General features: G+C 39.8%; 6 protein-coding genes and 2 long non-coding RNA genes across 11 annotated transcripts in view; 5 read left to right on the forward strand and 3 right to left on the reverse strand.

Moving 5' to 3' along the window:
* Positions 1-8,787: 8,787 nt before the first annotated feature.
* Positions 8,788-10,206, reverse strand: LOC306818501 (complement C1q-like protein 2). The gene is made up of 2 exons (XM_079336118.1): positions 9,374-10,206; positions 8,788-9,068 (listed from the first exon to the last, which is right to left on the reverse strand). The coding sequence occupies exons 1-2, from the start codon at positions 9,971-9,973 to the stop codon at positions 8,889-8,891; spliced, it is 780 nt and encodes a 259-aa protein (XP_079192244.1). The 5' UTR covers positions 9,974-10,206; the 3' UTR covers positions 8,788-8,888.
* Positions 10,207-17,086: 6,880 nt separating this feature from the next.
* On the forward strand, positions 17,087-23,180 carry LOC306818497 (excitatory amino acid transporter 3-like). Its single transcript, XM_079336113.1, has 15 exons — positions 17,087-17,208; positions 17,366-17,523; positions 18,354-18,494; positions 19,214-19,306; positions 19,535-19,646; positions 19,800-19,842; positions 19,931-19,969; positions 20,084-20,265; positions 20,811-20,918; positions 21,301-21,423; positions 21,565-21,759; positions 21,930-22,064; positions 22,505-22,627; positions 22,803-22,888; positions 23,071-23,180. The coding sequence occupies exons 2-14, from the start codon at positions 17,400-17,402 to the stop codon at positions 22,885-22,887; spliced, it is 1,503 nt and encodes a 500-aa protein (XP_079192239.1). The 5' UTR covers positions 17,087-17,208; positions 17,366-17,399; the 3' UTR covers position 22,888; positions 23,071-23,180.
* A 2,217-nt stretch (positions 23,181-25,397) lies between these two features.
* LOC306818522 (metalloreductase STEAP3-like) lies at positions 25,398-33,363 on the forward strand. The gene is made up of 5 exons (XM_079336150.1): positions 25,398-25,645; positions 26,215-26,481; positions 26,571-27,098; positions 29,481-29,645; positions 30,489-33,363. Exons 1-5 carry the CDS (start codon positions 25,400-25,402, stop codon positions 30,774-30,776), a joined length of 1,494 nt encoding a protein of 497 aa, XP_079192276.1. The 5' UTR covers positions 25,398-25,399; the 3' UTR covers positions 30,777-33,363.
* A 1,132-nt stretch (positions 33,364-34,495) lies between these two features.
* LOC306818906 (acyl-CoA-binding protein-like) lies at positions 34,496-36,600 on the forward strand. Its single transcript, XM_079336637.1, has 4 exons — positions 34,496-34,714; positions 34,901-35,018; positions 36,166-36,228; positions 36,467-36,600. Exons 1-4 carry the CDS (start codon positions 34,709-34,711, stop codon positions 36,538-36,540), a joined length of 261 nt encoding a protein of 86 aa, XP_079192763.1. The 5' UTR covers positions 34,496-34,708; the 3' UTR covers positions 36,541-36,600.
* A 3,325-nt stretch (positions 36,601-39,925) lies between these two features.
* LOC306818600 (secretin receptor-like) lies at positions 39,926-46,253 on the reverse strand. The gene is made up of 13 exons (XM_079336262.1): positions 45,866-46,253; positions 45,681-45,786; positions 45,339-45,458; positions 45,126-45,232; positions 44,331-44,440; positions 44,101-44,233; positions 43,197-43,350; positions 42,157-42,217; positions 42,000-42,069; positions 41,467-41,558; positions 40,704-40,842; positions 40,262-40,303; positions 39,926-40,161 (listed from the first exon to the last, which is right to left on the reverse strand). The coding sequence occupies exons 1-13, from the start codon at positions 45,905-45,907 to the stop codon at positions 39,994-39,996; spliced, it is 1,344 nt and encodes a 447-aa protein (XP_079192388.1). The 5' UTR covers positions 45,908-46,253; the 3' UTR covers positions 39,926-39,993.
* A 220-nt stretch (positions 46,254-46,473) lies between these two features.
* LOC306818606 (cilia- and flagella-associated protein 221-like) lies at positions 46,474-52,893 on the forward strand. The gene is made up of 8 exons (XM_079336282.1): positions 46,474-46,557; positions 46,739-46,893; positions 47,142-47,242; positions 47,817-47,903; positions 49,259-49,344; positions 49,793-49,916; positions 51,830-51,958; positions 52,032-52,893. Exons 2-6 carry the CDS (start codon positions 46,767-46,769, stop codon positions 49,812-49,814), a joined length of 423 nt encoding a protein of 140 aa, XP_079192408.1. The 5' UTR covers positions 46,474-46,557; positions 46,739-46,766; the 3' UTR covers positions 49,815-49,916; positions 51,830-51,958; positions 52,032-52,893.
* Positions 52,894-57,368: 4,475 nt separating this feature from the next.
* LOC306818608 overlaps positions 57,369-69,904 on the forward strand; it is a 31,493-nt gene continuing 18,957 nt past the window's right edge. The window contains exons 1-3 of one of the 2 annotated variants that reach the window (XR_013778316.1): positions 57,369-57,558; positions 57,660-57,728; positions 57,808-57,845. This is a non-coding gene — a long non-coding RNA (uncharacterized lncRNA). The remainder of the gene's footprint in view (positions 57,559-57,659; positions 57,729-57,807; positions 57,846-69,904) is intronic. The other variant, XR_013778317.1, reaches the window with a different exon arrangement.
* LOC306818730 lies at positions 58,617-61,954 on the reverse strand. Of its 3 annotated transcripts, none has more exons than XR_013778355.1 (3): positions 61,093-61,954; positions 59,433-59,626; positions 58,617-58,669 (listed from the first exon to the last, which is right to left on the reverse strand). It is a non-coding gene; the product is annotated as an uncharacterized lncRNA (long non-coding RNA). The 3 variants fall into 3 exon arrangements; XR_013778356.1 differs by having other exon boundaries at positions 58,950-59,626; XR_013778357.1 differs by having other exon boundaries at positions 58,942-59,626.

Raw genomic sequence — 69,904 nt, forward strand, 5'->3', positions numbered from 1 at the left:
TGGGTCACAGCAGCTACTCATTACTCCCAATGGAGTTCAGACAAATACAGTAAAACAAATCCAAAGTGAAAAAAAAGCGAAGGTCTATGACATGTTGAATTGGTTGTCCTCGTATTTAGGCGTTAAGCTGGGAAATAATTCTTCTTATTTGGTCACAAATGTGTGATTTAAACTGGCTGCTTTTTGATGAAAGCAAATAAATTTTATTTATTTATCTAAAAAGTAATGCATCACATATCTGCCAAACTTTTATCTGTCATAGTCCAGGGGAATACAAATATAGCCATATGCCAAGGATGAAAAAGGAAATGGCTGATAGCTGTATCAAGGCGCGACCAATACAGGATTTTTGAGGCCAATATCGATTAGGAAGAGAAAAACTCAGATGCAGATAAATCAGCCAAAAACTTTCTTAGATGTATCCTTGATCTGTTGAGATCTATAGATACAGATACAGATACACGAGGCGGCAGTAGCTCGCGGGCAGGTTTTCAGTAACTCCCCAATATGTTGACTGACTGTGTCAAAAACTAAAACAATCAGACGACAGTAAATGCACCTCTTCCCATCATATATTACATAGTATAGACGGGCTTTCAGACGTCTGGAGCAGAATGTAAACACAGCTGGAATAAGAAGCTGAGCGATAGCGACAGAAGAAAACACGGAGCCTACCAGCTCAAAGCTCGGAGAACATATTGTCTGAAAACAATAAGAAAGGCCCCTCAACTTCAGGAGTTTGGAGATGTTTTGACTCATTACAGTCCGTCAAAAACGAGTAAAGGTGTATCGCTAACAAAGGCAACCACGAACAATTTTCACAATATGACCCGTTAGAACACACCAAAGGACAGAAATCACTTAACGTCCCAAACTAGCGTTAGTGTGAACCGTATTGTAAATAATATAAACGGTAGTAATATAAATAGTGTGGACCCTCGGTAAGCAGCGGTAACTAAGTGAGACTCCACAGCAGCAAACTGTCACATCAGCATTTTTCAGCTCCATGCACTGAGCTAATGACAGTTTGTCATGTTTGGATAATAAAGAATAATTAAACCATAATTAACCATCTGATTTTTTTTCCCAACTTTCATTAAGTCGCAATAATTAGCTTTTAATTTGAAAGAATCAATGATTGAACAATTATTGTGATAATTATCGTTCGACTGATGTGATTTTTTATTTTTTTTTATCTTGATAACATTATTGGTCACATAGGCCAGGCCTTTATGGTAGTCGCTTGATACGCTAATATCGGCTGATATTATTGGCTGGCGGATCAATCAGTCAACCTCTAGTTAATGGTTACAGAGGAATCACATTCAATTGAATGAAATCTGCCTGTGACAGAAGCTATCCATATTCCAACTAAAACAGGATTGCTACCATTCACCATAACTTCTCTCTTAGCGTTTCATCTTCGAACAGTGAGGGACCGCATTTTCCTCTGAGGACAGTTTTTCTTATCTCAAGACACTTAACAATTAGAGCATGTCTATAGACTGCACTCATTTTATTATTTACCAAGACCCAAGCCTAACAGCACTAAGCAACATTTAAGCAACAGGTTGACATTTATTATATATTGGGATAGTCCCCTTGAGGTGTATCACCCCGTTTTCAAGGGGGTCCCATACAGCACATTTACAAAGAAATAAGTACAACGTAGTATTGTAAGGACAAAACATAACACACTACAGACAGAACAAGCAAATAAGAGACGCAACAGAGGACAAATACAACATTAAAACTACAACAACAGTCACAGCTCTAGACTTAACACCTTTCGTTGAGAGAGGATCAGTCAATGCACAGAAAAATGAGCACACAGTGTTGATATTACTTAAAGCATATACAATCATTTTGAAGATAAGAAAACAAAGTGTTTTTAAATAAGTGCAATGATGACAAAGAAGATTTAAAGGGAACGTATTCCAATCTGAAGGAGCACAAAACAAAGAGAGCTTTTTTTTACCAACTTCCTTTGAAACGGCGGGAACTGTGAAGAGAGACTGACCAGAGCTTCTGAGAGAATGACTTGGTATGTAAAGACAGTAAGGATAATTAAAATTAATACATTGGAGAATAAATTGAAACCAGTGAAATTGGCGTCTTGCATTGAGCGGGAGCCAGTTGAGTGTGTCTAACATTGTACAGTGACGCGTAAAAAAAGGACAACCGGGTAGGAATCTGCAGAGTCTATTTAATAAAACATCAAGGGCATGGAGATCAGTTTTCGATGCCTTTTGGTAAACAATGTCAGCATAGTCTATGATTGGTAGTATGCGTTGTTTCTTTTTAACATTTAACAGGTTGTGGCTCAGTTGTTAAAGTTGTTGTCTCGCACCAGCTCCTGCAGTAAAATGTCCGAGGTGTCCTTGGCCAAGACACTAAACCTAAAATAGGTCCCGCAGCGTGTCAATGTGTATGAATGGGATTAGTTACTTGTAATTGTCTCCTGACTGGATGTCAGAGTCGTGCAAAAAAGATACTGAAGTAAAAATTTTTTTTTAAAAAAGCAGTTCAAAAAGAGATGTGAATTTAGATATGGAAGCGTGTTTAAAACAACTTAATTTAGCAGTAGCATAACAGAGTCGAGATGAATTTTTAGAGCTATACCCCTGGAAATGCTGAATCTAAAAATAAATAATAAATATGTCTAAATAAACGGAGTCCCACAGGTGCTAGATTCAAGCAGATCAGTGGTGCAGTGAGTAACATTATTAAGAGCCATCGTCACACATTGGGGAATCTTTAAACTGTGTGTGAATAGGCCATAACTTTCTTCCATACACGCCTCTTCAAATATTGAAATGCCTGCAGAAGACACGTTTGCATATTAAAACGCTGATTGTCATTCAATCAGTTTCCTGTCTCTCTCTTTTTTTTCTTTTTTTTTTGTCTGTCTCCTTCTCTTTCTCTCCAAGGTCCAGGCTCTCTCCAGTAATAATACATGAAGGGCTCCTCTCTCATCCATTAATCAGGAAGAAGGCTGAGGTGAAGGAGGGCTGATCTTTGGCCTTCACACACATACACTCACCTATCATTAAAAATAGAAGATAGGCCTTTTCAAGCCGATTAATAATTAAGCATTTGGGGATCACTAAAGAGTCCTAATGAGAAGAGGCTGACAGATAGCTCCTCTGCCTTAATGTGTCTTGTTAAAAAGTTTGTTAAAGCTTCAGATGATGATAAATGGGCTGGTTAGTAATTGGCAAATTAAGTCAATATCGGATCGTTTCAACTAAATTACCTGTATTGTCTGTTGTTTTAGCCAGAGAACACATGTAATTGCAATGTAGGTTTGCATAAAGGCCAGTTCGGGGGCGCTTCTAGGGTCTGTTGGGGCCCAAGGTAAACATTCATTGGGGGCCCCTCCAGCCATCGTCTATTATTATTTCCACAGCAATAATACCTGCGACAATTAGTTCCTGTTTCCTCCTGTTGTTGCAAAATTTGTACATTTTTAAGCAATGCTGTAGGTTTAAATTTTGTCAGCCGTTGGGGGGCCCCTACTGGCCTGGGGCCCCAAGCAGATGCCTGCCTTGCCTGTCGAAAAGCAGTGCCTCTGAGGCCAGTTTGATTGTCCAAAACACGGGTTCCCAGGCCCCCCTTTTGGCATAATGAAAATATATTAAAGCTGTAGCCCGACCAATTAAGTGGCCATCCAAACAAATCCCCTAAACGATCCCTTTTATTGCACTTTTTAAGAGTCAAATGAGTTTTAATGGTATTCCCACACAAGAAAAAATTGAGAAAGGAATGCAAACCTACCATATTCAACAATTCGTGCACGGTAAATGAACTACGTGCAAGTGAGCGCAGGGATCCCAACACCACGGATGATACAGTTTCAGCTGATAATGGCAATTAAAATCACACAAATAGAGAAGCTCAAACAAGATATCCTAAGGTATCAATGGCACCACCAAAGGAGAGTGTTAAAGATCTCACAACATTGAACACTCTCAGGACTGAATATACACCAACATGTACTGATAACTCATTTCCTGAATGGTGCTGAGCCAAAAAGAAAATAACCCGAAGTAAACAAATCCGCAAAAATCTTCATTAAATGGATACAAGAGGTTTTTTCAGCCTAGATTAAGACTACAGCAAGTGACTTGATATAGGGTAATAACATCTGATTTAACAAACATGTCATACAACTTTGAAGCCTATTCTCTTTGCAAAACCACCCACAACACAGTTACTTGCCTATATCTTAAGACTGGGTTGACATCTTAAGCTTATTTGTTTTTTTCTTCTGTCATTTGGCAGTTTTATTTGAATCTATGAGAGGAAAAAAAAAATTCCTTCTTCTTCTACATTTCTGTTCCCAGTGTGTTTCCTCTCCCTCGTTTGGCCGATTAAACCACAATGGATATGCTATTATCAAAGTGCATACTGACAGATGAAGTGAGTCAGCCTTTGGCTGAATCATGACACAGCATAAAAATAGTGAGACTGATCCAAAATTCCCCGGTTGCTAATGTTGTTGTGTGCCTTCCAAGAGTTTACACAAAGCAATAGACTTTTACCTCTTGAGAAATGAGTTGGTCTTTACCTGTTTAGCGGTTAGTTAGTGGTTCCCAATTTTTTAAACGGGGGCTATGTGGCTCAGCTATTGAGGTATCACATTAACTCTCCCGATGTAAGTTCCAAGGTGCTGTAAAGGAGGCTCTGGAAGATCGTCAAACATTCCATACGGGAAACCTTAGAGGGATTATAATGGGGGTGCTGTGGGAATATGGGGTCATCGCGAGCCATCAGGTCCCTGTATTACCAAAGTGAGAGCTGTGTCCGCATTCTCTCTACAAAGTCAGATGCATTCCCTGTGGTTGTTGGCCTCTGCCTGCAGGGCTGTCCCTTTACTCAGATGCAGTTTGTCATTTCATGGACAGGATCTCGAGGCGCAGTAAGAGGACGGAGGGTTTCCGATTTTGGAAACCCTCTTTTTGCAGACGATGTTGTTCTGTTGGCTTCTTTTGGTCTGGTAACTCCAGAAGGCATTAAGGCTTTTTGGAGCAGATTTTGAAGCCCATATCAATTGAAGTTGGCGTTAGTCTCGCATCTTTAATGCATTGCTCATGGGTTTCAAACATCTGTCTGTTTTTTGAGGACAATTTTCACTCCAGCTGTGAGGTTTCTGGGAATACCAGATCAGACAACACTTGTGCATTTAAACAAAAAATCAGGTTTTTAGATGTCAGTTATATATAAAGTTCTAAACGTGTTCTTCCAGATTATCTGATCTCTATTTTATTCTTTCCATGCTGGCATTGGCATCACAGGCATGAACATGGATCATGAACAACTGCAGAGGGAAAAATCAGCGGAGGGAAAGAATTAGGAGAGGTTTTAAATATGAGTTGATTGGCTGCTTGTACTTGTACTGTCTTGAGCTGTCAGCTCCAATTTTTCTTTTTCACTTTTCAATCAGATGTAAAAAATCTACCTTGGCTACCAGCTCTCACCTAGAGATGGCATGTTTTGTATTTTAACTTGTAGAGAATGACATCCGAGTTACTTCTAATCCGGACGGGAAAAAAACAAAAAAACCCACACTAACATCGTAATGCTTAGCAGCCACAGTACCATGTCAAGTGCCTGTCAAGCCTGACAACAGAATGTGTTTGTATGTTTCAGGCCGTGTCCCACTTATATCATACATCCGAGAATCCCCTCCTCCTATCTGTCACACAGCAATTCCTCACTGTCACCTAGACATGGAGAATGGAGCAGCCTGATTGTTAAATGAACAGTTTGTGTGCGTCTGGGACATCAGTCTGATCGTTCAGGACACATCCTGCCCTTGATGTCTCAGTTGGTATCAGAGGCTCCACTTTCCATCCTAAATGCATCTTCAATTGGGGCTCAGAGGGTCTTTAAGGCCTCATGTATTGGTCTTAAAACAAACAATATGGCGATTTTTGTGTTATCAAAATTAGAGAAGGAACCGTAACGGGGCTGATAACAACGTAATTTACCTATCAGTCATTGGACTGGCAGCACCGATCCAACTTACTGATCAGGAAAGATTGTTGGGTGCTTTTAACGTTTTGTCACTTTGAAGACTTTAAGAAGTGTCCACAAATCATCTCCATGTTGACAATATGTAAAACAGCCACTATGAAAGACCATCTGAAAGGAATCAGGAATGTATCCAAATGCAAGGCGCACACATACTGAGCTTTTACTATTTTGTGAATGAATAAATAATTACAGTTGACAGAATTTTGTAGAGAACTATTAAGACGTTTATTTTTCTGCAAGCAGCTCCACAAAAACAACAATCTCATCCGAGGAGAACAGATTGAGTTTGTAGAGCACAGGAAAATATGCCAACACCTTAATAGATGTTTAGCTGACCAGACTAGCTAATATTTGTTTTCCGAGATTACCATTTAAATTGACAGGAGTTGTGTTTTAACAGCTGGATTGTGTGTCCTTTAGGAGACAGGATGAGACAAAAACCAAACGCATACAAAACAAAAAAAAAGCCAGAATCTTAATGAAGGCTTACAGCAATATTTGAGTCTGGTAGAGCATTTAGCAAATCAGAATACAAGTCAATCAAAAGTGAAACACAAGAACCGGTGTTCAATCAAATTATGCTAACCACAATGACGTGCTACTAAGCGTCTCTGATCAGTAAAGGTACAATTATAGATAAGATAATAGACAAGTGAGTCCAGCAGCAGATAAATGCAAAAGTAGGCTCAGCCCACCCAGAAGTTGATTCCTGTCTACAGAATTAAGTGTGTAAAATCTAGAGAGCAAATTAACATGTTTCCCATGAGCAGACATTAACGGAGGGGTCCAAAATGGAGGCAAACATTTTTGAAAACTGATGTTTAGGTGTGCGTTTTAAGTCCCTGACACGCCAAGCAAACGGCATAGAAGTAGTGGTGACAAAGGCCGCCTTTGATGATCCTTTTCGTACAGTTCGTTGAAGGTCTCTCTGGACTTGCATGGAGCGTTGTCGTACTCGCAATCGGTCTCGGTCTTGTCTCATCATCAGTGTCTTCTCGTGCAACGTTTTGACCAAGACAGAAGGCACCACAGGCGGCGGCCTTCGTCGCCACTAGTTCTTTGCCATCTGCTTGGTGCGTCAGGGCCTTCAGTGTGATCTTAACTACAACGCTACTTACATGTTTCTTTGTTTTAAAAAATGATCAAAATCCTAATATGTTTAATATTAGGATTCAAATTCCTCTTTTTTTAATTATTTAACTTCACTTTTCTTCCTCAGTGACTTCAAACAACGCGTTTTTGTTTCGCAAATCAGATTTATTTGAATGGGAATAAAATCAAACTTACAACATATATCAATGTAGAACATGAGATGTGTGACGTTTGATCGTTTTGTTGAAAATAGTTGAATCAAAACTCAAAATGTTTGCAATGGCAATCAAGATGACCTGTACCAGGTTCTGGTTAGGTCTGACTTTGGCACTTCACTGGCCCGTTAGACCATTGCATCGGATCATTTACATATTCTTAAAGGTCCAGCTAATAAAGCTAAGGTATAGTTTGCCTTTTTCAATGTAGTTCCTCCTATTTTCAGCAGAGCCTGTCTGACCTTCTTTGACGTTTGATTGATTTCGCAATGAAAATACTGGTTGGAAATTTGCTCTAAGTTTCAAACACTGCGAGTTTTTAGATACGATCTTTAAACCTCACAGTTGCTCATTGTTTCATTCTTTTATTTTCATTTCATAATGCGTGTGTTTTATAATCAGGGGCGTGTCCAACTGACTTATACAGGTGTGGCCTGCAGGGCGATCGCGACACATTTTCAGTTTGTTCATTGCAAGTAAGCAGCTTGTACTACTTTCCTTTTGCCCCTGTCTTATGAAATACATGTGCAACATTTTGAATCTAACTTTAAAGTAAAAACAAAACAAAAAAAAGATAGCATCCTTATGCATGAAAAGGCCAAATAGTTTCTTTTAACATAAGCCCAAATAACCTATGACAGTTTAGGATTTTTAGGGTGGTACCTGGGGTGGCCAATCTGATTTCTATGGGGCCCCATGCCACCCCTCTGGACACGCCCCTGTATATAAAAACCTTTCCTCCAGAAAAAAATAGAAAGGAGTCAACCACAGCTCAAAGAAACAAGAATAGGATCTTTACAGGGCGTTAAATGTCTGCAGTGCCTAAAACATTATCTTTGTGAGAGTAAGTAGTTATATGCTGGTTACCATACTTTGCTTGGTAAATAATTACATATGAACTGGACACTATAGGGCTGGGCAATATATGGAATTGTGACAATGTATTGTTATGTTGCATTACAACAAATGCTTCTTCTGTAGCGCCATCTGTTTGCCTATTTCTCCTCTCACTAACCATTATGTCAGACTGCTTGTTTTGCAACAGCGTCGCTCCTAAGCTCAGCCGTCATCACGTCTTTGTACATTCAGATTGATTCCGTGACAGGGTTATATAGGTGTCCCAGTCTGTGAATTTGCATTGCATTCGGCATTGCGGAAGCACAACAAAGCAGGAGCTCCATATATAAATGTAGACAGGCATGCACCCACACACAGCTCCCCCCCCCCCTCCCCCCTGCTGAAACCGTCTCGCCTCCTTAATGCATCTCATACTACCTCTGAAGACGGTAGATGGGGTATCACTCGGTCCCTACCATGACGCCTCTGCAACATTCAGACTAAAGATGACACTTCACAGGGGGGCCTAAATACTGAAACAGCAGTCTGAATAGAGCTGCGGCCTGTCCCTCTTAAAAAATATGATAAGATCATTTTGGTCCGTATTGCCCAGCCCCAGTCACTTTCTTACAAAAATAAAATAAAGGTAAAAGTTTAGTAGGAACATAAGGGATGGTGTCTGTCCATTGGCCTGCTGGAGCATGTTTAGTCTGGATATAAGATGAATCCGGAGAAGGTGCTGTACTTGTTGTTGTTGCCTCCATGAGCCTTTCCCCCATCCAGTTTGACATAGATCTCATCTCCAGAGTCCAAGTGGAGCACAGCACTGTTGCTGGCGTAGTCATAGTTCTGATCCGCATCCTGAGCTATGGCGCTGGCCCGAACCTGCATGGGGACAGAAGGGGACACAACTTCCTGAACACAGAGATAAACACTGTAGAAAAGGCTGTTTTTTAAATCAGAGCCTTTCCACATATTTGTGTATTAGATCAAATATTTTATAGGAGAAAGTGACATCATTAACATCACTGACAGAGCACTCCAACACTTTGCGTTGGAATAATTGGAATAATATAGCCATCTCGTAACTCCTGTTTTACGCATTAAAAGACAAATGAGCCCATCAGCAGGCAGGCTACAGTTTAACAGTCTTCACTCTCCCTGTATGCTCAACTTCAATATATGGCTACCTGTCCGTTTTTGCACAAGTCTGCCCACATGCTGGTCCCGTCTCCTCCCCGCATCAACACATGGTAGGTAAAGAAGTAGATCCCGGATACATGGCAGGTGAACTTTCCGGTGCTGGCGTCGTACTGGTTCCCCAAGTTTGTAATCACGTCGTCAAACTTCAACACCTCATATCCCTCATGTGGGTTCTTGAGACCAACGTAAAACGCGATTCTGAAGCTGTTGGTGGTGGTGTTCACACCGTCTGCTTCGCCGTGATCATCACTCACGGCTCCTGTTAACGCTGGAAAGGAGAGTTTGCCCTCTCCGCGCCCTCCCGGTGGCCCCCTCGGACCCGGCGGTCCTTGTTCTCCCTGTGGCCCCCGCGGTCCCGGTTTACCCGGTCGCCCCGGCTCACCACGGCTTCCGTGCGCCAAGGGTGGCTGGGGTTCGACACCGTTAATGTTCTGGATTACCTCCATGGCGGTGGCGCCTCCCGGTTTGGGGGTGTAAGGGTCACAAACCATTCGACAAGTGCCCATCATTTCGTAGTAATGAGCCGAGGTCTCAGAGGTCCGGAGCAGCAGTAACGGGACAGCAACAGCCAGAGCCAGCAAATCCATGGCGAGATCACCGACCTCTTTCTCCGAGCAGTTCGAGGACTGATGAACGAATGAACTGATGAATGAACGAGAGAAGATTGGATAAAGCTTTCTGGAGGGGAAACGTGACAGAGGAGGGAGGCTTTCAGTATAGTACCCCCAAAAGAAGAAAAGATGGAGTTAGTTAGGTAGGCCTACGCATTACTCGACCTGGGTGCTGCAATGAATAGCTTCGAGCCTCTGGGTAACCGACAGAAAACCGGCTGGACGGTTGGGCGCGCGCGGACACTGCATCCAGATGCAGCCAGCTGTCAAAGTCAGCGAAGATCAGGCCGGAACACAAGGGATTTGGCCTTCAAATTAAAATGGTATGTTCTGAACGCTTTGTGATTATTTTATTTTTTTGGTCTAATTTGGACAAGAGGCGTGTAGAATTATGACTCTAATGACACCAGGTGATGTGTTATGTAATTGACTTTCCAGGTAATAGCCTAAACTATAGTACTAGAAGTCAGAAATAAAATTAGAGTTTGGCATATTTTATTTTTGTAAATTGAACAGGATTGCATTTCTTTACGTTTGACTGACTTGACAAAGGGACCAATAACAGCCGGCCCGGTGCGTAAAGTTCAGGTCTGCGGATTTGTCTTTCAAAATATCACAGTTTGAAGCCTAAATTCTTTCTTCTTTGCACACAATTATATAATTAAATGCGAAATGTTTGATTATTACTCATTTAAATAAAGCTCAGTGTCTGTCCTTGTTGTGAATTATGGATCTAGTCAGCGGAATCTAAATCTATCGAACATATTATCAGGCTAAATATCCATTGATTATCCTCCTTGATTGAAGTAGCTCAGATTTTTTTATTATTATTTTTTTTTTTGTGAAGGCGTACATAAGTGGTAAGAAGTTTTAATTTGAAAATCTTCAGCATCATCATTTGCAGCTCTGTCTTTCAGGCAACGTGCAAGTTTAAAAGGTTATACACAGAAACGTTTATATCATCCATAGTCCAACACGCGACAAATCAATTAAACTGTAAATAATTCATATGAATGAAACCAATTTCGCCAAAAAAAAAAAAAAGTGGTTAAAGTCATTATAGAACTTTTGAGAACAGCACATGAGCAGACTATGAGGAGGGGTCTTTTCAAAGTCAGAACTGATGGCTGAAGGCAGGTTCACGTGGCTGACATCAAATGACCGACAGCATGGTCACTTTGCAAACACACACAGACAAGAGGGTGGGTGAGCAGATATAGGCTAATACACTCAACAAAAATATAAACGCAACACTTTTGTTTTTGCTCCCATTTGTCATGAGATGGACTCAAAGATCTAAAATTCATTCCAGATACACAATATTACCATTTCTCTCAAACATTGTTCATAAATCTGTCTAAATGTGTGATAGTGAGCACTTTTGCTTTGCTGAGACAATCCATCCCACCTCACAGGTGTGCCACATCAAGATGCTCATCAGACACCATGATTAGTGCACAGGTGTACCTTATACTGCCCACAATAAAAGGCCACTCTGAAATGTGCAGTTTTGTCTCACAGCAAAATGCCACAGATGGCGCAAGCATTGAGGGAGCGTGCAATTGGCATGCTGACAGCAGGAATGTCAACCAGATCTGTTGCTCGGGCATTGAATGTTCATTTCTCCACCATAAGCCGTCTCCAAAGGCGTTTCAGAGAATATGGCAGTACATCCAACCGGCCTCACAACCGCAGACCACGTGTAACCACACCAGCCCAGGACCTCCACATCCAGCAGGTTCACCTCCAAGATCGTCTGAGACCAGCTACTCAGACAGCTGCTGAAACAATTGGTTTGCATAACCAAAGAATTTCTGCACAAACTGTCAGAAACCGTCTCAGGGAAGCTCAACTGCATGCTCGTCGTCCTCATCGGGGTCTTAACCTGACTCCAGATCGTCGCCGTAACAGACTTGAGTGGGCAAATGCTCACATTCGATGGCGTCTGGCACGTTGGAGAGGTGTTCTCTTCACGGATGAATCTCGGTTTACATTGTTCAGGGCAGATGGCAGACAGCGTGTGTGGCGTCGTGTGGGTGAGCGCTTTGCTGATGTCAATGTTGTGGATCGAGTGGCCCATGGTGGTGGTGGGGTTATGGTATGGGCAGGCATCTGTTATGGACGAAGAACACAGGTGCATTTTATTGATGGCATTTTGAATGCACAGAGATACCGTGATGAGATCCTGAGGCCCATTGTTGTGCCATACATCCATGAACATCACCTCATGTTTCAGCAAGATAATGCACGGCCCCATGTTGCAAGGATCTGTACACAATTCTTGGAAGCTGAAAATGTCCCAGTTCTTGCATGGCCAGCATACTCACCGGACATGTCACCCATTGAGCATGTTTGGGATGTGCTTGACCGGCGTATACGACAGCGCGTACCAGTTCCCACTAATATCCAGCAACTTCGCACAGCCATTGAAGAGGAGTGGACCAACATTCCACAGGCCACAATTGACAATCTGATAAACTCTATGCGAAGAAGATGTGTTGCACTGCATGAGGCAAATGGTGGTCACACCAGATACTGACTGGTTCTGAGTCCCCAGACCCTCAATAAAGCAAAAACTGCACATTTCAGGGTGGCCTTTTATTGTGGACAGTCTAAGGTACACCTATGCACTAATCATGGTGTCTGATGAGCATCTTGATGTGGCACACCTGTGAGGTGGGATGGATTGTCTCAGCAAAGCAAAAGTGCTCACTATCACACATTTAGACAGATTTATGAACAATGTTTGAGAGAAATGGTAATATTGTGTATCTGGAATGAATTTTAGATCTTTGAGTCCATCTCATGACAAATGGGAGCAAAAACAAAAGTGTTGCGTTTATATTTTTGTTGAGTGTATATACAGGAAACGGAGATAGAGATGTCTGACTGCTGTCGACACCTTCAGCTCTTAGCTCCCCGTCTGCTCAGACATATTTGATGTCTTGTTTCAGGAGGCAGAGAGGCACAAGCCTTGAATTTCGATTCTTTGAATTAAAATTCCGGAGCAGTTCAGACAATCATTACTCTATCTAGTGCATACAGATTTGTCTTAAGAGCCTATTTAGCCCTTTTCCCAACTGAGGCCACTTGTTCTGTCAGTGAGGTTTATGAGTTCTTCAAGCTGTTTAAGGCTATCACTGATCTTTTATCGGTTATTTTAGAGTATAAGCTTTTCAGACATGAAATGAAGACAGACTTTGCTCACTGAAATTAAAAGCATCTATTGATTTTTTTTTTTTTTTTTTGCCTTCAGGAACAAAAATCCCCCAGATGGACCTAACTAAAATGCTTCAAAACCTGGGTTAGGAACTAAGCACCTGGAATTGGAGCACGGGTGCCACATCCACAACAGAGGCTTTAGAGCTCAAGGTGATGTTGGGAAATCTTCAGAGGCTAGAGTCAAGGCTTAGTTGAAGCCCTACGCTCAAACTGCAGAAGGCACGTCGCATGCACGCACACACACACTGACACACACACAAACGCGCACATCAACCCCTACAGGCAATTTCAGCTTTCGCACAGTTTTAACTCCTTAGACCACGGCAGCAGCTGGGCTTCTCATATCTGAAGGTGAGAGAGTGCATGAGAATTCCTGTGAGTGGGGTCAAACATAAAAATGAGGGTGAAAATTAGAGGATATGAGGCACTGACAAAGCTTGAAATGTTTTGTTGTTATAATGGAATAAAAAGAATAACGCTCCACGCTCTCTGACAACATGACTGCAGAAATGACCTCTACTTGGGATTAGTACATTGAACTGTACCTCGAGGCTATTATGAGCCATGCACGACACATTGTCCACATTGTGCACTCCAGTTGTTGAGATTATCCTACCCCGCAGTCCTGTAGGCAGACTTCTAAACACACTGCATATTCACAGCCTGCTACAGTATGTCATACAAATGACCCACACAGTCAGACAAATGAATCAGTCGAACATTAGCTGCCATCAGATCTCCACTGTATCCATGAAAGTAAACGCGGAAACAAAGGGACGGTGATGGAAAGCAGAAGAAGAGAGGGATGAGAGCCCAAAGCAATACTAGACAGAGACATCACCAAATATAGACTACGCATTTTAAACAGAAAATAGGTGTAATGTATGAAACTAGGGCAAAACAAAAAAAAACCAACACGCTATATGTACACGTATTGACATCAGGAATTGGTCCTTTTATAAAAGGACCATTCAGACCATTTATTTTTTATTATTTTTTAAGATTTATTTTGGGGGCTTTTGCCTTTATGTGGCTCAGTTGTCCCTCAACCAGACGGTCTGAGGTTCGATCCCCAGCTCCTGCAGCCACATGTCCATTGTGTCTCAGATACTTTCCAGCTGCAGTCACATTTTTAAAACAATCAAGCGCTCAGTCCAAAAGTTAAGAACACACCCAAATTGAAAATAGACTAATTGCTATCTATCATGTGATGTAAAAACAAACTTGTGCTTATGATAAAACTGCAATCTGCCTTTTTTACACTGTGTGCAACTGTACGCAGAAAATAATTGACTTTAATGTCTTAATTGTCTGTGTGCACAGTGTATTCCTCCTTTGTCATGCTACTTTGTTTCTCTTTGCAGCTAATTCAGAGACGCTGAAAATTCCAAAGCACGGCAAAAGAAATAAACATGCTGGATGAACAAAGGTTTGTCCTTCTTTTCTTTAAAAAGGTGGAATGCTCCTTTAGATGTTAGGGATTTATTACAGGAGAGCATGGAAAAGAGATCCTATATCTCCTATAGCTTTTCTGCAATGGCTCCCCATGAAATCTAGGTTGTTTATGTCAGAAAATGACCTTCTATTGCAGGTTCACTTCAGTTATCTTGACATGAGTTCATATGGACGCTGAAAATAGTGAGGATGACAGGAAAAACTTGTCGGCTAATGATTAGATTACAGAGCAGCTTTAACAATTCATCATGTAAATTGCCACAGGGTATTATTTTAAATCAGCGCAGGACCATCACTTAGCTACAGTGAGGCAACAATGACAACCTGCAACATCAGCTTCTGTCATACGATGTGACCCTAATCCTTAAAGAAGAGCACGAACAAAGCATTGACAGTGAAGTCCTGTCCTCTCTACCTCAAGCTAAACATTTATGGCCGTGTCTTTTCTCCTTAGTCATGAGATTCCCATCCGTTCAAATCCTGTAAGTCAGTGATTAAAAATACTTCACCCTCTATCAACTGCTTTTTGTTGTTCTTTTCTTTGCTTATTTTAAGATCAGCAGATCAGTCAGCTTCTTGCTCCTTCTTTTATCTCAAAACACAATTAGAATATTCAAATAAGTACATGATAAAACTGGTAGATTTTAGGGAGATGATCAAATAAAAGCAGCCCTTTCGTAGTAGGTCTGACACTTAAGATTTGTACATATGTAACTGTATGTATGTCAAACACTGTGTCCGACAAGTGTTGTAAACAAGAATGAGGCTATGGCTTCGAAGGAGTGAAACAGAGTGCATAAAAGCACTGTGTGTGGTTGTGTGTGTGCAAATGTTTATGCTTGTGTGTGTTGGCACTGACACAGCGCTTCCAGCAAAGGGATTCGACCTTTAGCAAGTGGCAAAGGCAGGCTTGATGAAGTCATACTGACAGTGACTAACCTCTGGACAGATATCTTTTTAACATGATTTTGACTTTTCTTTTCATATTCAGCCCCCTCACTCTGATATCTCTCCATTCATGCATGTCCACGGGACCCTGTGTGCATTTCAGCTTATGTGTGTGTAGCATTGTCAATAACAGAACAGGTTTGCAGGAACCACCACAGAAGTGTCCCCGAAAGTGACTGTAACTTTCATACTACTTGACAATGATAATAATAATGACAAAAAATGCAAGTTTAAGCTGAAGTTTCGCTGTGTTTCTCCTCTTCCTCGGGGCTGCTCCAGGAGTGGCACCTGTACGTCGAAACCGGAGCAACAGGTGTCTCAGGTCAGGATGAAAATCACGGAGGAGACACTTTCACCCAGCCGAAGCGTCGTGTAAGACTTCAAAACACGTCATATTTTAGAGTCAAAGTCGAGAAAAGTAGCGACAGAGTGACGTTTTTCAGGTCATGCTGGGCTGAGCTGGTACTCCCAAAACAAAACAAAACTGACAGCAGAAACCCGGAAGAAGAAATCAAAGCGACTCCCCTCCTCCTCTGTGCTCCAGGAAATCACATTCCCACTGACACATGGGCACTCAAGTAATACTTTCCAATAGTCTTATTGTTGGGTTTATTCGTCTGCTCAGAACTGTTTTAAAAACATTACCCAAAACAGAAAAAAATAAAAGATCAAGGAACAACAGATTCAACATTAAATAAATTAAATTATGCAGTCATAAACTAAACTACCAGGCCTTTATTTCCTTAAAAAATAATTTAAGTTACGCAAAACGTACCCATATTTGTGTGCCACAGCTTAGATGAAGATATTTCCAAGCCTTTTTCATGCCTCACCAAACACGTGACACATAAACATAGATTTATATTAATCCAACACATCAGCCTCATCCTCTGCTAAAAATGTCATCCCAAACATTGCCTGCAAAAAAAGAAGTGACTAACTCAGTGTTTATGTGGATTCATGTGACCTCTCACACAGGTAGGATCAGAGGTGTCATGCAGAGCATATAAGCCTATAAGGAGTATACTTGCAATCTTTATGCAATCTTTAATCACACCTGTCCGCTGTATGAAGATATCAGAGACACGCGTTTTCTGTGTGTGTCATCACTAATAACAGAAACCATTCAAGTTATTACAATGGGCACAAACTGGTGTACTTGCTGGGTGAGGTGCAACAATGTGCCACCACTGCAGCACATTATGTGAGCGTCCAACAGCTCCAAAACATCCCAGCACTAACACAAAACATCCCTGCAAACACACACATACACACACGCACACAACACACAACACACAAATATATGTAAAAAATTTAATTATAATTAGCCTATTTCTGATTTTATTATTTACTAAATAAAAATAAAATAAATATTTTATCTTTTTTTTCGTCTTTCATTTTACTTTTTTTTTTTTTGACTAAAACTTTAGCAACGTTAACGTCAACTATCTCAAGCTGGTCACGTGATCCTCATTTGCGTCTAAAGGTTTTAATGTTCTTGAAAATCCGTTTTGAACCAAAACACAAACAGAAAGTAAACGGAGTGAGTCATACTCGGAGCTGTCTGTCTTTCTCGGACTATTTGGGTGAGTTATTTATTATTATTTATTATTGGAAAACAAAAAAAGGCCTGGATTGATTTATGCAAACAAACAGGTCCCCAAAGAGATGTGCAATCAAAATATTGAGGAAATAGTTAGAAGTGCGTCGTAACAATATTAAAGTCAGTTTGATTCTTTTCAGCAAACTAACTGAAGGCCTTCTACTCGACATTGAAATGGCGGATATTGACAACGCTGCTGAAGAGGAATCAAACCCCAGACCAGGAGCCCCCAGCAGCTGTATGAGTTTCATGAAGCGGCATGTATTTCCCATCACTAATCTGACAGCGATTGTCCTGGGTAAGTAAAATGATTGTAAACTGACGTTAATGCTAAATTAATTGAGGTTGTGAGTTTAGACGTTTTAAAATTGTAAACTTTACAAGGACAGCTTTGTGAAGTGGAACTTTAAAAAATAATATATATATTAACATTCATTTTGAAGAAATAGTTGCATTGTCAAGATGAAATGGGATAATTCAGCTGTTTTGTTTTACTCTTTACTTCTGCACACTTCTGAAAATGCAAAATGCTGTTGCTCTGGCAACAAGATGGGATTCCGGAAGTAAACGGACAATGGTGGTCTTACGTCAAATTCTGGAACTGATCCTGATCACATATCGTGCCCTGAGCTTTTTTTAAACAGACACTCTTAAGTTTCACAGCATCCCTACAGCTAATTGTGCTATTGTACATGTGCAGGTTGAGTCCTCACGCTTTAGTTTCAAGAGGACACTTTTCAACAACAGCAGTTTATTAAATTGCGCCTTCTCGTTGGTATTTAATCAATTTAAAATCCTTACAGGTATCTCTAAAGACATAATTTTCCACAAATATGATGCAGCATTGTCAAATTAGGTTCATTACATTATCTTTAATTTGTAAAAAAAATACAAATTCTCCAGTCAGCAGCAGATGTCTTTCCTCTTGCTTCTATAATTAGAGACAAAAGGGACATAGTGGGAATATAAAACAGACCTCAGTTAAACATACAGGTTAGATGCGTTAGATCGGTTTAGGTGTGCTCAAGAATGACGTTTGTGTTTTTGTTTTACCTCTGTAACATGTCTTTTTATGTATTTATTTTTAACATTTGCTTGATTTAAGCCTGCCTTTCTTATTGTCTTCAGGTCTTGCTCTGGGCTTTGTTCTCAAGTTCGGTGGCAATGTGACCGAAGATCACAAACTTTACATTGACTTCCCCGGCGAGCTACTCATGCAAATGCTGCAGAGCATGGCCATTCCTCTCATCGTCACCAGTGTGGTAATAGGTAATGTTTCAGGGGTCATTCCTCATGCTGTTAACTGTGACATTATAATCATACAGACATAACATCTTCAAGTTATTTGACTTAATGAAGTTCGAAGTTTAAGTTAAAAATATCAATCCTATTTTTCTTGTGTTCATTTTCACTCTGTCCAATTATGTTCAAATTTTCCATTTGAACGTGTTTTTAATGAATATTTAAGGGTTCGTTCATTGCCGGAAAACACAAAATGTTTCTGACTCTCTTTTACTCTGGGGTGTAAACTAGCTTTAGTAGTTCTGCTACCCAAAGCCCTTTTTACACTGCATGTCACATTCAACCATTCACACACTGATGACATATGGTGCTGTGTGTGTGTGTCAGTTCACACTTTGGGGCTCAGCGTCTGTCCCGGGGAAAACTTGAGCTGCAGAAGCAACCGTTTGATTGAAAGACAACCGTCCCTTCACTGATCCACGGCTGCACCACAGCCGCTTATGTGCATAAAGTTTGAACTGAGAGACTTTTTATGGGAATTTAAAATGAGATTGTCTTTATTTGCCCACACTTTTACATTGAGTTCATATAGAAACTCAATAATACTGCATTTTACATCCTGTCACACAGTATTCATGAGGTTACTGTTATACCTATAATTACATCGCCCTGATGTAACTCCATATATAGTTCCAGTTCTGTCTTTTCTTTTTAGTCTGCAGCTTATCATGTCTTTCCTTCCACAGGTACTTCCGACCTGAGCATTGGCATTTGCACAAAAAATCTTCTCTTTTCTGGAGCATTTTTTGTGTCGACAACTTGTGTGGCTGTTGTCTTGGGTAAGAAAAGCATCAGACTTCAATCATGAGCATATATGGCTTTATGTGTTAGATTGTTTCTTTTGTTAGCTATCGAGCATGTCAAGTTTTTTTTTTCTTTCACCACTTAAAGGGCTTTTTTTTTTCTTCTTATTTTGCCAGATAACATTTAAAGACTAAAGAATGGATCGATCAGGTTGAGTTTCATCTGAGACATTTTGAATCTCTCACTTTGAATTTGCGCTGCAGGGTTGATCTTGGTGCTGATGATCGGGCCGGGTGTCAGTAATGTCGTTAATGACGCCGCACAACTTGAAGAGACGCCCTCCTCCATCCTTGCCTCGCTGTTCGATCTCGCACTGTGAGTGGGAACGCGTATACTTTGGCATCATTCAGTCGTTAACTCTGCATGACATCAGTCGTACAAAGTTAAAGACAGCTGCACGTCTTGTTTGATAACTTAGAAAATCTCACTGATGTGTGTGTGTGTGTGACTTCACTTTTTCCTTTGTAGAAACCTCTTCCCTGCCAATGTGTTAAGATCCGGCTTCCAACAGGTATGAAAGCTTACTGGAGTCCACCTGATACTCTTTATGTCCTTTACTTGTTATCATTAACATATGAGGGAACACTGTTTCTTTATAGTACAAGACTGAATGGGTACGGGTTCAGAATGAGCAAAAGGTGAGTGCTAGCCTGGGAACAGTAAGTATTGTTCACTTTCAAGTCAAATATCTTTGAAACATGAAGTTGCTCCCACACTGTTGTAATTCACACGTTCCCCCGGCCTTGTTATAGAACATGACAGAGGAGAGGATGGTTGGTGTCTATGTGGAGGGAACCAACATTTTGGCCCTGATCACTATCTCTCTGTATGTGGGTATGACCCTGTCCAAGAACGGAAAGTCAAGAGGAGTGTTTGTGGAGGGCCTTGTTGGACTCTGCGAGGCCACAAAAGGTGTATTCAAACAGATCATGTAGTAAGTGTCTACAGCATACTATAACATGTATAATAGAAATGTTAGAAGTGATGATGATGATGATGATATATATATATATATATATATATATATTAGATTTGAAAATAAAAAGGTTTATAGGCAGCACTAGTAGTATGAAGCTAAACTTGTGGCCTTCATCTGGGTCGCTTAGAAAAAGGAGACAGCTGTACGCACGTCACGCAGGTGCAAGTTGGTGCAAAAACAGAGGAAGAGGATAGGCCCACACACTGAAATGCCACAAAAAAATACACAGTATATTAATAAAAAAAAACCTTTATGTGGCCTATTGTGCAGGCCTATCTTCTCCCTTCATCCTGACAAAATAGAAATGTTTGACTTCAGCGGCTGTTGCAGAAAGGGTCAAGTCTCCCCCAACCCATCCAGACTGGAAAATGTTCTTCTTACGTCTGCACTGACAGAGAGGCGCAGCAAGTTCTAGCTGATGCCTTTAACATGATGTTGCTCAGTTACTCTGTTGCTGTTGGCTTTTTCCAAACGTGTCGTTTCATGGTTTTGTCTCCTAGCTACCTGCCAGTTGGAGTCACGTTCATGATTATGGGCCACGTCATCGAAGTCTACGACTGGGAAGCCACCTTCAAACTCTTGAAGTTCGTGGCAGTGGTTATTCTCGGGTATGGTCCTGTCATCGCTGTAGCACTAACCCTAACCCTTTTACCGGTTCAGAAAAATGTCAGATAAACTCACACGTGTTAATTAAAGTAGTAATAGCAAGCTAACTGCTGAACCCGTTCAGTTCATATTTAGCTAATTATTCAAACCCTCTTTTAATCAATGAAACATTTCCTTTATTGATTTCTTTTAATTTCTCTTAAATGAGACAACTCTCCATCAGCATTATATCATGATAAATGGCTTTGGCTCAGTTGGGAGAGTCGGGCGTCTCTCACCCGGAGGGTTCGGTCAGCTGAATTTTTCACCCAGTTTCAAACTCTTTTATCAGCGATTGTGTGTGATTGAATTAGTGTCCATATTGCAACCTTTTTGTGTTTTCAGGCTTGCAATCCACGCAGGAGCACTTCTCCCTCTGATGTATTTTGTGTGCACCAGACGTAACCCCTTTACTGTCTTCTACGGGGTCTCTCCTGCCTTACTGACCGCGCTCCTCATTTCATCCAGGTATGATCATCAGGTTATATCACTCTCTTTACGTCGGTATATCCCTGACGCTGGGCAAGTCGGCTCGTATTTTTTCGACAGCTTTTTCATGTTTTATAAATAACAATCAGGTAAAAAAAACATATCTCATCTCCTTCCCAGCTCTGCCACTCTACCTCACAGCTTCCAGTGCTTGGAAGATCGAGTGAAGGTGGACAAAAGAATCATGCGCTTAATGATGCCCATCGGCACCACCGCCAACATGAACGGGACTGCCCTCTATGAAGTGGTCGCGGGTGTTTTTATCGCCCAACTCAACAACATCCATCTCAGCATCAGCCAATTGCTCACGCTTTCGTAAGCCACTCCTTTTTTTTTCAATGTTATTACAGCAAATATGACCTTTGGATGAGGAACCTTTAAGAGGAAGTGATTACAAACTGTTAAAGGCAATTTCATATTACTGTCTTCTAAAGTAGAAACCTCTAAGTCACACAAACTTCAAAGTGTCTGTGTTGGATGTACAGGGTGACATCAGTAGTGTCCACCATGGGTGCAGCAGGGATCCCAGCGACAGGAGCAGTGACCACTATCCTCGTGCTGGCATCAGTCGGTATACCCGCGAAGGAAGCCGCCATTCTGGTGGTCGTAGAATGGCTGCTGTAAGTTGCATTTTTAAGTCAAACACAATGTGGAATGGTAACAGCTTCACCTGGATTGGTTAACAGCTACAAGGCTACGGCTACAGGGGGCCATGCTACATTAGCTGACTGGCCAGTTCTTTGTTCAACGATATGAATAATGAGATATATGATGCTAACCTAGCTAGACACGCTCATGTTTGAATGTGAGTGTGGCTGGTTGTCAGCCTTGTGATTGGCAGGCCAACAGTAAAAATCAATTCAAAGGTGTCAAGGTTTGAATCGGCGCTCTGAAAAATGAGTTGCAGTAATCGTGAGTGTCAGCAGCAGGCGTTACCATGGTGGTGGAAGTACTTTTGCTTACCAAGACAGAAAATGAAAGACCAGGTTTAAAAAAACCATCATTTCTATTTTTTAATCTGTGCTTCCACTTGTATATTGTCCTCTGTTGTTCCTCCCAGAGACCGCTGCTGCACTGTCATTAATGTCTTTGGCAACTGCATTGGCGTGGCACTTGTTGACCAAATTTCGAAAGAGGAACTTAAAAAAATGGACATCGAGGCTCATAGGGAGGAAATGCCATGGTAGGATGCACACACTGATTGTTTCAGTTTTTTATAACTCCTTGTTTTTTATTTAATATGTTTGTCTTTTTTTCTAAAATTGTGATCTCAGTCACATCTTAACATCTAGTTGACACACTGTGGCCTTTTTCTTCTTGGTCTGTTTTTTGGCTTTCCTGGTTATCACAAATTACAGTGAAGCTCAAGGGGACGATCTTGATGAGATCCAGTTGGACGTGATGGAAGGACGTCATCAGACTGACAACGAGGAGAACAACTAGAGTGAGCTTCCATTCAACCCAAAAAGTTTAAAAGAACTGTGAAGAAGTTCACTACATCGATCCAGTTTTTTGGGGTTTTTTGAGATTTTCATTTCATTCACGACAAAAAAAAAAAAATCTTTAAAAAACAAGTGAGTAGGAGAGACTGTCAATCTGAACAAACCATTTTCTTTGCCTCTGTAGGTTTCCAGTGTGCAGCAGCTGCAGGATCCTGGAGGCTTACGATGTGCTGCTGTGGAGTTCACCACTCAACTCAAAGGCTGACGAAAGTTAAATAAAAGCATACAAATTAATTTTCATTTGTTTTGATATATTTTTACTTATGTTTGCACCTTTCTTATAGTCGGTTGTTTGCATTTATGCTGCTATTACAACTTTATTCCCCTTGACAGAGCTACATTTTAAAATTGTTTATTTTTTATTGCCAAGAACATTGACACAAAAAATTAATTTGACTTGATGTTTCATGCAGATGACAAACTTGAATATAATAAGATTAAAATGTAATAGTAATATGAAAAATGGATGTACTGCATAAAGAAAGAAAGATCTGTAAAAGACGGTGCAAGAGAGGAGCTGTAACTCATCATCTGCACGACTCCACAGTATGCTGTTTATCATGTTTACATTGATCTTGATGCACTAATTCACTGTGTTCTGTTTGATATCAGGTCTCATATCTTATCCATCATAGCACTACGGTCACTTTACTATTATTTTCAGTATTCATCTCTGTTCATGTAGCACATTTATGTACATTTATTTGTCATTTACTTCACATATGCATATATGACTGTTTACATCTTTCTGTCCACTGATACCTTCTTTCCAACCACAGTCTGTTTACATATAAATACATATATTTGGTTTACCTCTGTTTACATGCATATGAGTCTGTTTACATCTTAGTCCAATCACTGTCCATGTATCCAACTTTGTCATTTTTTGTATTTTAACTGTGTACTAAAGTCTTGACCAATTTTGTGAAACTTTAGTCTTTTATTGACTTTGTATCTTCTTTAAATTTTTTGGTATGGATGCACTGTCGTTTATTTACTGCTCTGTGTGCCCTTGAACTGCCCCTCAGCGACAAATAAAGTTTTTTGAATTGAATTAAATTGAACTGTAATGAATCACAATCTAGTTTACACCTTTTTTCAAATGGTTGTTTTACATTTTTGAATCGGGATAAAACAGAAGAATAGACCCGTTCCAAATAAATTAAATAATATGAATTAAAATTCATAAACAAATAAATGAAATTAAAGAATTATTTTTCTCAATTGTTTACGAGTGTTTACATGAGGTAGTATAAAAAGGCTCTTGCCAGATAGCAGAAATTAAAAATATACATGAGTAGATGTTGTATTTGCCAGGTAACAGGTAAAATATAAACTCAATTTCCACTCGCGGGATTTGAAAGTGAATGGGGTTTTTTTTTCATTATCTCAACCACACATGTGGAGGCGTGGCCAGGGCGTGGCTTTAGCGAGTGCGTCACCTTATCAGGAAGAGACGCCTCGTTTCCAGAGAGCAGAGTAGAAGCAATGTGAGTACGTGACTGTATAAAAGTCCAAAAATATCGCTGAAAGGTTAAAGAAAAGTGTAACTTAAGCTTTTTTTTATTTCAGCCATTTAAGTATTTGTTCGGCCTTGTCGTGTTTGTTAAGTTGCCTCTATCTGAGGAAAAGTTTCCACGAGTTCCGCCAAGGACGACAAGGTGCCTTCAAACTGCCTTACCGCTGTCAAGCGAATATCAACATAGATTCCGAATAATTTAATGTTATATCGGGAATGGGCAATTTTAAATAATGTTTATAACAATAATTGAACCCATTTCTGATTAGTCAGGGTCTTGAGTGAAATTCGGCTTTCAACTCGATAGTAACCATAGCAACACTTTCACGATATTGGACTGTTTTTTTTGTTTGTTTTTTTACCTTAAAGTGCAGAATAGTGGTAATTTGAAGGGCAGCCACGTTTTAAAACCTGTAGTTTATTAGCTTAGCTCGCTGGTTAGACTACTTTGAGAGAATTGTTTTGAAGTGTCATATCTGTTATTGTTGAGTAACTATATTCTGACATGTACGTTTATTGAAAAAACATGAGGCAACTGCTGTGGTGCCGAAAGAAGCGGGTGAATTTATTTTCCCCCAAAGTGTTTTTTCAAGTGCTCCGTCCAGAGTAGCCTCAGTTATAAACAGTGACATGTAAGACTACACTTACACTAGCATATAATATACTGAAAGATATGCGTATACTCCACTACACCACTGGGCAACTGATAACGGAATACTTTCCATAAACTGTATTTTCCATACCTTTTGTTTCTAATAATCACTTGTATTTCAGGCTCAACACTGGATGAACAAAAAGTCTCGTTTTTCACACAATAGTCATTGATTGTAAGTAAATACATGAAATTGTCAGCAATATTTTAATGTTTGATTATACGTTTCTTGCTTTTTACTCATTCATAAAAAGGAATCCGTAAGGTGAATATGCTTGAAACATGTTTTTTCAGTGTAGTATGCCTGACGACATGGCGAGGCCTTTAATCCGAGGCAGAGGTGAAGGAGCGGGCTCCAGACATCTCGAAGCCTCCGTGGCCGAAGCCGGTGCTCCTGTGATCGGGATTCTGGGTACGGGGGACTTCTCACGCTCGCTGGCGAGAAGGCTGGTGGAGTCTGGCTACCAAGTTGTGGTGGGGAGTCGAACCCCCAAACGCTCTGTGGCATTGTTCCCTGAAGAGGCTGAGGTGAGACACTAACACCCACAGTGTAATTGGTGTTTTTGTTCCCCCCATGATGATAGTCATACATTTACTCTGACTTAGTCCACTAACAATAATAACTGTTATTATCCAAAACACACATCGAGTGGATTGTAAAATGAGAACATAATAAAACAGCTAATCAAGCGTCCCTCTCAGTATCTTTATAACAATATCTTTTATGTCCACCCATTCTCCTGTTTAAAGGTATTTATTGTCTGCGTCAATTTAGATTTTTTAAGATTTATTTTTTGGCTTTTTATGCCTTTTATGAAAGAGATTGGACAGTGTGGAGAGAGTGAGGAATAAGTGCGGGAAAGGAGCCACGGGATTCGAACCCAGGCGGCCCACTAAAACGGATGTGCCTGTTTTAACTTGCTCTACAAACCTACTTTGCTCGCAATTTGAATAAGAGTTAGATTCAAATGATTCCAGTTGGCAGACCAGAACTACGGTGGCTGGGAAGTGCAAACCAAAATGACTTTGCGAAGCTCAAGGCAAAACTCTTTCATAACTATACAAGCTGTGGTCGTCCATGTGTGTTGGTTTTTCAGGTGACGTCCCAGATGGAAGCAGCCAGTCAGGCTGACCTGCTCTTTGTTGCCGTGTTCCCCGAGCACCACTCCACGCTGGTGCAGCTGAAGCCGGCCCTCGCTGGAAAGACACTGGTGGACGTGAGTAACGGTTTGCGAGTCAACCAAGACGGGCCTTCCAATGCTGAACGGCTGGCCGACCTGTTCCCAGAGAGTTCTGTCGTCAAAGGGTTTAATACCATATCCGCCTGGACGCTCCAGATGGGACCTCGGGATGGGAGCAGGCAGGTGGGATACAAGTCATCCTTCTTTAGGGAGATGAGGAATTCTATTGTGAAGTCCTAAAGTTGTATTTTTCTCAAACGTTTTCTTTCAAGGTTTTCCTGTGCAGCAACAGCAGCAAAGCCAAGAACGCAGTGACGCAGCTCTGTCGAAGGCTGGGCTTCGTCCCCGTCGATATGGGCGTCCTATCCTCTTCTCGGAACGTCGAAAACCTTCCCCTTTATTTGTTTCCCTGCTGGCGCATCCCGGTCCTCTGCACCCTGTCTCTGTTCGGGTTCTTCTACCTGTACAACTTCCTCCGGGACATCCTGCAGCCCTACGTAACAGCGCAGAAGAACGTCTTCTACAAAATGCCCGTCGAGACTGTGAACGTCTCCCTTCCGTCCGTGGCCTTGGTGATGTTGGCGCTGGTCTATCTGCCGGGTGTGCTCGCCGCTCTCCTCCAGCTGCGGTGGGGCACCAAGTACAAGCGCTTCCCGACGTGGCTGGACCGATGGCTAAGTGGGAGGAAGCAGTTTGGGCTGTGTAGCTTCCTGTGCGCCGCTCTCCATGCCATCTACAGTCTGTGTCTGCCGATGAGGAAGTCGGCCCGCTACAAACTGATCAACCTCGCTTTTAAGCAGGTGAGAGTGACGATGGTTTAGGATAGGATAGGATAGGATAGGATAGGATAGGATATAACTTTATTGATCCCCAATGGGGAAATTCGGGCGTTACAGCAGCAGCAGCAGTGCAGAATCAAAAACAAAAGTCAAAATCGAATAAAAAAGTAACAACATAAGCATAAATACAATCCAGGTAGTAATGGGGGGATATATACAGAGGACTATAGCACGGTGGACTCAGCAGGGCAATGGAAAAGATATTAATAATACTGTGCAGTGAATGGCATGTTAAAGTGACCAGTGAAAGAATTTAAAGTGGCATTGTGATCAGAGGGTTATGTAAACAGTATTGACTGTTATAAGCATAATAAATATAGTGCAGTTTGACTGGAGTATAGATATATAGTTATAATAATATAAGAGTGTATTGTAATAATGTAATATATAATATAGATAGTATAGTATAGATATAATATAATAATAAAGGTAACATAAAAACATTCTAATAATATTGTATACTATATATAAAGAGAATATATATAAATAAATACAGGCTAGCTCCTGCTGTTGTACAGCCTGATTGCTGTGGGGACGAATGAGCGTCTGAAGCGTTCTGTTTTGCTCCTGGGGGGGAGGAGGCGTTGGCTGAAGGAGCTGCTCATCTCCCACAGCTCGTCATGGAGAGGGTGAGAGGAGTTATCCAGGATGGATATGATTTTGTCCTTCATCCTCCTCTCAGCCACTGTCTCCAGAGTCTCCAGTTCCAGACCAACGACAGAGCGGGCCTTCTTAACCAGTTTATTAATCCTGTTTGCCTCACCAGCCTTGATGCCCCCCCACCAGCACACCACAGCAAAGAAGAGTGTGCTGGCCACCACAGACTGGTAGAAGGCCTTGAGGAGTCTGTCGCAGACACTGAAAGACCTGAGTCTCCTCAGGAAGAACAGCCTGCTCTGTCCTTTCCTGAAGATGGCTTCAGTGTTATGGGACCAGTCCAGCTTGTTGTTAATGTGAACCCCAAGGTACTTGTAGGAGTCCACCCTCTCCACTTCCTCCCCCTGAATGATGACTGGGGCAGGGGGGCACCTCTTCCTCCTGTAGTCCACTACCACCTCCTTTGTTTTGGCGATGTTGAGCTTCAGATGGTTGTTGTTGCACCATGTGACGAAGCTCTCGATCAGACCTCTGTACTCGTCCTCGTTGCCATCAGTGATGCGGCCCACGATGGAGGAGTCGTCAGAAAACTTTTGGAGGTGGCAGGAACCAGAGTTAAACCTGAAGTCTGAGGTGAAGAGAGTGAACAGAAAGGGTGCCAGAACAGTTCCTTGGGGTACTCCAGTGTTGCTCATCACCACATCAGAGACACAGCCGTCCACTCGGACGTACTGTGGTCGGCCAGTGAGGTAGTTGTAGATCCAGGCTGTGGTGTCAGGGTGCAGATGAATATCCAGCAGTTTTTCCCTCAGGAGGCCGGGCTGGATGGTATTAAAAGCACTGGAGAAGTCAAAGAACATGACTCTCACAGTGCTTCCCTGCTTCTCCAGGTGTGACAGGGCTTTATGGGTCAGGAAGATGATGGCATCCTCCACGCCGATGAGCCGCTGGTAAGCAAACTGCAGTGGATCTATGAAAGCAGTGAGCAGGGTCTTTAGCTGCTGGAGAACCAGCCTCTCAAATGTCTTCATGACATGTGACGTGAGTGCCACAGGCCTGTAGTCATTAAGAGAGCTGGGACGACCAGTCTTAGGAACTGGTACAATGCAGGAGGTCTTCCACAGGTCAGGCACCAACATCAGCCTGAGGGAGAGGTTGAAGAGGTGCCGAAAGATTCCTGCGAGCTGCCTAGCACACACCTTGAGGATCCTGGGGCTGATGTTGTCTGGTCCACTGGCTTTTGTTATGCAGAGCTTGGAGAACTGTCGTTGTACCTGGCTCGTAGTGAGAGTGAGAGTGGGGGGAGGGTGTGGGGGACTGTTCTTTGTTTCCGGAAGTAGGGAGCTGGGGGGTGGGGGGGGGTGGAGTGGGACTGTCCTTTGAAGCTGCTTTCACTCAGCTAAGCAAGTATGGAGTCATGGGGCCAGTGTGACCATCTTGGGTTATCCTTACGTTGGACACATTTGTGTGTGTGTGTGTGTGTGTGTGTGTGTGTGTGTGTGTGTGTGTGTGTGTGTGTGTGTGTGTGTGTGTGTGTGTGTGTGTGTGTGTGTGTGTGTGTGTGTGTGTGTGTGTGTGTGTGTGTGTGTGTGTGTGTGTGTGTGTGTGTGTGTGTGTGTGTGTGTGTGTGTGTGTGTGTGTGTGTGTGTGTGTGTGTGTGTGTGTGTGTGTGTGTGTGTGTGTGTGTGTGTGTGTGTGTGTGTGTGTGTGTGTGTGTGTGTGTGTGTGTGTGTGTGTGTTGTCCAGGTCAATAACAAGGTGGAGGACTCCTGGGTCGAAGAGGAGGTGTGGAGGATGGAGTTGTACCTCTCAGCGGGTATCATCGCTCTGGGGCTGCTCTCCTTGCTGGCCGTCACTTCACTGCCCTCTGTGTCCAACACTGTTAACTGGAGGGAGTTCAGCTTCATACAGGTACGCGTTGTCTTACTGGAACTTGGCCTTATCTTCCTCTGTGGATGGGCTTTGTATTGTTTGAGATGGCGCCGGTGTAGCAGGCTGGATTAACGCAGATTGAGAGACTGACAGTCCAGACACTTGGCACGTTTACGCCGAGGCATCAAAATGATGTGCAGACAGATTTGGGCTATTTCTCCTCCCTCCTCACATAAAGAGACTACACACACACACACACACACACACACACACACACACACACACACACACACACACACACACACACACACTCTGTCTTCACTCCTCCATCTGCCCCAGACTATGACAAAGCCATCAGGGGTGTTGTGACTCAGTATACACACTTCCTCCTCTCCTCTCCTTTCCTCTTCCTCATTCCTCTTCCTCTGCTCTCCTCTCTTCTTCTCTCCTTTCCTATTCCTCTGCTCTCCCCTCCTCTCCCTTCTTCTTCCTCTCCTTTTCCTCTGCTCTTCTCTCCCCTCTTGCTAGAATTCCCCCCATTTTTTTATTTTTTTTTGTCCGACTTGTGACCCGTCTTTGCTGCCTTTTCCCCTTGATCTTCCTATTTAAACTAATCCGCCACTCGTCTGGTAAAGTCATGTGCCTACAGCAGTGAGATGAAGGCGACTCTGTATTTGCTAATCTGCATTTTTTTTAAATCCAGACTTCTTGACTATTTCACATTTCAGAGTTTAAAAAAACACTTGCAGTATCGAACTGACCTTTAAAATTAAATGGTTTGACTAACATCTTTTTTTGATGAGTCACATGTGGGGGACAGTGGAATTGCAAGAATACAATATTACAAATTCTAACCTGACACTCTCGTATAACTTTCTGTAGTCTACAATAGGTTACTGCGCCTTGTTCATGGCCACCCTCCACACACTCCTCTACGGCTGGGACCGAGCCTTTGATTCAGCCCAGTACCGCTTCAACCTGCCTCCTACATTTATGCTGGTCCTGATCCTTCCCACCATGGTCCTCCTGGGTCGCCTGGCTCTGTTAGTGCCCTGCGTGGCTCAGCGTCTCACACAGATCCGCCGCGGCTGGGAGAAGAGCCGACACATCCGCTTCATCCTGCCGGAGGACAACTGCCACAATGGGCTCGAGGATGTCAGTAATGTTTGAGAAGCGCACCTCTGAGGAGAGGGTCAAAGAAAAGTTAGAAAAGTGAATTAGCCAGCCGATAATAATATCCACGGCTATTAGCATATTATGCTAGTGTTTTTCTCTGATATGCGCCAGTAGAACTCAATGTGTTCACCAGTCAAATATTATTTATTTTAAGTTTCAGTATTATCATTCTCCAGTGAACTCACATGTGCTGTGACGTTCTTGCATTCATTATCTTTACCACATGTGTTATCACTACATTTGAACAATACGCAATAAACTTGTGTATATCTCAAGCAGCAACCTCCGGTGTTGGAAAAAAAAATGACTGCCGGCGATGAAGTGCAGAAATCCTGCCGGAGATGTTTACAGCACAAAAACGAGGGTATGAAAACAATATTGGTGGGATAAGTTTATTGTCGTCATCGGCGCACGTTGTGGGGTGGGTGGGGCACATGCCTGACCTGATTGACAGGTAGGTAACACCTTTGACAGGATGCTTCGAAACCCTTCCGTTCTCTCATCCTGTTTGAGGTTGCTTGAGAGTGAGGCTGAGACAGACCAGCAAGGAGGCTGCTGCCGATGAGCCTCTGGAGCCCCTGGATGCAGCCAATGCTGTATCTATCGCTAACAGATCAAAGATAGATAGAGAGATCAGTATCTAATTTTTATTTTATTTTTTTCTAACTCTAATATCGGCATTGTCCCCACAAATCTCATATCAATATATTAAGATACTGCAGGCATCGTAGTTACTCGTCAGCAAAAAAAAAACTGGAAGCTTCCAAGCGATATTAGAGAAGTAGAGCCACGGTAATTAGCTTTTTTTTATTATTGCACTATGCATTGCCAGAAAATAATGTTTAGTTGGAACTTTTATTATGCCTTTAGTTTTCTTTATTGACTGGTATTGTTACTTCGCCTGATGTTTCACCACAGAGCCCAGTTTCCACCAAGCGCTTCAGTTCGGTTCGTCCCGGCGTGCAGTTTGCGGCGTCTCCATCGACTAAAGCCGGGAAAGATTTCCCCAAATTACCGACCCCGTATCGTCCTACTTTTTTGGCACCTTTCTGTTGGGTCGATCCGGCCCTTAAAGGTGGAGCCAAACACTGCGGTCTGTTGATAGGTTAAAAGAATCGTCACTTTCCGTGCGACAGTGGAGAACACAACCCCGCTGTGTTTCAACACAGTCGCTTGTTTTTTCAGCTGTATTTCTCCTCGCTGCACACAGCCTTCTCTGAAACAAAGCTTGGTAGTGTTTTTGTAGCCACATGCTAATGACAGAGTCAATGAATTGCTGGATGTCTTCCATCGTTGGTTTTGTTTGTGTTGTGTTTTTCTCCTTTTTTTTTTTTCATTTATTAGCGATGTAGCTGTTAGCTGATAGGATGTGACATAATGTAAGCATATGGCGCGGTTGGTTGTGGAAACACAAACAGGATTCGCTTGGTGGAAACGGGGCTATTAAGAGCTCATGTGACGTTTACGTTATTTAACTGAAGATTTACAGCTGAATTGTGTGTACGCCTATCATTAAGAACTTTTCACTGTGAGTGGCAACCATGAAGTTTGTCATGGCTGATGATTATTGTGAAAGTAGCATTCCCTCAGTGCTTCATCCGCACCATTTTTTGGGGGTTAGACATTTTTATTAATCCTGTCAGGACCTAAAGACAATTTCAACCCAAATCTTAAAAAGTAGATCAGGAGAAAATTGCCAACCCTGTCTTAAATATGTTTTGTGTTAAGTCAGTCTCGTTTAAATCAAACTGTTTATTTTCTTACACTTGACAGTCGATATGTTATCAATCACCATTATCTTCTCTGGACTCTTTGGAAGTTATTCTGACACCTAAAGATTTCCTTTTTTTGTTTTGATCAGCAGATGTTTAAGTTTTAAACGAAGAGCTGCTAAATGCTAAGCTAAGTCCTGCACATGTACTGGGAAAACGTTCTGCCGCAGTTGCTGCCACACTTTGTGCATTGTTAAATATGGGTTACATCAGGGCAACTATACAAGGATATTGAATTCTTTACACACTGGTACTGAGGTAACTAATGGAACCGGACTGCTCAAGGACATCTCTTTATTTTTTATTAGTTCTTACCAGTTCTTACCGTCAAATAGGTTTTCTGTTTGTCTATAGGGATTTACAGTATATTGAAGTTTAGGACCTGTGTGTTCTATGCTAAAGTTGATTCTTTGTATTGTCAATTTCCAATCTTAAAAAGTCACTTGAATGCATTGACATGTAAGCAGTGTAATGACAAAGAATGTTAACACATCAAATGCAAATCAAAGAAGAAAGTGATTTTCGCAAATGTATTTATTTGTTTAATAATATAAAATCTTTTTTTGAAGATATGAATCTTGTTTAGATATCCATATTCATGCTTGCATGAACCATTTAAAGGCTCCCACAACAGCCAAGGAGAATCTGCTCGTGAGTGTGTCATGAAGAAAAGATGCGGCTTTCAGAGCTGATGCGAATCAGGAGCTCTCCCAGCTCTTTTCCTCCACACTTTGTTTTGATTGGTCAGCATGGCAGCATGTGAATGAGACAGAAGATGATTGATTAAAGAGTTCTGGTTCTGTTCTGTGGATTTGTTGGCAGTTTTTTGTATTGATTTTGTATTTGCATTTTTCCATTTGTGCAATTCAAACGTTTGATTGGAATTTTAAACGAGTAAGAATCATTTGTTGCAAAATAAATGCACAGAATGAGGCAATTAAAGGGCTGCTCATAAAAACACTTTTTGTAAAGTTACGCTGAAATATGAGGCTAAATTAACAGCCGTTTGGGAGTTGAAAGAGTTGTGTCTTCTTTGGGAGCTGAGCCAAAAGAGACCCTGACCACAGGAATATAGCCACTTCAGACCAGTCCAGTTCCATCGGTAGTTATTATATCATATGAACATATAATGGTCAGCAAAATAAGGGATGAGGTGCAGTATATATTGGATCCAAATTGAACAAGTGTGCACTTTGAAATACTTGGGTGTTCGTAAAGAAATTGTATCACTTATAAAATATAGAATTACAACTCGGTTTGATAACCTGCCAGTAAAAATAATGCTTCTGTCCGAAGCCAAATCCTCCTAAGGGAGACAATAAAAGCCACTAACTTTAAAAGCAACTAACTTCCTATCACTAGAGTCTGCTCAGATTGACTCAAACTGGTATCAAGCAATCGGCACAACGCATGGTAAAATGCGCAGGTGCTGCCATCTTGTGGTGACTTCATAAACTGTCTCTTAGCGAGAGCATATCTCTCCTGTTCTTAAGTCCCTCCATTGGATTCCCGTCCTTAATAGAATTGATTTTAAACGTTTAATGTTTGTTTTTAAAGCTCTCAATGGCCTCGCCCCGTCCTATTTATCAGAGCTTTTAACTGTCCGTGATCCTCGTATAGATCTCTAAGGACAACTAACCAACAGTGTTCTCTGTTGCTGCTCCCAGGCTCCGGAACAGGCTTCCAGCTGAAATGTGCCTCATTTCTGAGCAAAGCCTTTTTAAATCCAGTCTGAGAACAGTCTAAATTTATTTCGTATGGTTTTTAATACCCAGTAGCAAGGGGACACTTTTATCTTATTTTACTTTGCTGTATTTTATTACTTTTATTCAACTTTTTTATTGGATTTTATTTTTTATTCGACTTGTTGTAAAGCACTTTGGTTCGCCGAAAGGATTGTTGTAAATGGCTGTATAAATAAAGTACATTTACATTTAAAAAAAACAAAAAAAAACCCTCTACTGGTTCCTTCTTTAGAGCAGAATAATTACAGCTGTACTGGCTGATGGTTTGTCTTTAATACAAAACTACCAGTTGTATTTTTCCTCAGCGAGTCCCAACAGTTCCTCTAGGCTACATCAGTGCAGGACCAGTTGTTCCGGCTGTGAACTGGGAAGTGACAAACCACAAGGTGTGTCTTGTTCACAAGCAGTCATGGCAGTAAGTACTCCTTTTTTTTTCAATTCAAGACTACAGTTTAACTTAACAAACATCTTATTATCACACTTGGTTTCATATCAGATTGTTGCCAGATTCAGTGGGACTAATTGAAAGCGGGTCTCTGTAATTACAAGACATTTGAACTGTTTTACAAAATCTACAGTCACAGCTCTATATTCTTTACAGGAGTCGTTTGAAAAAGCAGTGGAGGAGGTGAAGATTCTGAAAACAAAGCCACACTACGGAGAGATTGCAGAAATATATGGCTTATACAAGCAAGCTACTGTTGGTGATGTCAACATAGGTATGTCAATTCTTGTGTACAGATTTTTCCAATGTTATTTTAGGAATGCATTCAAGTGAAAACTAAGGCCAAGTTATCCCGTACATTTACAAGACTTTCGTTAGGGTTGGGTTTTTTTGTTTTTTAAAAAAATGAGGTCCGACTGGTTGTGTCCTTTTGTGAAAGATACCCAACCTGATAAAGTTTCTACAAACTATTTTCTTTTTACTCTCTTAAAAACAGGAGGTACACTACGTAATATTCTTTTATTTTTTAAAGATGTTTTTTTAATTACTAATTATATTTCAATCCTTTAAGATTAATGTCACTTTTTTACTACACTGTTTATGTTTACTGTCGTTCACCTGGGGTATCATTTATAAAACAGTGGATACTATACTATACATACTAAAAGGCTGCGTGCGCACAAAATAATTCAGATTTATAAAACCGGTGGGACGCACACCGAAATGGAGGAGCTTGTGAATGCAGTGAAGCGCATGTTGTTCCTTTGCGGCAGCAGGAGGTTTAAAGAAAAATCTGAGTTTGACACCACAAAGTACTCCTGTGCAAACAGTACAAAGGTATCATTATTAAAATAAAAAGACACTAGATGTATGGGTGTGTCAAAATTTGAGGCCAATTCCATTTGCAGAGAAAAGTTTTCTTATATCAACGGTAGCAAACTTTTATTTTGTATCTTGGTGGCCTCTGTGAAATAAGGCTTTACCCCAGCTGGCCTGTATATACACATACTGTAGAGAGTATTTACTGTAAATATCTTTTAATTGTCATCCCAAGATACATTTATCCTGTCTTTAAACCACTTTTAAAATCTTTTGAAAGCTAAAGCACAAAGGGATGATGTCCTTAAAATTGATAACATTGAGGTCTCCTTTTTTAAAATGTCACCTTGCTCCTACTTGATGCAAGGATATTGTTCTTTTTGAATTTGTTTTCATTACAAGAAAAAGATCTTGCATCAGGATTGTGTTTTGCAACACACAGGCCGGCTGTGGATCAGTGGTCGTCTGTCAACCGGAAGGTCAGGGTTTGATCACCAACTGCTGCAGCAACTTGTCGATATGTCCTTGGGCAAGACACACAAAAAAAAAAAAAGGTGGAGCCTATTGCATTACCAGAATAACAATTTCTTTTACATCCTCAGCCCGTCCAGGGATTTTGGACTTCCCAGGACAAAAAAAGTGGGATGCATGGAGTTGCAAAAAAGGTACGTTTGTGTATAACTTTTAAATGAACACTAAAAGTGACCATAACACAAACAGATAAATAGAGGCCTACACATTTTGTTGAAAGGGCAGGATGATTGATTATTTAAAAAAAGTAATGTGGCAAAAATAAACTGTATTATTTTAATTTTTACTCAGCCATATTTGTTGCATTTCTGTACAGATGGTGTACCTTTTCCAGCAAAAATCCCTTCATTGATTCTTTTTGTATACCAATAGGTCTGTCCAAAGATGAGGCGATGGCTGAATATGTGGTTTGGGTTGAGAAACTGAAGGAAAAATATGGTATATAGGGTCCATTTCTTACAAATGCATCACAAAATATCAATAAAAGTTTACTAGCACCATCAGTAGCTGATTTCACATGCTGCGGCTTCTTTCTATCTTAAAGAGGACATCACAACATCAGACGTCACAAGGAGAGCAAATATAAAATGGAGCATTTTTTTCTCTGCTTCTCCTTTGGTTACAGGCCCCATACAAAGGACTGATGGGTTTATTTCACATGTTGTGGGTTGGTAGACACTTTGGTTAACAAAATAAATATTCAAAAGCAAAAACTGAAAAGATGGAAAGCACTGAACAAGCTTACAAGTTGTGTACATATAATGGTATAATAATGCTACAATAAAAAAGGATGTCCACTTAGTTCTATAACCAATGTGCCCTCTGAGCTGCGCGCGTGCGCAATCGCGCACTGCTCGCACATTCTCAGCGCACAAGAAAATATATATATATACATAAAATAAAATTCAACATAAACCTATTAATAAATATCTAATATTAGACCTAATCTAATCAAATTAATTAAACAAAAAAAAAAAAGTTTTCTCTGTAGCATTTTGCAACGTAACTGAGTGAGTGACAGGTGTCCAGCCAATGATACGATCCGGTTCACTTACGCTACGCAGCCAATCATCGCATTGACTTGTGCCCCGCCCACACGTGCCGTGCAGGTTAGGTTAGGTAGTTAACAACAGTGTGGCGGAGTTAAGAGACGCAAATAGTAACCTCTCATCATGGCGAAACGGACGGGCAACGCGACACATCCACTCACCAAGCCATTGTAAAAGAAAAAAAAATGCTGTTCTTTTAAGATGAAATGGCTGTCGGAATATGTGCAAATAGAAGAACAAGCGGTGAACATGACCGTGTCAAAGAGGCAATTGGGACCTCATCAGCTGATGGCAGAAATACTGGTGAGATGACTGTTTTCATTAGGAGGGTCTGTGATCACATTGAGGATGATTTAAAGGAGTGGTCTGCATTTGACATTAAAGCACTGAGCTTAGACATCAGTTTTAACTATGGATAAGCAGACATTGCCACACTGGCAAAGAAGTATGAGGCCATTAACTGTCAATATGCTGAAATCAAGGACATAATGAAGCAACAACTAAAGCGGGTCAATCAGCACATTCTCAGATATGGTTGCTGCAGCACTTAGATGTGAGGACCGAAAGGAGCTCTCACAACTTGTGGATATTTGTGCTACATTTCAAGCGTCCAGTGCAGATTGTGAAAAGAGGATTCAGTTGAATGAGTCGTATCAAAACAGAATCCAGAAATCGTCTTGAAGTGGCACATTTGGACCAGCTGATGCGCATAAAGTCAAAGCAAGAAGCAGACGAAGACATCAACCTGGACAAAGTGTCCAACCATTGGAGAAGTGAGAAGGACAGTGAAAAATAAGGTAAAATTTAAGTCCGATTTGTGCATCATCAAGTGACATTAGGATTTTTTATTTATAGATATTAGTCATTATTAAATGCTGTTTCTACTAGATAATTTATGGATAGTAGAAATAAATAAAACTAATAATAGCTAATAAAACAACTGAGTAACTAGATATTTTACAGACAAAGAGTTACAGGAATTTACACTGTATCACAAGCTACAGCACACGTCATTGTGCAAAATGTCAATGTTTTAATGTGAACAAAATGTTATGTCTGAAAGGTGTATATGTATAATTTCTTCCAGAACAGGACCCTCAGCCAGGCCACAACTGGACCTCACCCAGGCCAAAGCAGGACTCTCACATAAAACATACTACACATCTCGTGAACAACAATATTTTTGTCTTTTTCATTTTAAGTGGGTCAAATCACTTATATTAAAAGTAAACTGATGAAAATTGCTGCTGTAATTTGATTCTTTAAATAAGCCATGTAACTTCCTGTGATCCAAGATTTTGAAAAGGTTTGATACTGGTGTGTGGCCGCAGCGTGTACATTTGATGTTGCTTGCAGTGGGAGCTTGTGTGTTTGACACTTGAAAAATTTGAGGGAACATTGGCTATAACCCTCCATAGAAAGTCTGTACTGCTGTTAAAATGGGCATTTTAACAAGGAGGCTTTTTTGACTCCTTGAGCCAGCCTCAAGTGGACACATTAGGAACTGCATTTTTTTTTCTTTTTCTTTTTTTTTTGCGGTTTTACATTTTGAACATGAAATCCAACGGTGTTTTATTTTTTTAATAGTTGTTGCTTGTGTGGTGCTTAACAAAAAAGGCATGGCTAATTTATGTCAAGATATCGTAGTTATTTCGGGGACTTTTTCATTCCCTGCCATTTGTGTGTGGTCCATTTCTAATGTATTAGCATAAAATATGCTTTAGAAAGAAGGTTCGCAGAATAGCCAGTCAGAATATAAAATCATGCAATTGGATAATATGAGTTTCTGTTAAAGAAAAATATAATGTTTTCAATCAATTGGGTAAATGTGGAGTGCATTTTTATAGATTCCTGTTGGGAAGCTTATGGATATTCCCCAAAGAGCAATGTGTTATTTTAGTCAATAATAGATAATGATTTTTTCATTAAGGGTTTTAATCGATCCTTTTTTTTTTTTTAATGATACGTAACTTTCAAATCAAGTATTTATCCAGTGAATATAGTGAAGAAGCAGGAAAGACTCAATGTAACAGATCCCAATGTGACATATCCATGTCTGAACATTCAACAGGTGTCTCTACTGTGGAAGTCACAGTTTCCCAGAATACACAGTGTTGGACAAAGAAGGCTAAACAACTTAATTACCTGAGCCAAAGTATCGATCCTTCTGGTCACATATTACTGCAATACAAGTGAAAGTTGAATAGAAGGAAACTCTTCACTTCAGCCACTTTACAAATGGAGATCGGAAGAGAAGGATGAGTGTACAACAGTTTTCCTTCCATTTTTTTGAAGTACTTTGCACATACATTTTAGTTTTTGAGCTCCTTAAGAATCAAGCTAAGAAGATGTTCGTCATACTGATGTGTTGCCAAATTGTGTTACGTACAAGTACATATCATTAGTGGAGATAGACAGGGTAGAAAAATGAAATTGATTTTTGTGTGCCTAAAAACTTCATGCCACCCCTCCATATGTAATCGCTCCAGATGGGCCCCCAGAGTAAAAAAAAAAAAAAAAAAAAGTCTGGACATGACCCTGCCTAACAGGCAAAACTGGTGATCTGCACCCTCCTGCAGAAGTGTCATTCTTTACAGTTAAGGTTGCCTGCAGTGTGGACGCAGTCAAAAGGAAACCTTAAAAGATGCAGAACACCGTCAGTCATTTTTTAGCTCCCACTCCATTCTGACCTGCTTTGCTTTGTGAGCTAAGCATTATACTATATTGTTGTTTGCTATCATTGCAAACATGCTCCCTTTGGTATTCTACAGGTTAGACCAAATAATGTGTATAAAATATTTATTTACTCTTTTAGTAAATACAAGAGTGCTGTGCTTATTCCAACTTGAATTACATCTCCACAGGGAGTGTTGGACTGCCTGGAGAGCCGGGCAGCAGTGAGACCTGTGTGTGAGGTGCGCCACTGTGGCTGATTGAGCCATGATACTGCCTGCGCCGACTGGGGAGGTGTTGAGTCAGTTTCCATCTCCTCCATCTCCTCTGAAACTCATGCTGCACCTGGAAAATACAAGTCATAGCTTCCTTAATTTTTTTTATCTCAAATTCTGAGCCTTTATCTGGAACATTTTTGGATTTATTTTTGCTAACCAGTTCTTACCTCTCCATTCATGAAGCAGTAGAGCACAGCGACCACAAAACCCTTAAAGATTTGAGGACAAAAAGGACACTTAGGGTTATGAATTGATGCTAAACCTAACAAGGTTAATCATAGTGTTGTTTATGTTATTAGTTTTTGAAGTATAAATTTGCTGTTTTGTACTTGAACGTTACTGGATAATATCCGCGAATGCAACACGGTTCTCACGTTCCAAGTTACCACACTGACTTTACACAGTTTCTCCTGCTGGAACCCGAGTAGTTTTTTCCCGCAGCAAGTCAGATGGACTCTGTTGCTTCTTTGCTACTTCTGCATTGTTTTATTTATGTCACCTCCTACGACCGAAATTATCTGAATATTTTCAGGAGTGCATATGTGAAAACAGCTTTAGTGTAAGTTTTATTCACCACAACCCCAAACCGCTTGGACCATCTTATTTTACCTGTGTGGATGACAGGGCCAGCTCTGCAAAGGTCCTTATCAGAAACACTGAGCGGCTTACATCAACAGGGAAAAAAACAAACAGGATGTAATGCAGACCAAAAAGAACCACCAGAAAAAATGTGGATTTGATCAGCCTCCTGTAGAAAAAAAAAACAGGCATGTATCATTTATAACTGCTCATTCATATCTCCAAAATGAAAGGTCACATATTGTGCAAAATACACCTTGCCATTTTTTAAAACACTAATATCTGTCCCTTGTCCGTCTACAAATCACCTGCTTGCCACTTTTCAGAAAATGTGTGCTCAAACAGGCCATTTGGAGATATTCCCTTCATGACATCACAAAGGGCAGTAGCCCCTCCCCTCAGGTGGGTGACACTCCCACAGCTAGATGTTTGCTCTGCCCTCTTAGTCTGCCTTCTCACCATAAACATTTGGGCATGAAGTGAGAATCCCCAAGCCACCCGAGCCCTTCTAAAGGGGCGTGGTCATACACAGTTAATTTGCATTTAAAGCTACAGACACCGAAACAGCCTGTTCTGAGCAGGGTGTCACTTTTACCAAGAAACTTCAGACATGTTTTGGGGAGCTTTGATACTTGTTGAAAGTGAGAACTGAAGTGAGATCAAGGTGTCTCACCTTCCAGTTAAGAGATGGCAAGCTGAGCCATGGCGGCCCAAAATCACAAAAGATAACTAACCCAAACTTTGCACATTAACAGTGGTAGAACACGAGAACACCAGTGTGATAAATACTCACTTGTACTGGCTGAATTCATTCCACTGAGCACCTGGCATTCGGAGTTTGCTCATCAATATCCTCAAAATTCCCAAGAAAAAGACGAGATTGACCTATAATTGTCAAATAGACATTTAGGTAATACGTTTATTCCTCTTTTTTTTGCCAAGATGTAGGTTAAAATATTTATCAACACATTTTTAGGTATTCAGATTGATTATTATTGGGCCAATGCAACTGCTGGCCACCTTTCTAGACATCCCTGGCAAGCAAAATAGTGTCTACTCTACCAAACTGTACGACACCAAACCAGACTTCTTGGTGAGACAGGGCTATAGTGCTACAAGCAGGCGCTGTAATATTAAACAACTTTATTATTAGGGATAACCGACACTACCATTGAGCTATTGTCATCCAAGTGTATGCTTAGTTTTATATTTAATGGCAGACAAAATGTGTTATCATTTCTTATCACCTAACTCTTAGCAAGAATAAATGTAGTTCCCAAAAATGTGATATGTTAAAAAAAAAAAAAACAGAAGTTGTTTTCTTACACATATTGTCAGAAGAACAGGCACCCAAAGTATCCACCAAATCCATTTATGTCTCCTGGATTCCCAACAGCTTGGGTACCAAAAGAAAAATCAAGAATTTTAATCATATCATTTTCATAAGCTTGTAACATTAAATAAATGAGTGAAAAACTCTTACCCTTCATCTTCATAGAAGTACTTGGAACAGCCCCAGGAGACAATAACAACCACAGGTAATCCTGTATCATAAAGGAAGTAACCTTAAACGCCCACAATCATTATTTGTGACTCTAGGTATTGTACTTATGATTTCGTTCATAGCTTCTTATACAATATAGACACGCAGAATAGACGAGAACACTCAGCAGTATTAAAGAAAATGACAGCACATATCTGGCAGATGTCCAAAGCTAGGACCAAGTTGAAATCACATCGTTGACACATCACCTCCAGGGTATAGTTGAGGAAAATAAGCACCTTGTTGCCTTCAAACTCCAGCCCCCTCGTCCACCGTAGATGCAGTGTGAGGACCTTTTCCCAATAAAAATGGTGGCGTCCCTACGCCACCATCGCCTGGGTACCCTCCAGGGGTCACGGTCACAGGATTCGGTGCTTCCCAGTCAATTATCACCGACGATTGAAAATGATGTTCTCCAAAAAGTTTCGACAAACTCTGTTGGTTTACCTCCTTCTTCTTGTTCAGATATTCTGGTATCAGGTATGCCAACAATATTACTATTGCTGCGATGCGCCCGGCCCTCGAGGTCGTCCACCTTACGCTTAAGTGCGTTGTTTTCATGTTTGTCTTTTCTGAACTGCTCATGCGGTCATCCTGCTCCAACAGCTGCTCTTCAATAGATTCCACCTTCTCTACCATTTCGTCTTGACTGCTTTGTTTTGCCTGAAGAGTCTGTACAGCTTATCGAATGTAATGTATTTCAGGACCTTATCTTTGTCCCATATCAGCGGCAGTTCTTTCGCATCCTCACGCTTTCTGACCTCTTGTGCATACCAACGCAAAAAGTGTAAAAGTTGGACCTTAACGCTTTGGGGAAGTTCCTGAGGCTTTTAAAAGTTAAATATGGACAGTCAAAATATTCATTTAAAAGTTTGACGGAGGAGCTTCTGGAAACATGTGTACTCTATGCGCTGCTCGTCAGCGCCCCCTACTCTAAGTATTGCATAAGAAAAAGAAAAAAAAGTAGCAAGTCTCCTTACCCCAGCTCAGAGCGATGTACCAGGCCAGGTGTTTCTTCAAGGAGAAGAAGGAGCGGCTCACTAGAGTGAACAGGAAGTGACCCTCAGCCAGCAGCCAGCTGTAGTTTGCCAAGATGGAGTAGTTGGAAAATATCACCACAACCTTACATGCCACCTGACATGAAGGAATGTAGGGGGGTTAATCAGCCATTCTTAATCTATGTAAGTGCAAGTATGTAAATGTATTTGCATCATCATCACTATCATCCCTTCATTATTATAATTTGGAATGAAAATATTAAAGGGTCTGGGAAAAAAAAAACCCTTGTAATTTCTGATGCTCCTTTTAGTTTCTGCATAGAAGACTTAAAACATTAAAAACTGCTTTTTTGTTCTGTACAGTGTTTTGTCGAGTCCCACTGTTAATTAGCGAATATTAGCATACTAGCACCAGCATAGCATAGTAGTAGTGTAGGATTTTATTGCAGCTATTCACCTAATTACGAAATTATTTCACCAGTTAAAAAGGATTTAATTTGAGTTTCATTGTATTGCACTAACAGTTCTTTCTGGCTGTCACCACAAGAGGGTGCTATAGGCCTAAGAATTAAAACAAGCAGTATCAACTCCAACAGTGTCAAGCATGTACATGCACAGTTAAGTGACCATCTTGTCTTCATTGTATATTATTTCCCAACTGTAATTATTGGATCAACACAATACATGCCTGTTTATATAGACCAAAAAATAGATCTAAGAGAATGATCTCTATCAGATTATTTTTTCCCCAATATTGGTATCAGGATCGGCCCCAAAAACCTTTTGAGAAGGAACACACAGCTGATTGTTTAGGAGTAGTTGATGAGGGTAAGTGCATGTTCCTTCGTTAAAAAAAAAAAAGTAAGTTATGTATATTTATGCATACCACATAGTAGTCACAATGGTAGAGCTCTGCATTGGTGAATAGCAGAGAGTCCCTGATGAAGATGAAGACGGCTCTCAGGATAAAAGAGATGAACATCTGGATATGAATGTAGTTCCTGGTACAATGAAGCTTTCTGAAGAAATTCAAAGTTTGAAGTTACAAAATCAGTTTTTCTCAAATATCTTGGATAGTTGAAGGTGATAGAAAATATAGAAGAAAAAAAATCCAACCTGAACAGACAGAATATAGTGATAGCGATGGTGAGAGAGATGAGAGAGAGTGTATATCCCACTGTGTACATGGTCTTCATGTAGGAGAAGTACAAATGATGATCCGAGGACTGTACAAGTGAAGGAGATAATCACCTATTAGACAAACTGATTTCACAATTTAATTTCTGTAAATATGTTTGTCAACTTTTTTCTGATTTTATTCCTTAATTCCTCATGCTTCGTACTTTAGTACACCAGGGGTCAGTAAGGAAAACAGTCTTAATTAACATTTCATAAACAAGCAGTCGACCACACGTACATGTATATACACAGGCATACACTATAATGATAGAAAAAACATTGCATGTGCCCTGGCTTAGTTGGAAGGGTTGCCTGTCTCTCATCTGGAAGGTTGGGGGTTCTGTCCCCAGGTCCTGCAACCACACGTCTGATATGTACTTGGGCAGGAACCTTACTGCTCCAGCTGCTTTGCCGGCAGTGGTGTGTAATGTGTATGAATGGAAAGTTACTTCTGATGGTCCCTCATTTGGAAGGCGTGTGAAGCTACAAAATGGCCATATAAGTCCATTTACCATAACTACAGTATGTGCTGTCGTTAAACAGTATGTGCTGTAATTAAACATAGAGCAAAGATGTTCAGTCAAACAGCACCCATCAAAAACAAGAATCAAATACACACATAAAAAGAGACACAAAACATTACTGTATTTTTAAATTCTAATTTGATCATCTTGTTCATCTAGTTATTAATGCATAATCAACACATACTGTTTTCTTTAAAATATCACCAACCTCTCCGGGAAAGTGAAGTGTCTCGTTGAAAGTGAAGCCGCACGATTCTTCATGAGGGACAAGTGGGTCTGACCAGCCGTCGGTAGTGCAGTTGCGATGCACTTTACCTGCAAAATAGCAATCAATTTTATTCATTTTTTTTACATGTGTATCTAAGTATGCAAGCAAATCACTTTCCTTGCATATTATTCAATTATTCAAGTCGTATCTCACCTTCTGAACTGAAAAACTCGTGGTTTGGACAAGGTTGAGAGACAGTTTGTCCAAGATAAGCCGATGGCCAGCAGTTCAGGCCATCCCACATTCCTTTGCAGTATACACTGGTGTTGCTTTCTTGATAGGTCAGAACAGAAAATTACTCTTTTATTTTACATGCATTTTAAAAAGATTCTATATGCTTACAGATTCTAGGAGTAAAAGTACAAGGTGTGTTCTGGGTGCTTTATATTTTTGTGACCACTAGGTCACCAGAACACCTATCCACATTTTTTATAGATTAAATATAAAATTCCTTCAGCAGTTTCCACTGAAAAAATAACAGAGAATATTACCCACCTGATAGGCCTGCTTCTTGTGATTTATTCAGCTGCACATCGTTCATGCATTTCTCCTCTTCTTTCACAAGATTGACATGAGGATGACAACCTGATGATGACTTTGCCTGCAATTAAAGTATGACTAGAGGCTGACATGGTTCTCAAAAGTTTTCATAGATTGATTAAACACATTTTCATTCTTACCTGGGCTAAGAGTAACACTCCAATAAGTCCAACTCTTTCCATTGTCTCTGACAGGTTAGGTGACTATCTCAAGAATAAACCCACATCAATCTGATAAGAATAAAAAACAAGCATCCTGCCATGCAGGAGATATATGACACGTCTGAAAAATAAAGAAGGCCCAATCAGAATGCCGATATGTAAAGTGGCCTGCACGGCAATCGGATAAGGGTTTTATCTAGAAAGCTATAATCAAACTAAAACTTCCTGTTAGTACTTTCAAAATAAAGTGTATTTTGGTTACAACTGTACTGTTTATTTCATGTGATTAAAATGAAGGCAACCGATAGCACTTTAAAAAGTTTAATATAATTTCTTTTTACTCAAATACGCAATGCATGTGTAAAAATAGAATATAATCCCCCCTTTTTTTTCTTTTGCCAAATAGGCCGATTTATAAATCGCAGACCTTTACTTTGAAAGGAAACTTGCCTGCTTCCGGGCTGTGCTGTTGTGCGATTGGTGCTCTGCAGTTTCCCCACGGCTCGCTCGTCCCGCCCCTTTCAGCGCTGTCGTCTCCATGGCAACGTCGGTGTTTAGTAGTGGGGCGCGTTCGCAACAAAAACGGGAGAATTGACTGAACAAAAATGACGGGATATGGCTGTTTTATCTGAATAAAATGTATTCAAATCCACTGCCTAAATCTTGAATAAGTTATAAAGTTCGATTTTCTGAAAGGTTTAAAGGTTTATGTAATTTTACACATGAATATTTGATAGCAGCCTAGGCCAAACCATATTGATCAATATTGAAGATATTATGATGCTTCCCAACATTACACTTTGACTGTCCTTGACTGTCCTAAATACCTCTGACATTACTCACATTAGGGAGTCAGAGCTCAGCTGACAATATAGCCAGGATGGACATCTCTGACCCGCAGATGCTCTCCAAGTCTTTCCAGAGGGTGACTCCCATGATGCCTCTGAGCCAGCTGGTGGAGGGGAGTAGGAGTACATCAAACATCCCCAATCCTCTTCTGGAATCAAGTAGAAACCTGACATCAAAAACCTTCCTAGAAGTTGCAGTGACTTTCAGTTGCCTTACAAGCAGTGACTAGGAGCATAGTTTCTTCTTGGTTAACTTTTTTTTTGTTGTGGTCGAAAAATTGGTGTTGTCTTGTAACTTAAAACATTTCTAACAGTATTTTTTAAATGTATGAAAAAGTACTTGCTCTTAAAAAAAAAAACCGCATATACATAATCGTTGCATTTAGTTTTTTATTTCCCCTATGCAGAACTCTTTACCAAACTGAAAAGCAACAGCGTGATCCAAGCAGACCCCTCCAAGCTTCACTTCAGCCGGTTTGAGCTGGGGAAGGATTACGTCAAGATACTGGTGAGGAAATCCTTTTTTTCCCCCAGAATATCAATTTCCTCAAGTGCAAAAAAAAAAGTAATTCCAAGGCTAAAATACTTGCATTAGGTTAATGGGACAGATTATATCTCTGACATCAACTTCTTCAAATCAGGCTTAACAGATGTCCAGCTTAAGTGCAAGCAGCGCATCTTAAAGTCCGGTCCCCACAGTGTCTGTCAAGAAAAAGCTGGCCCTTATACAAATGCAGTTGATTAGTAAGAAGAGTTTTGATTGACTCTAAATCAGTGACAGTGTGATGGTTTTTCCACGTTGGAGCATTCATTTCTCATGAAAGCTGAACATGGAGCTGTAACATGGAGGTCTATAAAGAGAGAGTACACCAAGATGCAGGCAATGGCCTCTACGGTAGGTACTGTAAGGCAAGCATGTACTGTACCTGATGTTTGAACTTCTTATTTCAACCGATCTGAATGCACAATGAAGCATTTAAGACTCGATTTAAGAAGGAAGTACATCACAAAAAAGGGTTTGCGGGAGTGCACAAGGTTGGAGGAAAATGATCATTTTCATCTCTCTGTTTTCTTTTTCCCAGAAAATAATCAACATCTCATCTGAAGTCATGGATATTCATATCATTCCCACACAAACGAAGCACTTCAAAACATCATATATAAAAAAAGTACTTCTTTTCATTGCAAACTGCTGACCAGAAAACCACTCAGGTTTTTTTTACAGCTATTCAGCTGTGTTCTAACTGTTGTTTTTTTCAAGTATCAACTCATTCCGGGTCTTGCCTACACGGTGAAGGTCAGTTTCTGTCCCGACGAGTGGCATTACTTCTATGACAGTGTTCGGGTTCTTTGCAAGGTTTGGGTCCAAAGATTTGTCCACCTTTGGCGTGTTATGAGTCTTAGGAATAAAAATAGTCAACTAGGAGGACTTAAAAGTTGATGTTGTCATGGTTACTGGTAATTAATCTGTGGTCATCTCCTTCATCCTTTTTTACACCTTTACTTTGATGCTTTTTCTTATTCTTGTTCATTCAACCGACGTGCATTCTTTGTAAGGGGGAAGAGAACCTGTTAATTCCAGTTCATTGATGACCTACACATCCCCCCTCACATCCACCTGTCAGAAGTACCACTTGGACTAAGGTGAGTATTTATACCATACAGTGTGAGTCTTGGGCTCTTTAGTGGGCAGATTTTCTGACCTCCTGTCTACCTGAGGACTTCCCTGTCTATTTCCTGTCTATTAGTTTTTTTAACTGAGGACTTTCCTGTCTATTAGGAGGTTTCCTTTTTTTATTATTTAGTCATAAAAAAGTAACCTCATGCATTCTTGTCCACCTGTCTCTAGTGTTTCACATGCTATACCCCTGAATTGCGGTTGTCCTATTGACTTTGAGTTCCGGCTGTTTGTCATTCAACCCAATGAAGCGCTGTCCATCAGTCCTCTTACAGGTATGGACTCAATACATTATGAGCAGTATAATATGAAGATAAAACTGATGGTTGGGCGCAGTGTAGCGGTTTGTCAGGAGGCTGAGAGGCGATCTTTGCCTGGTTGGCTGAAAGTAAGTTGAAGACAACATTTCCATCATGGTGACCCCCATTAACTGAACCCCCCCCCCCCTCCCCCTGGACAGGCGTGTGTCAAGAGGGATGGTAAAGGGTGGCACGAAACCACCCTTGAAATTTGATTGGCCACCCCAAAATCCTAAAATATGATTGGCCATTTGCTTTCTCAGACGCTTGTTTTCAAGTCGAGTACTTGTGCTTCATTCTAGTTGAACTGGGAAGTGTGAAATTCCGAGTTCCCTGTCGAAGTGTCAATTGGAACGCCCCCTGAAGTCGTATTTACTATTCGGAAAGTCAGAGTTGTCCGAGCTGCCAGAGTTAGAATCCAACATGGCTGCTACGCGGATCAACTGTACGCTGTGGACATGGTGTCTTTTTATTTTTCCGCACAAACTATCACATAGTGTTTTGTTACCGTCTGGTATTAGCCACCAAAACAACGTTTATCCTGCAGGTGTCCATGTTGCTTTTCCGACTTGCAACTGGAACACTCTCAACTCGGTGTGACGTCACTCCCAGCTCCGACCTCCCAGTGAAGAGGTAAATGGAACGCAGTGTTGGAACAAGCTGGTATTAGTTTTCTTTGTTTGAAAAAGAAAACTGAAAGAAAATAAAAGTGTCTAATTTTTAGATTTTGATGCTGGACTCAAGAATTAGGCTAAGAAGATTAAAAGAACATGTTTCTAGTCTCTTGTTACTTAAAGTAGACATAAGTGGAGATAGAAAGTGGTAAATAAGTAAAAAATAACATTTGTGTTTGAACCTACACTTTATGCCATCAGTTCCTGCCAATGGATTATATAACTCAGGCTTCATCCTTGTTTATTTACAGTCTATGGTTTCAACATGGATTAAGCTGGGGAGATACTATGTACTTTGCATGTAGTCAGCTATAGCTGGTATCTACGTGCAAAAAAATTTCTGGAATCACTGACCTAGGTGTAGATCAAATGTGTACACACATAACTCATGCCCCTCGCTCTTCCAGGTGTGATACCAGATTATTGTGACCTTCCATCCTGTCCAATACCAGACTTCTCAAGTCACCATCCATCTGATCATCTCACAGTTCAACACCAAACCCTACCTATGCACCATCAGGTAACCCCCAGGTAATTGGAGAAATTAAGTATCGTTATAGTTTTAAAATCCGCTGGATCGTCCATCCAGTGAAACATGCAAGTTAGCCGAGGTTAGCTTCTTCAAAGGTTAGGCTGTTTATTTAGATGTGCGGTTGAACGACCAAACTAGGTCTTATGTTGAGTTCCTATCTGAGGGGTTTTTTCCAGCCAATGTTTTATTCTGCTCCCATGAGAAAGTGGATGCTATCAATCACACTTTGGTATCTATCTAGCGACTGTCTTGGCGTTATCTCAGTCAGTAGTTAATCATTCATGAAAATAGCTCGATAGCTGGCCCGGCTTTATCAAGATGTATATGCCCCCCAATAGACAGCGAGCATATAAAACACTCTCACGTCAAATAAAAGATGACATTTTCCAGTGACAGATTAAGAGATACCTGCTGGGTTGGTTTTCATCTTGAACCACTACCAGCTCCTTCTTTCCTTGGATGAATTTTGTTCTACTGCAGACTGGTCATTCAGTGTTAGAGTCTCTTGTATGGTACAGATTTATTTTAAGTCTGATGAATATATTTTGTGTTCATATGTTTCATTCTTATACAGCTATAAGAAGTGAGTCTGGAAAACTCATAACATAATATCTTTGCACACAACTGTCTTTGTCTGAGTGTTTGTTTCTCAAACGTGTATGCCTATTTGTCCATTTACTTTGTAATTGTGATCCCCAAGAAACAAGGCTTTAAAGTATCTCTAAAATCGCAGCAGATAACCTTGAGGATTCATTATCCATAACCCAAGAACTTTTATGTACAGAAGTCTGACCCTTTATATGATATCGAAGAAAGATTTGAACCGGTTGAAACAGTCCGCCCCAGCTCGAGCCGGCCCAGGCTCAGCATCCTCACCGCCGTCAACGGGCCACATTCTCCTCCTTTCTTTCTTTAAATAATTGGGATGCAATTTCATCAGAGTTATTGTAGATTTTAAAGAGATTTGTAGCCTAAGCGGTTTGATTTGAGACTGTGTTGATAGGATAAAAAGCTAACCTTTTGCGCTACCCTTTTTCCTTGAGCATTTTTTTTGCTCCATCCTTGAGGATCCTTGTAGGCCCACTTGGCATTTTTTTCAGGGCAGAAAAGCGCTGACTTTGCGCTCAGGAGTATTCCCATGAAGCGTTTGTTAGCTGAGAAGAAAAGCGCTGCACGTCCTTCTTGTCTCTGTGACAACACTCTGCTGACACTGGTGGCTGTGTGACCAACATTACTCCCTTACTTTTTACAACATGTTTTATTTATCTTTATTTGATCAGACATTGAGCAAATGTGGGTACAAGATACAATTCCCTGTAGGTGGCAAAACTACAGGGAATAACAGCGCCTTTCTATAAGGTTGAAAGATTTTCAATAGATGCTTCTCTTCAATGAAAACAATTGAAAAAATAAGCTGGCACTCTGAAAGACAGCATAAGGCTTCGTGTCCACCAAGCTTCTTTTTTTTTTTTTCTTCAAATATATTATATTTGACCAACAAATACATTCCCTGATTCCAGGAAGAGTTACATGGTGTCATGGTTCACTCTTGTTAAGTTTTTGTCTCTTTGTGATGCTCTGTCCTTGTGTTTATTTTATTGTTTTCCGGCTTAGCCTTTACTGTTTCATGTTTTATTTTATAATTTCGTATCATTTGTTTTAGTGTGCGTTGTTGTTACATTTTTCTACTTCTCTGTCTGTCTTCAGTGTTTCTTGTCTTGTCTTTCTTCCTGCCACTTGTTGGTGTGTGTTGCGTGTGTGTGAATCGTGTGTGTGGGAGAAGCATGTCTCCAAATAACACAGTGTAAAACCCTCAGGGATTTATGAGGTATATTAAAGTCTAAATAATTCCATCAAAGTTTGAGCACATTTCATCACCAGTTTTTCTTTTGTTGTACATTTTATTTGCTAGTGAGCGTGGAGGAATGCCCGGTAATGGAGAAGCAGCGTCTGCAGCGTATAATCAACTGTTACCTGCAACCCAAGTGTCTCGATGTCAAGTCAAATACAGGAAGACCAAGGAGGGTGAAAACTACCTACTGTATATATAACATTGAATTTAAAACATGTCATATATAAAGAATAATAAAAAACGTTTTTTTCCCCTCTCAGAGTTTTCTTCCTTCACTACCGGTACAACTTCATCAAGTCATGAAGAAACAAGAGCTATTGTCACACATCCGCTCAGACCTGTGAAGGCAGCTGGTGTACATCCTCCTCCTGCAGCTGTGCCGTGGTTTGTTTTACTCAAACAATACAATTAACCTCATACTAAAACACCTGCAGAGTTTCACACAGAGGAGTTTCATTTAGTACCATCAAATATGCAAAGTGTGGAACACACTGAATTTGTTTTTTTTTCGCCCTCCTTGTTTTCTTGTAATTTTCTTAGTTCCCGTTTAAATTGGACATTTTACCGAATGTTTCTGAACAGGCCTGGATTTCAAAGTATTTCTTACCTCAGTGGTCCTCGTCATGCGAAATCAAGCATTCAATTACCAGGCCCGTGTTGAACCAAATCAACCCGACCTTTGCCCCCCACCTTTTATGAAAGTAAAGATGAAGGGCATCATTTCCAAGCAGAGAAGTTTGTTGTGCTCTCTGACATGGCGGCGTGTAAATATAATCAGAAACAATACCGTGATGAAGATTAAGACTATCGAACCACACTCATGACACCAATGGTCATTACTCACAAAGCCTGTCAAAGTAGAAAAAGGAATCCCGACTGGAGGTTCACATGTAGAATCAATTAAAAAGTGACGGGGGTTTGTGTGGCTGCTCCTGCCTTTGGAGGCATTTTTAATAAGGGCACCACACATTTTAGTTTCATAATGAATTCTGGTGACTTGGCTTTGATCATGATGAATAACAATGACAATATATGGCACAGAATTATTCCAGACACTTTCACAACTCTGGGGACGACGTCTCCCCTGTTTCTGATTTATTTTCTGGTATGTATCTGCAATGTTCATGAAAAAGATAGTTAATCATAAAACCACATTTACGGTGATGTGATTTCTCAGTCTTGTTTGTTTGTAAGTTTGCAGAGAGAGAGAGAGTGTACTTTATTTGTTTGCAGAAAAACGCCACCCCTGTCACTTTGTTTATGGAGCAGCCGCATGGATTGCTGACGATGCCCGGGTCTGTTTTTCTGGCATGGAGCCGATGCGGCCCCGATAACTCTGCCGTCTTCAGTATAAAACCTTGAAACAGCAATTAATACGTCTCCTTCCTCCCCTCTGACTGAAACAGCTCAGCCTCATTTCTGAATCAAACTAAATCAAGAGAGTCAATGCATGGAGACACACTTGAAAAACAGTCAAGTTCTGATTGTCGTTTGACCTCGTTGCACTTTTGCACAGTACCAGCTGCACTTAAAAGCAGCAATTGGATTTGTCGTTTATTGAGAGATGGGGCTATTATTTTATGATCGTGCAGATTCTGGATGTTTGTTTCAGAATTAACACTCCACCCAAAGTAAATGGTGCCTTGTATATGCGGTGGTTCGAGCCCTTTAAACTGTCAATGTGTTTTGCTGAATAAAAGTGATAATGCAGTTGGAAATACTCATCTAAAGGCAAGTTTGAACACTTAAACTGTCATATCTAATGCCTCTAAGAAAACTGAATATTTTTCCTCCTTTTCCACTAAGAGGCAGATAAACAGGCCTTTTTTCTTAGCCCCTCCCACTCATAGTGAGTCAAACACATCCCTGGTCCCCCAATAATTGTATGTCCTGTTGTCCAACATGTATCTCCCTGTGTTCACCCTCTGTCGGCGCGCTGTCCTTAAAACTGTATACTGGTGAAAAAGAATTTCCCCTCGGGGACAATAAAATAAGTCTAAGTCTAAAGTCTAAAGTCTATAGTCTATAGTATGCGTCATCCTGCATAAGACCACAACTTTTAACTGATTGTTTTTTTGTCTGAGTATTCCCGAAGATGTCAAACTAGTTTCCAGTTTCAAATTCAAAATCTTGAAACTAAAAATATTAATCCTTATGTGATTCATTAAATATATAATAATGCATTAAACTGTGTGTCACTTATTTCATTCTTCCCTCAACTGAAGCAGAATCACTCAAGTATGTTGCGTCCTTCACAATGCACTCCTGGACATTTCTCGGGCACAGCAAGGGAGCAAGACGTGTCCTTAAAAGGATGAAGAGTTTGACAGTTTCTCCTTGCATGTACATTACTCCCTCGTGTAATTTGAGGTATGTAATCACAGTAATAATGAAAACTGTAGCATGATATACAACCAGAATAAAAAGAATGATCACTTCTGAGTTAGCAGGTGAAATCGTATTGGCTTATTATGAAAAGTAAATGCTCTGAGATTGAATTTTAGCAGATTCCTCTCATTAAAAGATACGGGAAGAAACTGGGAATAAGAAGACATTTAAAGTGAAACGCTGCCATCTGCTGGATCTACTTCAGTTGTGCAGTTAAAAGAAATGATTCCAATCCAAGAGGTTGAGTGAACCCATTTGCATCCCATTTAATGCTTCGAGACTTGATCTGGATTTATCCCAATGGAAAAGATTTTGAACCTTAAATCCCAAAATGGTAAGGTCAAAGGCCCTAAACGAGCAAGCAAAGACAGTAAGGTGGTGAAGAAACTTGACTCCAATTGAGGGATTGAATCCCGATCATCCTATCCTGACTTGATCTGGATTTATACCAGTGTAAGGTTTTTAAACTATCCCAATGTTCTGAAATTGAAAGCACAAAATCCCAATACAAGCAACAGAGTGGTGTAGTGGTTAAGAAAATGGACTCCAATCCAAGAGGTTGAGTGATTGACTCCCACTGGATGCTTCAAGACTTGATCTGGATTTATACCAGTGTAAGGTTTTTAAACTATCCCAATGTCCTGAAATTGAAAGAGCAAAAACTCTAAACGAGCAATACTAAACAAGCAACAGGGTGGTGTAGTGGTTAAGAAAATGGACTCTAATCCAAAAGGTTGAGTGATTGACTCCCATTCGGTGCTTCAAGACTTGATCTGGATCTTTCAAAATGGAAAAGATTTTAAACTACCTTGAGTCCTAAAATGGAAAGGTCAAAGCCCCTACACGAGAGAGCAATGACGGTGTGGTGGTGGTGTCGTGGTTAAGCAAGTTGACTGTGATCCAAGAGATCGAGGGATTGAATCCCATTTGACCTGTCCTTATCTAACCTGGATTTATACAAGTGGAAAAGATTTTTAACTATACTTTTGTCCTGAAATTGAAAGGACAACATTCCTAAACTAGCAGTACAAAACAAGGAACACGGTGGTGTAGTGGTTAAGAAATATGACTCCAAACCCAGACTTCAAGGGATTGATTCTTGATTGTCCTATCCTGACTTGATCTGGATTTATTGCAGTGGGAAGATTTTTAAACTATCCTAATGTCCTGAAATTGAAAGCACAAAATTCGTAAACGAGCACAGCAATAAAAGGAACAAGGTGGAGCAGTGGTTAAGAAACTTGACTCCAGTCCATGAGATTGTGGGATTGAATCCCATTCAACCTAACCTGGAAAACAATTTTAACTAGCCATATCCTGAAATTGAAAGCACAAAATCCCTAAACGAGCATCAAGAACAAGGAGCATGGTGGTGCAGTGACTAAGAAACTTGACTCCAGTCCATGAGGTTGAGGGATTGAATCCCCTCTGACCTAAACTGGCAAAGATTTTTGACTATCCTAATGTTCTCAAGGAACAGGGTAGTGTAGTGTTTAAGAAATTTAACTCCAATCCCAGATATCAAGGGATTGAGTCCGGGACTTGATCTGGATTTATTGCATTGGAAAGGTTTTTCCAACTATCCTAATGACCTGAAATTGAAAGTACAAAATTCCTAAATTAGCAAAATAACATGGTGGTGTAGTGGTTAAGAAACTGGACTCCAGTCCATGAGGTTGAAGGATTGAATCCCATTTGACCTAACCTGGGAGAGACTTTTAACTATCCTAATGTCCTGAAATTGAAAGCACAAAATCCCTAAACGTGCAAAAAGAACAAGGAGCATGGTGGTGCAGTGGTTAAGAAACATGATTCCAGTCCATGAAGTTGAGGGATTGAATCCCGTTCCACGTAACCTGGAAGACATTTTTAACTATCCTAATGTTCCTGAAGGAATAGGGTGGTGTAGTGCTTAAGAAACTTGACTCCAGTCCGTGAGATTGAGGTATCGAATCATGTTTAACCAATTCAAACATAATCTGGCTTTACTGCAGTGGAAAAGATTTTAATTTGTACTAATATAATTTTAATAAGGAGGCCAACAATGGTTTCCAACTAATCATGCGGTCACAAGAAAAGGACAAACCCTTTATGACCAATAAGACTTTAGTATGTCTATGGAGAAGTGGTTTTGTCAATTGACTTCAGTCCAAGAGGTTGTAGGATCAAATCCCAATCAATCCCCCTAAATCAAATGCAGGTTTAGTCTTATTGCAAAATACCTCAAATACAAAATGGAAATGTCAAAGGCTCCAAACAAGCACACAGATCAAGTGGGGTGGTAGTGTAGTGGTTAACACAGATGATTCTGAACCAAGAGGTTAATGGATCGATACCCGATGGACTTCTCCTGACATGATCTGGGTTTCTCCCACTGGGGAAGTTTTTAAACTATCTTGGAGTCCTGAAAGGACAAAGCCTTGAAACTAGCAAGCAAAGCAGCAATGGCGTAGTGTTTACAAGCGAAGACACCATAACAAGAGGTTGACTGTTCATATCGTGGTTGTGCCAGAAGTGACGAAGTTGATTTAGAAAAGTTCTAATGTTTCAAAATGAAAAGGACAATACCTCGAAAGCGCTCCTCACGGCTTTGCGTGAGTTCAAAATATTCAACTTCGCAACATATTTGCTTGATACTTAGATGTGACAGCCAATTATTATTTACAGAAATTCAGATGTCCGCAGACAATGAAGTCTGCGAAGAACAATTTTTCTGACTTCACTCATTAAGTAAAAGACAGCGATAACAGTATCCACTTTGGCTGAATAGCTGAAAGGAGACATAAACAAACACAAAAGGTGACAAGCCCCTCCCCCTCGGCTTGTGCTAAAGGATTAGCCAGGCAAAACTATGCTTAAATAAATGTAATCAACACAATGACGTTCAAATGAACGTCGGCAAATAATGAGAATTACCTTTTTTCCACGTTTGGGCTGTAGCCAGCTTGTGAGCCTCCTGCTGGACCACTAGCATACCACTAGCATGGCCTCGTCACGCCCTCTCGTTAACCATTATTGACTACACCTTTGCGTTTTTCCCCCCACAAGTCAGTTGACTGCAGTGAAGCCGTCGGAGCGGTCACACATTGAGTCCTGAGGGAAAAACCAAGTGGTTTTTTCAAACTTATAAAAAAATGCTAATGAAATATTTCTTTCAAGAACTTAATTATGAAGCCTTTAAACTTCTTTTCACTACAAACTACGTGAAAGTGAGCAAACTAAAAAAATATGCTGTAAAATTAGCTTTCTGCAGTGGCTAATAGCAGGACCTAGCATTGTCGGTCAAATATGGAGGGAAAAGCTCTCAAAACCCAAGAATTCAATGTGAAAGCTGCAGTGGAGCTTTACTTTAACACATGAACACGCTGATACCGTTACAGAAAAGATTAAGCCTTCAAAGAGTAAGTCAAATACTTTTTTGTTCGTCAATTGTTTGTCTCTCAGCATGCTTGTTAGCTTGTTTGCTTCCTGACGGCTAACTTTTTGAAAACTGTTTTCAAAGGAACAATTGAAGCGGGTACGGCGCGGGATATGAATACTTTGCTGCCATGGAAGAAATTTACTTTAAAATGTAAGTTGAAATTAATCAAGTTTTCAATCAGTCCTAGCATTCTTTTTGATGACTAACTTTCTTAAACTGGTCTCAACAGGAACTGAGCACCATGTGGCCATGAAAAAACTACCAAAAGTAAGTCACATTTTTAGTTATTTCTTTTTTCTGTTTCTATCTCCTCTGTCCAATTTTCTTTGCTAAACCTGTCTGCTACTGTGTTTGTTGGCGTATGTGAGGTGTTGCTATAAGCTAGTTAGCTGCTGCATGGAGAAAGAAATCTCACTGAGGCTTTTAAATGTTTCTTAACTTATTTTGCATACCCGTTTGCTGGTCTTGTGCTGAGGTCGGCTTGCTGTTGGTTTTCTTCATGATTTGTTGGTTTATACTTGTTTTTACTTGTCTTTTTACGTTGCATGAGTTTCTTGTGAGCTCCTGAACGGCTTCTTGCAGCATGTGGTGTTGATTGCAGCATGTGGACAAAGGCTGCTAGCTGCTGGATAATTTCCTCTTGCATGGTTTGCTAAACTTACTAGGCCATGGGGGCATTTGTTTTTCTTGAATATGATACTGTTAAATAACAGTTTGTCCTTCATACATACTTGGTTGCTTTTAGTGTCTGTAATTATCAGCGGAACAATTTATAAAGAAAAAACAGAGCACTTAAAATGTCTTTTATATAAAAAAGATAAATTACATTTCATATTTTCATGACACAACATAATAAAATAATATATATATATATATATATATATATATATATATATATATATATATATATATATATATATATATATATATATATATACATACATATACTTCAATTTTAATTTTGTCAACATTTAAAAACAATCATAAATGGAGGGTATCGTCCATCCCTCCTACCTTCTCTGTATTCTTTTGCAAATGTTTCTCTTGATTGATGATTTGCTTCCTCATTCTCCTTGTTGCTGGTGTTGTACCTTTTAGATAGGAAAGAATAGTAGTACAGATGAATAAAGAAAACACAAGACTGTTGAGTGGAGACACTTTACAGTAGTATGCAGTTTTAAAAAACAAATGCCCATATTTCACAAAATTAGTAACATGCTCCGTTTTAGAACTACTCATACCCAGACAAACTATCTGTATTGGTGAGCAGTGTTTCTACTTTGCATGCCTCTTACTGCCAAAAGTGGTATGGCTGTGCAGTGTTCTCAGATTCTAACAGGTAAGTGAACCAAGTCTATCATACCTGAAAACCTGAAGTCGTCTATGGTGTTGTCTCGGCTGCATTCGCTCATCATTTCTGGAACCACCTGGAAAAGGTGAGGGGACAGCATCCTCCACATCATCAATGCAATTGATTTGTAGGGTCTTGTACTTCCTCCAACTCTGGTAAGTTTTCCTCTGGCTGTGTGGTGTGGACACCGTCTCGGGTGAGTGTGGTTCGATTTGCAGAAGTGGCACAGGAAAGTAATCATCTTCATCCCCTTCTTCAACAGATTATTCTGCTTCCTGAACTTCTTCCTTCTAGTTTGTGGCTAAATGTAAGTATCCAATGATAGATAACCCATCGGAGGAGATGATTAGTGTAAAATCTTTTCCTTTAACTAACACTGCTCACCAATAACTATCTGTATAGGTGAGCAGTGTTTCTACTTTGCATGCCTCTTACTGCCAAAAGTGGTATGGCTGTGCAGTGTTCTCAGATTCTATCAGGTAAGTGAACCAAGTCTATCATACCTGAAAACCTGAAGTCGTCTGTGGTGTTGTCTCAGCTGCATTAGCTCATCATTTCTGGAACCACCTGGAAAAGGGTAGGGGACAGCATCCTCCACATCATCAATGCAGTTGATTTGTAGGGTCTTGTACTTCCTCCAACTCTGGTAAGTTCTGTGTGGTGTGGACACCGTCTCGGGTAAGTGTAGTTCGATCTGCTGAAGTGGCACAGGAAAGTAATCATCTTCATCCCCCTCTTCAACTGATTATTCTGCTTCCTGAACTTCTTCCTTCTATTTTGTAGCTAAACGTAAGTATCCAATGGTAGTAACCCATCGGAGGAGATGATTACAGTGTAAAATCTTTTCCTTTTTCAGGGCTGTCTTCACCCACTCTGCGCACAACTGTGTAGATAATGTACTTCCAGTGATTGCTCAGTTTGCCAGGGTCACCAGGAGTCAAGTTCCTGACTAAAACGTTTACCAGGCTGTAATACTGAGCTTCTCACCTCACTGTCAAAATGTCTTTTACATCTCTTTGCAGCTTTGTTGGCATTTTCTCTTGCCAATGCCCACTTTTCCATGTAGTTTTGAATATTACCATCTCTCTGGTCTGAACTGAAGGTGAACATGTCAACCTTGGGGAGCGTTCATATGACATAGAATCCAGTAGATTCTCAGTAAGTGCATAGGTCAGTTTCATTCGAGAATCTTTCCAGTTAGTCTTTTCTCTGTGTGTCTTTAACGTCTGGAGTCTTTCCAGAAGACTTTCGGTTCAGTCTTTCTACCTGGCCATTTCCTTGATGCTGTTACGTTGTAGTTCTCAACTCTGCAACTCCACAGTACTTTTGCAGTTGTGGGGACAGTTTGTTTTCAAACTCACCTCCCAGATTATCAACGGACGGTCATGGTCAGCAACAATACTCAGGTAGGCTGTTTGAGCTTCTGCAAAGCATGTGAAATGGTCAATGAAAACAACGTATTCATAATCACCATTGTCGAGAAGGAGTAAATTGATGGAGATGGATGGTCATGGTCGGCAACAATACTCAGGTAGGCTGTGGTCTTTAAACGATGCTCAACTGGTACACATGGGCCCAAAGTGTGCCAAGAAAATATCCGCCAGATCATCACACCACCACCGCAGCAACATCTCTTCATGGCACATCAGGCTGCATTAGCTCTTTCCATACCTATAGCACAAATAAAAAAACCTGTTCTTTGCTGGGTGGTGTTTTTCTTTTCCACAGGAACGTCACTTGACTGGTCACCTATTTGTCCAGATATCTTAAAGTCTTTGCACGACATGTTGCCATTAGGGGCCGCTGAAGGCATACTCTTTGACTTTGCAGGAACATTCGTGTTCATGCATCGTTTTCTTTTTGTCATTATATCTCACTGGTCTAGGAGGTCTTCCTGTTCACTCATTTTTATGTTGACTTTGTCTGTTATGTCCTGAACATTAGGAGACCTGACATTCCCTCATCCTCAGACATCATCCTCAGTTGTTCCTGTTCGAGGTACTTTATAATGACTGCTAGTCTTACCAGTTACATATTCTTTGGCTGGTCCTTAAATCTGTATCAGATCGCATTTTATCAGAGAAGTTAGCCTAAGCAGTAAAACAAGGGGTTTAGTAGACTTCAATAGTTTACTGCTGCTGCCTAGTAGTCACTTCTACTCACTTCAGGATACAAGGTGCCGATGTGTCTCTGAAGAATGCCTCAATCACTGCTCTGAGCTCCTTTCTCATCAGCCGGGGGAGTTTGAGGGACGCTAGACGAGAAGTTTCCCCTTCAGCTTAAGGATTCTCCTCCAGCCAAACATCCCAGCGGTGCCTCCAACTGCTGGACTTTTTATATATGGAAGAATAGTAAAGAGGAATTAAGTAAACCGGCAACTGTTGCCTCCACTTATCGGCATTGAGTAAAATTAGAATGAAAATATGAATAAACAAATGTACCTATTTCAGTAACAAGCTCAGTTTCAGGACCACAGTTACTGTTTGATCCATAGTCATATTCTCATTTGTAAATTTGGTTATAGTGATTGTATACTTGTACATTTTTGATATGGCACTGATTGGATTGCTTTAACAGTATGTTGTTGTAAAAGATATTTTATCTTACAACTGTGGGAACTTAGCTGTAACTTCTTAAAAGATAACCGGGCTTCACGCTTGAGTTTACTTTACTGATGAAACTGTGCACGACATTTATAACACATCCTCTTCAACTCTGTTGTTGTATTGAATATTTTCTTTGAAGTTCTCCGTCAAATTGTTTTACTTTTACCAAAACTACTTTACAACACTTGGAACAGCGATCAAACCCATTCCCACTTTTTACAAGCGTGTGATATAAACTGAGGTGATTTAATATGATTAACCACGTTGTCAATATAACTCAACATTAAGATTAATACTTTACTGACTAACTAAAGATACAAGTTTCTTTTTTAACTTGAATGAAATAGACTAAAGGAATGAATTATGAATTGTACTTTTATTTCTGCTGCAATATAAACTATCAAAGAGCGAAAACATTCTCTGAATGACAAGTATACATAAAACTGTGACTATCTAGTGTGCTCATAAGTTTGTTACACAGATGAAGACGGCAGTGCAGCTACAGGACTCTTGGTGCTAGCTTACACTGTTTATATTGCCTAATACTTTAACATTGTTTCTGTTATGTGTACTGTTACACATTGGCATAGTAAGCCCACCGAGGCTTTTGATCATTTTGGAAGTGAATCCACTTTGCATTCAATGGTAGTTTAGAGATATGTTGATTGTTTTTAGTGTGTACAGAAGGTCTGTTTGCTGTTGGTTTTATTCTATGAGGTTGCTTGAAACCGCATATTTCATCAAAATTTATGATGCATCAATTTGCATCAGAACTTGCGATTTCATTCCACAAAACTCACATTTTAATAAAATCTGCAATTTAAATAAGTCAATTTTTTATGAAAATGTAAGATGCCGTATTTTCATCAAATGTATTATATAATTATCAAAAATTGTATTATCAACAAACATGTATAATCAAAATTTAAAATCTCCTTTTAAATTTTACAATTTATTCATCAAACTTCAAATTTTCACCAAAATGTTGAAGGTAAATGTTGACCCTGAACCTGTCTCAAAGATTGATTGATAAATGTTGACTGTAAACCTGTCCCAAATGTGAAGTGATCAATGTTGCTCCGCGGTCAACATTTATCACTTAACATTTGCGACAGGTTTACGGTCATTGTTTTCACTGAAAATTTGCGACAGGTCAAAATACTTAAAGTGACTGAATTGTACTTTTAATTAGGTATTTTTGCTGCAATATAAAATACAAAAGACCAAAAATAAACCATCTAAACATCTCTAAATTACAAGTACACACACAAAACTGTGAATAGCTGTTGTGACTGTTACAGTGAACACAGCAGTGCAGATAAGCGGGTCTCTTGATGCTATCTTACATATTGTCTAGATTGCCTAATACTAATTGATTTTCTTGCATGCACTGAAACACATTTAAGAAGAAAGCATACTGAGGCTTTTGGCAATTTTGGGACTGATTCCACTTTGTATTCAACGATAGTTTGGAGATGTGCTGATTGTTTTTTGCCTTTACAGGAGGTTTTCTTGCTGCTGGTTTAATTGCATAAGAGGTTGCTGGAACCTCCTGGCCTTAATGCGTAATGGAAATTTTAGGATTGGTTCTATTTTGCATCTAATGGTTGGCTGTTTGAGTGACTGTTCTCAGTCTGGGATGATTTGTTGGCTTCTGGTGATGATTTTTCACATTTTGGAAGTGAATCCACTTTGCATTCAATGGTAGTTTAGAGATATGTTGATTGTTTTTAGCCTGTACAGGAGGTCTGCTTGCCGTTGGTTTTATTGCTTGAGAGGTTGCTTGAAACCGCATATATTTAATATATTATATTCCTCAAACAACTTCAAGTGCCATATTTATCTCAAAATTTGCTATTTTATTCTTTTAAAGTTATTCATAAATCGTTCAAAATTTATGATACAATCATTTGCGTCAAAATTTGTGATTTCATTCCACAAGACTCAGATTGTATTATTTGTATAATTGTATTATCAAGCAAAATCATGTTTTAATCGAAATTTAAATCTATTCTTTAAATTTTACAATTTATTCAAACTTCAAATTTTCACCAAAACATTGATGGTAAATGTTGACCCTGGACTTGTTTCAAAGATTGATTGATAAATGTTGACCCTGGACCTGTTTCAAAGATTGATTGATAAATGTTGACTGTAAACCTGTCCCAAATGTGAAGTGATCAATGTTGCTCCGCGGTCAACATTTATCACTTCACATTTGCGACAGGTTTACGGTCATTGTTTTCACTGAAAATTTGCGACGGGTCAAAATACTTAAAGTGACTGAATTGTACTTTTAATTAGTTATTTTTGCTGCAATATAAAATACAAAAGACCAAAAATAAACCATCTAAACATCTCTAAATTACAAGTACACACACAAAACTGTGAATAGCTGTTGTGACTGTTACAGTGAACACAGCAGTGCAGATAAGCGGGTCTCTTGATGCTATCTTACATATTGTCTAGATTGCCTAATACTAATTGATTTTCTTGCATGCACTGAAACACATTTAAGAAGAAAGCATACTGAGGCTTTTGGCAATTTTGGGACTGATTCCACTTTGTATTCAACGATAGTTTGGAGATGTGCTGATTGTTTTTTGCCTTTACAGGAGGTTTTCTTGCTGCTGGTTTAATTGCATAAGAGGTTGCTGGAACCTCCTGGCCTTAATGCGTAATGGAAATTTTAGGATTGGTTCTATTTTGCATCTAATGGTTGGCTGTTTGAGTGACTGTTCTCAGTCTGGGATGATTTGTTGGCTTCTGGTGATGATTTTTCACATTTTGGAAGTGAATCCACTTTGCATTCAATGGTAGTTTAGAGATATGTTGATTGTTTTTAGCCTGTACAGGAGGTCTGCTTGCCGTTGGTTTTATTGCTTGAGAGGTTGCTTGAAACCGCATATATTTAATATATTATATTCCTCAAACAACTTCAAGTGCCATATTTATCTCAAAATTTGCTATTTTATTCTTTTAAAGTTATTCATAAATCGTTCAAAATTTATGATACAATCATTTGCGTCAAAATTTGTGATTTAATTCCACAAGACTCAGATTTCACATTTAATCATGAAGTCAATTTTTCATCAAAATGTAAGACGTAAATCTAAAGCCGTATTTTCATCAAATTTATAATTTAATTATCAAAAATTGTATTATCAAGCAAAATCATGTTTTAATCAAAATTTAAATCTATTCGTTAATTTTAAAATTTATTCAAACTTCAAATTTTCACCAAAATGTTGATGGTAAATGTTGACCCTGGACCTGTCTCAAAGATTGATTGATAAATGTTGACCCTGGACCTGTCTCAAATGTGAAGTGATCAATGTTGCTCCGCGGTCAACATTTATCACTTCACATTTGCGACAGGTTTACGGTCATTGTTTTCACTGAAAATTTGCGACAGGTCGAAATACTTAAACTAATTGAATTGTACTTTTAATGAGTTATTTTTGCTGCAATATAAAATACTAAAGACCAAAAATAAACCCAAACAGCTCTAAATTACAAGTACACACACAAAACTGTGAATAGCTATTGTGGTTGTGACTGTTACAGTGAACACAGCAGTGCAGATAAGCGGGTCTCTTGATGCTGTCTTACATATTGTCTAGATTGCCTAATACTAATTGTTTGCATGCACTGTAACACATTTAAGTAGAAAGCATACTGAGGCTTTTGGCAATTTTGGGACTGATTCCACTTTGTATTTAATAATAGTTTGGAGATGTGTTGATTAATAGTTGATTTTGTTTTTCACCTTTACAGGAGATTTGCTTGCTGCTTGTTAAATGAGAGGTTGCTTGAAACTCCCGGCATTCATGTGTAATGAAACAGTTAAAGATTGATTACTTTTTGCATTTGAAAGTTGGCGGTTTGTGTAAATGTTTCTCGTCTGTGATGGTTTGTTTGCTGCTGGTGATGTTTCGCTTGTTTTTTTTGTTCAATTGTAGCTAAATGAATGGATTTCTCAGCTTTAATAACAGATAACACTTTGTAAGTCATGTTTTGAAAACATGCATCGACTCATATTGTTGTCTTTTTGAATTCAACTTATAATGTTCTACTGCCTCTTTGAATAAATGTCTTGGACATATCATATATAAAATGTTTGTTTATGTGAATGATTGTTGAAAAATTGCTCTTGAGTGTAATTTTCAAATAGCTAATCTAAAAATGCAATTTAGATATCAAACAGGTTTTCATTACACTTTGCATATTAATCAAAAGTTGTTTCTTTTATCAAAATTTACATTATTTCTGTCAAATCATTACTTTAAAACTTGACTATTTAGTCATCAAAAATTATTTAATCAAAATTTGCAATTTATCAAAAAACATGTTTTCATAAAGTACGATTTAATCATGAAAAATACTATTTTTGTTGGAATTTGCAATTAAGTCATCAAACATTGACTTTCATTAAAATTTGCAATTAAATAAAGATGTATTTTCATCAAATGTTGGCTGACATGTCTCACATTTTGAGTGATAAATGTTGAATGCTGATCTGTCTCACATTTTGAGTGATAAATGTTGCTCCACGGTCAACATTTATCATTCAAACTTTGCGGCAGGTGCAGGGTTAATATTTATCACTCAAAGTTTCTGACGGCTCCGCGGTCAACAGTTATTACTCAAAATTTGTGATAGTTCTGCGGTCAATATTTATCACTTCATTTGCAACACATTTACAGTCAATGTTTTTAGTCAAAACATTGCCATAGGTCCTCAGTCAATGTTTACTTTATCACTCGACCTCAGCGACAAGTGAAGATAAAACTCCTTAACTCAAAAAAATCATGAATTATACTTTAAACAAGCTATTTTTTTCTGCAATATGAACCATTGAAGAGTAAAAATAAACATGTCTACGTTAAAACTACACATAAGAAACTGAAAAGCTATTGTGGCTGTGTTCACTGTAACACATTAAAGAAGAAAGCCCACTGAGGCTTTTGGCAATTTTGGAAGTGATTCCCCTTTGCATGTAATGATAGTTTAGAGAGATGTGTTGACTAATAGAGTTGATTGTTTTTAGCCTGTGCATGTTTTCTTGCTGCTGGTTTAATTGCATAAGAGGTTGCTGGAAACTCCTGGCCTTAATGCGTAATGGAAATGTTAGGATTGGTTCTATTTTGCATCTAATGGTTGGCTGTTTGAGTGACTGTTCTCAGTCTGGGATGGTTTGTGAGCTTCTGGTGATGATTTTTGCTTGTTTGTGTTTTTTGTTCGATTCTAGCTAAATAAGTACATTTCTTAGCTTTAATAACTTATAAATTTGTAAGTCATGTTTTGAAAACAGCTACAGGACTCTTGGTGCTAGCTCTATATTGCCGAACACTTTAACATTGTTTCTGTTATGTGTACTGTTACACATTGGCATTGGTTTTTAGCCTGTACAGGAGGTCTGCTTGCTGTTGGTTTTATTGCTTGAGAGGTTGCTTGAAATCGCATATTTTATTTAAATATACTTGTTTCGATCATACTTTAAGACTTGATTTGTGACTTGTGAGTCAGACAGTTGTCAGTCACTATCTGTGGCCTACCTCTCTGTCTGCTTGCCTGCTTGTTTGCTTCCTATCAAGCTTTCTGCCCTGCTGCTGTGTTTTGTGCTGCTAAAGGTTGGCATGTCAAATAAAAAAGCTGGGAGCTCTACCTGCTTTTGATGTGCTGCTCATAGCATGACATGCTCTGAGTGAAGGGCATTTGTATGTCAAATGATGCTGTTAACAAAAAAGATTGCTTTCTCAGGAACAAGTGCAAAGGGAGACCGAACAGCTGTTCACATCAAACGTGAGTCACATACTTTTCTATTAACTGAATTGTCTTTTTTTCCTGTCAGCTTTCTTGTTTCTGCTGTGTATACTGAAAGCCTGCCTAGGCTTTCAAAATGTTGTGATTGATTACATTTTGCATTTAATGGTTGGCTGTTTGTGTGAATGTTCCTGGCCTGTGATGGCTTGTTTGCTGCTGGTGATATTTTTTTTGTTTGTTTTTGTTTGGTTGTAGCTAATTGAGTGGATTTCTCAGCTTTAATAACAAAGCAGTTTGTAAGTCATGTTTTGAAAACATGCATTGAGTTTTTGTTGTAAATATTACAGAACAGAGCACCGTATACACAAAATAAAGTTTGTGAAATTTAGCTACGTGTGAAATTGCTTTCATACCCGACTGATGCTGAATTGCTCACAGCAGCCCAATGTAATTTTAAACAAGCTTTCTGCTTAGGTTATTTTGACTGACTGATGATTACGTAAACCATGTCAGAGTTTACAGCAAGTCCGCGTTCAATGTTTTCTAATCAAAAATTGCAGTTTATCCAGCAACAATCATTTTGTCCAAAATGTGCAATTTTGTCAAACAGTTCAACAAAATTTGCAAAATCATAAATAATGTATATTCCTCAAACAACTTCAAATGCTGTATTTACCTCAATATTTGCTATTTTATCCTTTACAAGTTATTCATAAAAAATCTTTCATCAAAATGTAAGACGTAAATCAAGAGCTGTATTTTCATCAATTTACAATTTAATTATCAAAAAACTGTATTATTAACCAATCATGTCTTAATCAAAATTTAAAATCTCCTTTAAATTTTACAATTTATTCATCAAACTTCAAATTTTCACCAAAACATTGATGGTAAATGTTGACCCTGAACCTGTCTCAAAGATTGATTGATAAATGTTGACTGTAAACCTGTCCCAAATGTGAAGTGATCAATGTTGCTCCGCGGTCAACATTTATCACTTCACATTTGCGACAGGTTTACGGTCATTGTTTTCACTGAAAATTTGCGACGGGTCAAAATACTTAAAGTGACTGAATTGTACTTTTAATTAGTTATTTTTGCTGCAATATAAAATACAAAAGACCAAAAATAAACCATCTAAACATCTCTAAATTACAAGTACACACACAAAACTGTGAATAGCTATTGTGGGTGACTGTTACAGTGAACACAGCAGTGCAGATAAGTGGGTCTCTTGATGCTATCTTACATATTGTCTAGATTGCCTAATACTAATTGTTTCTCTTGCATGCACTGAAACACATTTAAGAAGAAAGCATACTGAGGCTTTTGGCAATTTTGGGACTGATTCCACTTTGTATTCAACGATAGTTTGGAGATGTGCTGATTGTTTTTTGCCTTTACAGGAGGTTTTCTTGCTGCTGGTTTAATTGCATAAGAGGTTGCTGGAACCTCCTGGCCTTAATGCGTAATGGAAATTTTAGGATTGGTTCTATTTTGCATCTAATGGTTGGCTGTTTGAGTGACTGTTCTCAGTCTGGGATGATTTGTTGGCTTCTGGTGATGATTTTTCACATTTTGGAAGTGAATCCACTTTGCATTCAATGGTAGTTTTGAGATATGTTGATTGTTTTTAGCCTGTACAGGAGGTCTGCTTGCTGTTGGTTTTATTGCACGAGGTTGCTTGAAATCGCATATTTTATTTAAATTGACTTGTTTTGATCATACTTTAAGACTTTGTGACTTGTGAGTCAGACAGTTGTCAGTCACTATCTGTGGCCTACCTCTCCGTCTGCTTGCCTGCTCGTTTGCTTCCTACCAAGCTTTCCCCCCTGCTGCTGTGTTTTGTGCTGCTAAAGGTTGGCATGTCAAATAAAAAAGCTGGGAGCTCTACCTGCTTTTGATGTGCTGCTCATAGCATGACATGCTCTGAGTGAAGGGCATTTGCAAGTATGTCAAATGATGCTGTTAACAAAAAAGATTGCTTTCTCAGGAACAAGTGCAAAGGGAGACCGAACAGCTGCTCACATCAAACGTGAGTCACATACTTTTCTATTAACTGAATTGTCTTTTTTTCCTGTCAGCTTTCTTGTTTCTGCTGTGTATACTGAAAGCCTGCCTAGGCTTTCAAAATGTTGTGATTGATTACATTTTGCATTTAATGGTTGGCTGTTTGTGTGAATGTTCCTGGCCTGTGATGGTTTGCTGCTGGTGGTATTTTTTGTTAATTTTTTGCTTGGTTGTAGCTAAATGAGTGGATTTCTCAGCTTTCATAACAAAACGGTCTGTAAGTCATGTTTTGAAAACATGCATTGAGTTTTTGTTGTGAATAATAACAGAGCACCGACCTCTTTTCTATGCAACTTATAATATTCTCCTGCCTCTGAAATAATTTGAGATTTACAACAAAAATCACTAAAGTTTTCAAAAAAATAAAAAGTTCATGCATGCGTGTGCTTTGGTGCCTGACTGTTGCAAATTAGCTCCCTTATAGAATTCTGATTAAACATTTACGATTCCCTGAAACATCGTGCTTTGATAAAAAAAAATAAAAAATGAATGCAAATGTACAATTTAATCATTGAATAATTGTATATTAATCA

This window comes from Symphodus melops (assembly GCF_947650265.1).
Source record: "Symphodus melops genome assembly, chromosome: 23".
Taxonomy (NCBI): domain Eukaryota; kingdom Metazoa; phylum Chordata; class Actinopteri; order Labriformes; family Labridae; genus Symphodus; species Symphodus melops.

Coding starts and splice junctions, on each gene's coding strand:
- LOC306818906 (XM_079336637.1), top strand. Junction 35,019..36,165: donor TGTTGGTGATGTCAACATAG/GTATGTCAATTC, acceptor TTACATCCTCAG/CCCGTCCAGGGATTTTGGAC. Junction 36,229..36,466: donor TGCATGGAGTTGCAAAAAAG/GTACGTTTGTGT, acceptor GTATACCAATAG/GTCTGTCCAAAGATGAGGCG.
- LOC306818501 (XM_079336118.1), bottom strand. CDS start 9,973: ATGGATTTGCTGGCTCTGGCTGTTGCTGTCCCGTTACTGCTGCTCCGG. Junction 9,069..9,373: donor ACTTGTGCAAAAACGGACAG/GTAGCCATATAT, acceptor GTCCCCATGCAG/GTTCGGGCCAGCGCCATAGC.
- LOC306818522 (XM_079336150.1), top strand. CDS start 25,400: ATGTTTTTTCAGTGTAGTATGCCTGACGACATGGCGAGGCCTTTAATC. Junction 25,646..26,214: donor TGTTCCCTGAAGAGGCTGAG/GTGAGACACTAA, acceptor TTGGTTTTTCAG/GTGACGTCCCAGATGGAAGC. Junction 29,646..30,488: donor GGGAGTTCAGCTTCATACAG/GTACGCGTTGTC, acceptor AACTTTCTGTAG/TCTACAATAGGTTACTGCGC.
- LOC306818600 (XM_079336262.1), bottom strand. CDS start 45,907: ATGGAAAGAGTTGGACTTATTGGAGTGTTACTCTTAGCCCAG. Junction 44,234..44,330: donor ACTATATTCTGTCTGTTCAG/GTTGGATTTTTT, acceptor GAATTTCTTCAG/AAAGCTTCATTGTACCAGGA. Junction 42,070..42,156: donor TACTTCTATGAAGATGAAGG/GTAAGAGTTTTT, acceptor TTGGTACCCAAG/CTGTTGGGAATCCAGGAGAC.
- LOC306818606 (XM_079336282.1), top strand. CDS start 46,767: ATGGACATCTCTGACCCGCAGATGCTCTCCAAGTCTTTCCAGAGGGTG. Junction 47,243..47,816: donor AGGATTACGTCAAGATACTG/GTGAGGAAATCC, acceptor TCTTTTTCCCAG/AAAATAATCAACATCTCATC. Junction 47,904..49,258: donor AAACATCATATATAAAAAAA/GTACTTCTTTTC, acceptor TTTATCCTGCAG/GTGTCCATGTTGCTTTTCCG.
- LOC306818497 (XM_079336113.1), top strand. CDS start 17,400: ATGGCGGATATTGACAACGCTGCTGAAGAGGAATCAAACCCCAGACCA. Junction 19,970..20,083: donor GGGTTCAGAATGAGCAAAAG/GTGAGTGCTAGC, acceptor GCCTTGTTATAG/AACATGACAGAGGAGAGGAT. Junction 22,628..22,802: donor CATAGGGAGGAAATGCCATG/GTAGGATGCACA, acceptor CACAAATTACAG/TGAAGCTCAAGGGGACGATC.